We start from the raw sequence: 71,668 nt of genomic DNA, 5'->3' as shown, positions 1-71,668 counted from the left end.
GAGAGTTTGAAGTTTCAGAAGGCTCAGGATCCATTCATTTTCTTCTCCTTACATTTCTCTCACAAATGTCCTTCTTCCCAAGCTGCAGCCAGGATCTGGAGCAGAGTGCCAGCCCAGCATGGGTGGGTGCTCAGGGTGGAGAGAAACTTCAGAAACTTTTGATTAGCCAGACAGCCATTTCATTTACAGACAGCATCATCCAGGAAAATGAGTTAACTGAAGCATAATTAGCCACATGTCAGCAGAGCAAGTTGAATTAGTCTGTTGGGGAAATTAACAGGCACACAGATACAATAGGGCTTCCAAAGAGCCTGAAGAAGTCGAGTAAAGGGACACAACAAGCAACTCACATTTCTAATTAGAGAAGAAAGTATGAATGAAGTGCAAAGTTCTCCCAGATCTAACTCACCTTTCACATGCCCTTTCACAAAGGGATTTCTGTGTGTGGGAACATTTCAGACACATCTAGAACTCGTTTAATCCAAAAGTCAAACCATGTTGGCAAGTTAGCTCAAGTCACTTTGGGCAGAGGGGGGCTGGTTTCTAAGCAGTCAGTCATGCACTTGAAGTAATGCCATGGGAGTTAGGAGCTCAGCCATGCAGAAAAGCCAGTGAGCTCTGCACAGCAGCTCATCAAAGGATACTCAGAACATTCAGCAGTCAATCCTGATGCTGAAATCCAGGCTCAAGTTTCAGTTTCAAGTAAATTCAAAGTTCACAAGTGGGGATATTTTCTCACAGGTAGCAGTAAGCCTCTTTACTCTGCCTTTGTGCTCCCAGGTCAATTTTTTGCCTCAGATAATTAAACCCAGTGTGAGGCTGAGGGACTGTACAATAGGGGACACCCTGGAAAATACCCAGGAGCTCTGCATGGCTGCCAGAGCTTGCATCTCCCCCAGCCTCCCACCTGCATGCAGCTCAAATCCCCAGAGCTGCAGCCCTACTTTGGGCATTTCTGCAATCTGGGTTCTGCTGACCTGGGACCCCTTTGCCTCCAAGGATCTCAGCCATCCTTTGTCAAGGAGGTGGCACAGGGGAGCCCCAGCTCTGGAGCTCTCTTACTCAGGACTGAGCACTGTGTGTTTTCCTAGGAGTTAAAACCCTTTCTAGCTCCAAAAGTAAACACAAGGATACTCTTTCTGTCAGCTCTGGTGGATACTGGAGTTGTCTTCAGGGCCAGACACGTTTTCCAGACAAAAGCTCTTAATTCCAAATATATTCCAAGTGCTTCAAGAACCATGGCATGGTCTTTTACATGCTCAAGTCCTCATTTTCCACACAAATATAAGCAAACACCCAAAACTTCCCTAGAGTCCTCCCTGGCTGTAAAACTCTGATTTCACAGCCATGTGTGAATGACCAGGTGAACTTAAGTTCCCCTCCTTGCTTTTATTCATAAAACCATGTTTGCTATCACTTCTGATAAGAAAAGAAAAATCAGCTTTCCAAACATAAATGGAAAGCAGCACTCTGTATTTCTGTCATGTTTTGCCATAGTCTCAGGTTCAACCAGACCCTGATGGCCATGCTTGTTATTCTCCAGTGGGCCATGAGGAAGCAGTTCCTCAAGCCAGAGATGTAAACTGGAGTGATTCATTGAGCTGTACATGCCTCCTGTGCTTTTCCTAGCCAGTTTGGGTAAATGCAGTATTGGAAATCGGGTTCTGTAGGAACAATTGTGACAATTACTGCAAAGAGCCCCATCACTTTTTACTTCATTTAATATTCTCTGTAATTATGTTAGTCATAAAGAAAGTCATTCGGTATTAATGTGGATGTGACATGCCCTTCCACGGAAACCTCAGCAATAATTAATGCTCCATTAACACCTTAAGTGTCTTGTTATTATTTATTCATTTAGCATTAAAATGGATGAGGCTGTTTCAGGGAGGAAGGAGTCAAGATATATTGTATGAAACCTTTTTTTTTTTTTTTTGGTGAGTGTATGACCACAGTGTTCCTGCAAGAGTCAGGGGACATTGGTTTAGTGACAAATGCCAGTGGCTCTGTAGCCTCAGCTATGCTCTGTTCCTGTGCTATAAATAGCTCAAGCTCGAACAGGAGATACACAAGATGCTTCAGGGAAACACCAGAGGAAAAGCAGGAGATGATGTCTGGCAAGTCTTCTGGCAGGGAGACCCAAGACCCAGGAAAATTTCATTCTGTTCCCATCTCTATCACGCTTCCAGATGTCTGTGTACAAGCCATGCAGGGTGAGTCCTCAGCCTGTCAGAAGGTCAGCTCAACAGAGAGCATGGGGTACCTTTTGTTTTCTTGTTTCTTTGTGGCCAGAGACCCAACATGAAATATTCTGTTCTCAAAATAAGATTTATTTTCCCACTTTTTTTAATTCACCAATAAAAATTTGTTTTTCTGGAATCATCAGGATCTGATGATTTTCACTTTAGCTACTGGAAAAAATCAACCATTGTCTGGGTCCAGACTTTGTTATTGCATTTGAATTAAGCATCTCAGGGTGTCCCTCAGAGTGTAGTGGATTACCCTTGGCAGGTTCCAAGTGTGATCTGCCCAGGGTCACAGAAAAGGAGATCTGTGGCTGCTGGCAGAGAAGCTCCCACTGGAATCTATGGTACACCTGGGATGAGGATTCAGGTCTTCCACACCCCACCTGAGTATCACTGTGGTCTCATCCCTCCTGCCCAGCTGTCTTGAGCACAAGGGCTGCTGCCAGCTCTGCATCCAGAGCAGAGTCTCTGTGTTTCCCTGCTTCTGTAATGGCTGCAAGTGATTCTCCAGCTATTACCATCATCAACAGCTCTATTAACAAGAGACATCTAGGCAAACAGCAACTCCCCTTATGGCTGAGTTTAATACAGGCTGGAGTTCCTCAGCTGAGTCTGGGCTGAATGCATCCTTCTCACACCACAACTCCAAAGACCTTTTTCTTTCTTTCAAAAGCAACAGGGAGCACTTAATGACCCTCAGTCCCCAATTAAACTATTCCAGAGCTGTTACTGACTTCCAAAAGTGGATCTGTCAGAAGCATGGTCCTCGTGTTGAGATCTACCGCCAAAGAAAAGAAAACCCACCAGTGCCCAAGGAGACAGACTTTAGCTTGACACTCTTTCCCACACACCTATATATATATATATATATATATATATGTAATTCCATACACACAGGGTAGCTGTATAGTAATTAATCCTTGCCACTCACTGCAGAGCCTCAGTTATATTAGCCAAAGCCATATGTTTTTTGCACATGCTGAAATGTCATATATTTATGCTGCTTCTATAGTTTCCCTTCCTTGCAGGAACAGGATGTGCTGCCTCCTTTTTTCTCTACATTTTCTTTTCCTTCCTCCTAGTATCATATGCTACAGCTTCTCTAAAAGAAGCAGTTCAAGCAAAAGGGGTCCTCTTTGCACTACTGCCAAGATGCACTGCCCAGCCCTTGATTTTGAGGGCATTTCTAGCAGGAACTAAGGGCTCACCTCATGTATTTCCATCCAAAGTGTGCACTGCTGACACTCATCATGTGCCTGGGCTGCCTGACCATGGCACATGACTTCTGTGGCTTGGCAGATAGTCAGGCAGTTCATCACTACCCACCACAGAAATTCTCCATGCTGCTTTTCCTTTTATCCTAGATATTGCACTGAGATTGCTATGATTAAAAAAAAAAAACAAAACCCAAACAAATAAAGCTAGGTGCATACAAATTGCAAATAAAAAGTTAATGGTGCCATCCTTCAGCTCTCCATGGAGAGTAAAGGGCCATTAGCCTCATTAAGGCAAGGAAAATCATTTTTTTGTGCTCCCATTTTCGTCTTTACTGCAGTGAGTCTTCATGAGTGCACACACATATCAGTGCCTTGGAAATGTTGCTTTGAATTATAGCTTCTCATTACAAGGAAAAGGTGTCAGCTTCAGTTTCAGCTTTCCTTGCAAAGTGTTTTGCTGCCCTTCCTCCACGAAGGAGGCCTCTTGCTAATTCATCCTGCATCTTTACAACCAGAGCAGACAGCACAAGGAACCTGGATCTGAACTCCTCACCTCTGGGTCTGACACTCACGGTCCCTCCCCGGCATTAAATTCTCTACTATACTCCTCTATTCAGGATATAATCCTCAAAATCAGTAACTCCTTCCCCTCCATTTCCACTTCATGGGCTATGCTTATCCTCAGCACAGTAAACCCACATGTTTTGGTGCCTCCACCACTGCATGATTTTCTTTTTGTAGCTTCCTTCCTTCTGAAAATAGTGAGCTCATTTTCTCGTCAGTCATTTACTTGTAGTAAAATCAAAGATATTTCACTAAACCATGTGGACATGGTTTTCACTGACTCTGTGGGCTGGTTCCCAATCTGTGTCAGTGTAACAGAGATTAAAAGCAGGCCTGGATGGCCAGTGACCATTGACACTGATGGTCCTGCATTGCGTCATGGTAGGGTCAGGACAGTCCTTATCTTTCTGCTTTGATGTGAAGAATAGAGGATATACATGAGTTACCCCAGTTCGAGTCTGGGTTTGGATCTGAGTCTGAATTTTCTCTCAGAAAGTCAAGATTCAGACCTAGATGGGATTCTGTCATAACAAATCAATTGCAAGGAGGAAGTTGTGAAATGGGGAGGAACTGAACATAAATCAAGAAGTAGAGAAGGTGGCATCCATCTGAAGGGATTTTATATTTAACAAAAAGATTTTGGGATGGTGTAAGATTGTTTAACACCTGGCTGGTGAATATTTCATTGACTGAACACTCACAATTGATTAATCCTTACCAAATTTGTTTCTCCTTTACAAAGGAACAGCAAACACAGACACTTGAGCAATCTGTTCTCTTATAAGCCTTATAATGGGTATTTCAAACTGTCTGCCCCTGTTCCTGATTCAGCAAGCATTTAAGCATAAACTGGATTGATTTTTCACAAAACCCAATTTTGGTCATGTTTTAATCCCCACCTCATCCCCACCCCCCAAAAAAGAACAAAAAAGAGAGAGACCCTGAGGGTTACCTAACCTACTTGAAAGCCAAAAATGAGTGCTGTTGTGCTATTGATCTGATTTCCCACATCCTCTTCCTGAGGAATCAGTCCCTATGTAGGAGCTGGTGGATAATAGCTCTGAATTTCTGAGTGAAGCTTCCTACCTGTGAAAAACAGCTGCTAACAGAGTTGGATGTCAGGAAGCCAGCAGACAGATGCTTTGGGTAAGGAGTCATGACATGAAAGACGAAAGGATCACTGCTAGGGCATCTGTTACCCATCCCAGAAAAAGGAAGAAGGAAACATTACTGAACCATTTATACAGGAGCTCAGGAGCTCCTGGGGACTTTAATTACCCATACATCTGCTTGGTATGATGTTCCTCAATCCTAAACCAAAATAATTCTTTTATTCCAGATAAGACCTTTTTTTTTTTTAAAAAAAAAAAAAAGAGTGAAACTACTCTAGATTTTAGGGAGGAAAAAACCTACATTTTTTAGGAAGATAGGTGTTGACGACAGCTTTCTTGAGCTGGGTCCATATAGGACAGTTCTGGGAGTGCACAATATCACAAAGGGGGTGGAGAGTGCAAGTGCACATGGATGAGAGCCAACAGGCCAAGCAAGACAAGCATTCTTTGTGCTTATGCTCTATTCATTTTACATCATAAACTGTCCTCAAACAGGTTACAATCTTTTAAAAATGAATTGACTACCTGAGATGGCTTTCTAAGTAACTTGAGCTGCTAAACCAAACCCATATTCAAAATAAACCCCTGAAATGAAATGGCACTCAAAGAAATATGTAACTCAGATTGGGCATTGCTGTTCCTTGATCCAGTGAGTGTAATGTGTGTAATACCAGAGGAGCGATGTCTGAACCCATTTTAACAGAGAAGCAACCTTTTTTTCAAAGAAAAGTGTTTCTTGAAGGCCTGACTAAAATGTACTTTTTGGATCTTTTTTTTCTCCTGCAAGTAATTATGTTAACTGCAGCATATTTACAGTCGAGTTCCACAAATGAGGTCCAAAGCTAGACTGACCTCTCAAATACAGGCACAGCCTCAGTGCCTCGTGGGGAAGGAGAAAGCTGCAAGCTCTGTCTGGTACACTGCCTCTTTCTAGGGGATTGCCAAGCCCGGTAGTGCAGTGTGTGTCAATACAATCAGCAGTCAAGCTTGCTTAACTGCTCACTCAAACATGTGCCTTCTCTCAGCTCTGCTGCAGTACAAAGAGAAGGAGTTGCCAAATCCAAGCAGGGGTTACTCCGTGAGGACTTCAGGCATGAAAGGTTAGAAAACCTGCATGGGGAAAAGAGAGACACTTCAGGGTGAAAGAGAGAAGTGCAAATTAAGCCAAGAGATGCTAGCCTCAAACTGGGGTCTAATGGCAAAGTAACTGTGTGCTAAATTTGTTCAGAAAAGAAACTGGAGATATCAGGCACCCTGTAGAAGACACAAAAGAGTTAAGGAAAATAAGATCAGGCTTTACAGATACTGGGAAAACCAAAGTACCTAGAAGAAACAGTGAAGAAGGAAATTTCAGGAGAATAAAATGTGAATGAAGGAGCGAGCTGCTTCTTTAAAGGGCCAGGAAGTACAGGTGCAGAGACTTTGTCAAACCTGTGCCTGAATATGCTCTTTCAAATGTATTGAATCCTCTTTTCAACCCATCCCAAAGACTATGTGCATTTTAGTTGTACTTCTGGCCCATTAGACTCCTTGGTGACACCTTTACTCCGTGGAGGATTCAGCTAATATTTAACCTTACTGAGACAAGCAGAGCTGAGCAAGGATGGAGAATTAGGCATGTAACAATGCTTAACTTCCCTGCCATGAGTACAGATCAATTATTTCTGTTAATTAGACCCCCCCTCTCCATGCATAATCAATCCTTGCTGGCATGAGAAGGCGCTGAAGGGCAGGAGCTGACAGCAATCATCAGGTGAGTGTGCCTGGCTAGCTGCCATTCAGGCCAAGGGAAAAATCACTTGGGAACATGTCACTGAACCCCCTCAGAAATGAAAGGCACAAGCATCTTGCCAAGTGCTGAGCTTCAGGCAAACCTATCCAGCCTCACAGGAGCGTTCAAGGTGCTAGTAAAAGTCTGCACCTGAGCAAAGTGCTCTTCTAACAGAGTGGGGAGGGCTGTGTTAGCACCTCTGGGCACATCTGGTATACCCCTCTCAGAGAGAAACACTGCAGTGGGTGGTCTTGGGCATGGTTTTCCTTGGGCCTGACTTGCATGAAGCTTTTCTATTTATTTGTAATGTTCCTTACGTATTTATTCAAAAGTCTAATGACATTTAAATGAAAAATCTCATGCTGATTAAAAGCAGGTAGGGGAATAGCTGGGAAAATGAAATGCACCATACATAATCAGATCCAGATGACATGCAGCCCAGGGTTTTGAGGGAATGAAGCTAATGAATATAGTGAACCTCTGGTAATTAGATTTGAACAGCCATGGCAAGGGAGAGGAGGGGGAGAAATGCAAACATGCTATAGATCTTAAAAGGGGGAATAAACAAGAAGAAAAAAGATTATCCAAACACAGGCTTATAAAAAGCCCACATCACTGACAATAACCCCCATAGGGGAGGACTGCACAGTGTTTCTTCAGCTTTCCCTTTCAAACTTTCCATCATCTTTCCACTCCCCACTTCCACAGTTGTGCTCTTTTTCATTTCCTCTCCTCCCCTTCCTTGCATCCTACCTTCTGATTTTGCCCACATCCCCCATTTTACTCCCTAGGAGATCTTTAGGGTTTTTCAGGATGAAGAGCCCTTCCCAGACCATTCTTGATTCCCTTCCAAGGTACAACCTCTCCATCCTGCTCTATGTAGTTACCTAAACAGTAGAGCTCCATATTGCCCCTTTCCTTCTCAACAGCACGAAGTTAAACCTTTAATTCAGGCTAAGCACTTAAAGACGTGCATTTCTTTAACATGTGCTAAAATCAGTGGAGTAACTGGGGTGTTGAGAACCACAGGGTGGGCTGAGGGCATCTGTGGCTCCTGGCTGCTCTCCACCCGAGCTGATTGTGTAAAGGGTTTTTGGGCAGCCCAGTTGCCTGGGTGCAGTGACAATAGCCCCCTTCAAGGTGCCACACAAGGAGCCACGGCCGGGCTGTGTGACCGGGCGAACGCACCCGGCTCTGTCCGGGGCTCCCACGCAGGGGGAAGGGAACAAACGAGCTACAGTTTGCTGGGGGATTTGGTGCCTTTGGGAGGTTGACATGCTGCACACCAAGCCTCTCTGAGCAGGTCTTTGGAGGAATTCCTCACATTGCTTTAGAATTAGAGCAGGAGCCCACCAAAATCTTGCTGCTTTATACACCCAGGCAACCCCCTGAACATTGCAGCATTCTGCGTGTGAAGGCATTGAAGGAATATGATGGCACTTTTCCTTTTTTCTTTTTTTTTTTGGCTGTGGATAATGAATTCTTCTCAATTAGTCCAAGAATCAGCATCACTATTCGAATTGTAGGTTTTTACACTGAGTACAAAGTCTTTAATGTCTTTGCAATTGAGTTTATATATAGACTGTTAACAGAGCTGTCTGTTAAGCAACAATTCCAGTGGAGAAGGAGAAAGTGAGTCTGGATGGTGATAAAAAGCAGTACTTCTTTTTTCTCTTGATGTCTTCACTAAAGAGTGGAAGTGTCTCTTGGGATCTGTTATTTGGATTATAATCTGAATTACTTTCTGGGAGAGTACTGACTTTGTGGACTAGAAAGATCAGACTAGCACTAAAAAAATAAATTTCCTTTGGGACACTTAACACAAGCCCTTTTTCTCTCCAAAGCTAGAAAAAGCCTTTAAAGTTATTTTAGTAACACTAGGAACCTAAAGCAGACTTTGCAGAGATTTTGAAGACAAGAACAACACCTCCTTGCATCACAGTTTGTTACTGATGGGTCAAAATCAAAAATTATTTGCTGGATCAGGAACATTTCCCTCTCTGGGAGGTGTTGATTGAGGCTGTAGGCTTCTCATTTGTATATTGCACACTGCATCTCAGTTAGTTGGGTTTGAGGCAATCAGATGCTAAAAGGCAATTTGGAGAAAATTGCATATAACTTCAGATGTCATTCAAAAACGATGGGGTAGTGGCATCTGTTTCTCATAACCTTTGAAACATTACACATGTTTCAGAATGATATTGTTTCTTTAGAAGTAAACCATATAATTCCTGGATTTTTAAAAATTAAACACGGTACCTTTAATTTAGAATACTGTTATTCTAAAAAACTCAGTGCTAACCTTTATTGACCTTTCTCTCAGTATAAGTTATTGTTGGCAAGGTCACGTTTGGTTGCTTTGTCTGATCCAGGAGTGTATTTCATAAATTACCTTATAATTTTAAGCAGTGACTAGACCTTTGTGTTCTAGATAACGTCACAGAAACAATTTATCCAAGGCATTTGACAAAGAGAGGAAAAATTGCCCACTTTTCCCATCAAACGTAATTACCATTCACCACATCTAAATGAAGTGCTTGTTGCATCTTTTCTGGAGAACCAAAAGCCACTGTGAAGGTTTATTTCTCCATTAACTGAAAACTGGTGCAGGGAAGACAAGGGAAATGGGCTTTCCAATTAACCCTCTTAGTGCTCTGACAGAAAGCTGATAGATCTGAAACTTCTGCCGTGGTGGAGCCTTCTCCTTTTTTTATGAATGAGGGGAAAGCCACGAGGCAAGCGTCTCGCCCCTCTCGCTGTCACACAGGGTCTGGCAGTGGGCTGGAATGATGACACAAGGGCAGGAGAACAGGCAAACCCAGAGCAGGGCTCTGCAAGTTTATTCAATTAGGCACTAAGTGTTTGGAACAAGGTTTCGTCTGCCAACAGCTGTATACAATCATTTGTGGTTTTGAGGCCAGGGTAATTGGCATGTTATGAGCTTTTGCCTCAGCTTTTGGCATCTGCCTGAAAACCACATGGAAAGAGGGAAGGTTCTGCGTGGGGCTCAGCCAGGAAACCCTCCCCAGGGAGTATAATCTCAGGAGCCAGTGAGCAAACCTCACCCAGGTCTCATGGACACGGGGCAGACGCTGCCCAGCAGCACTCCTAGCAAGCCCTGGTGAGTGGGAGAAAGAATCCTTGCTGGGCTGCATGCTACCAGAGCCAAGATTGCTTCACGTGCATGGATTTATGCTTTTAACTGTTTTCAGGAAATTGACTGAAGCTGCTAGTTAATTGGAAGCAGTGAGGGAATTTTATTTTCCATTGTGTGCTTCAGTCTTCAGTGGTCCAGCACTCAGCACTAAGTTGCTGCAGCTCAGAAGCTGCCACCAACTTTATCCAGTGGTGACATGACATCCCTGGCCTCTCTTTGAACAGTCCAGGATGCTCTGTCTTCCATGCCATGTTTCTTTTCAGGGTATACTAGGAACTGCAACACCCTGCTTCTTGTATCCCGCTCTCCCATTGTGGTTTTTTTTTTTGGTTTTTTTTTTTTTTGGTTTTTTTTTTTTTTTTTTTTTTTTGTTTTTTCTTTTTCTTTTTTTTTTTCTTTTTTTCTCCTTTCACCAGTGTATCACCTCTTTACTTTGGGAGGCTCTTTGGGGAAACAATAACCATTTGCTACACATTTGTGCAATGCCCAGCACAGCAAGCCCTGCCTAGGTCAACACTTTTTGGCACCATTGCAGCAAGTACCAAATGCTAATTGCACCGTGGTGGAGCCATGCTTCACCAGGAGTATCACTAGCTAGGATCACACTACCCCTTTTTTTATCACCTATTGCTTCCTTCTAAAGGGGAGTCAGCCTTGAATCTTTCCTCTGGCTCACACTGCTGTAACCAACATCATGTCTTGGTTTCTAAATTGTTTACACCTTCAAGAGCAATCCTGTATCCCGCAGAGAAGCTCCCAACTGATGTCTAATCATTAACTCAAAGAACAGGAGAGCCAAAATATGCAGTGCTACTCTGTATTAGTGTTCTTTAGTTATAATAATGGGTTGCTTTTCCCCCAGGGTGATCAGAGCTGTTTACAAAGAAGGAGGAGCATTGTTATTGCCATTTAAGGGGTGAAAAAGTTTAAGAGCAATGAAGAAACATGCCTTGCCCACAGTTAGACAGCAAAGGATAGTCCAATTCTTCGTGCTTCCCTTGTCATCAGGACTCCATGCAAACCTACCAAAAGCTGTGTCACATCCACACCCCTAAGTGAGAACTCAGTGCAGCTACTTAATAATAAAAAAATGTTTAATTTATCCCATATATGCCAAAGAATCAATGCCAGTTCTTCTGGCAGGCACTCACAAGCTGTTTGGTTGGGGTGAGTCTGCTCTTAACAGAGGCTCAGCTGCTTGTTAATGGGATGGAGAGATGTGAATGAAAGTCTACAGGCTTCACAGTAAGCAAACTTTGTCCCTTGATCACAGCACAGTGCCTCCTGCTCCTGGCAGTTGCAGTTTTACAGTGGGTCAGGTGGACAACAGATGTTCACCTGCTTAACTACAGTAGCAGTGAAAGTCTTAAACAACCTCTGAGCAAAAAGACCCATCTACTCTTGCTGCTTTGCCATCAGACAGGAGCCCTTCAGATGTATTTGTCTGCACGTCCTGTCTAATTTCCTCTCAGAAAGCTCAAGCAGTGGAGCCTCCACTCTTTTCCTGGGCAAATGATTTCTTTCTGTGGTGAGACCCTGCTCCTCTGATGTGACTTTCCTCCCCCACCCCACATGGCTAATTTAACTGTTCCCTTCCTACCCGTGCTCGTCGGCAGGGATGCAATAAGCACGCTGAAATGTCATCACTCCCCCTCACAATCACACTGCTGGGCTTGCTCATCTGGGGTCCATCTGTGGGGTGGGGGTAATGGAGCCCTGCTATGCTGCAGAGTAGGAGGATGGAGGGATGAGAAGCATGGGAATCCTGACTATTGCAAGTCAGTACTTGAGCTGAGTGATCACACCCTGTTTATTGGTTTCAGCACTGAGGCAGCTGTGTAAGCTCCCTACCCTGTGATACACACGAGGACATCTCCCAGGATGGCCTCACACTCTTGTCCAGTGCAAATGCCATGCATCTTTTGTTCACCTTTGCTGCTGTTTGCTTTGGTGACTCTGGGTAAAACCTAAGGGACTTTGGAATTTGGCATTCAGAGTGCCTGTGTCGTGTTGAGAATAAACAGGAGGAAGCAAACATCCGTGTTGATCCATGCCGATCTTCTGTGCTTAGAAACTCAGGGAAGGAATCTAAGCCAATAGGAACAATGATTTTCTCCAGAGCTTTTATGGGTCTGCTGCTGTCTACAATACCATGGAGCTGATACCTGCAAAACTCTCATTTTTAGTGAATACTTGTGAACAGAGACTGGCTTTGACTCTCAAAGCTAATGGTAGGCAGCACACAGACATATGTGGGACGTGAGCTGGGATTTTGTGGTCACACTTTCTTCTGAAGCATCTGTCTGAAGCACAGTGAGAGGCTGACTGCTATGAGCCTGAGGGAAATGTGCAGTGATGCTTGCAAAGCTTCCCACAGCAGAGCTGCTGACCATGGCTGAGGCAGAAAGGGGTAAAGATACTGCTGTTCATAGTGAGACAAAACCCTTGTCTAGAAGGAAAAGTTAAGAAGGAGTTTATCCTCTGTGTAATTCATATGTAGCCTGAATTTTCTGCTGCACAGAGGACAATGCCAAATACAATTCATATCCTCCAAAGGAGGAAATTCAGTTTAAAAGTGAAAAGAGCTAGACATACGTATCCTCTGAAATCAATAGGATTTATGCATCCCAATCTCTTTCTCATTTTTAGACTTTCATCCCACACAAAGCACTCAGCTATGCTTTTATGACCAAATTCCCCTTCCTTCCTAAATCAACCCCTCCTTTTCATATTCATCACCAACAGGGATCAAAACTAGCCTACAGCCCAGCAAAAGCAGCTTCATGTTTGCCTTCTGCATCTTTGTTTAGCCCTCTGACAGAGCTCATGAGAAAGTCAGGGCTGCAGCCTTAGCTCAGGGCTGAATGAATAAAGGTCACTGTGCTCCAGGATGGAATTTATTGTCACACAGTGAGACAGAGATGGCCAGCTAAGCTGGAGGTGGTTTGAAGAAAAGATACTCAGTTGATCTCACCTCCACAGATGCTAATCTCACAGGCTTGCTCTCTCCTGCAGAAAGCATTTGACTCCTGTCAAATTGTGGGAGCAGGACCTTACCCATGATACTTCTGTGGAAATGCCTTTTCTTACATGCTGGGAGGAGGAGGAGGAAGGACACAAGAGGTCACCTCAGCTGCTAGGGCTGAGGTCTTCAATAAGCCATCTGATGATTTCCTTGAGGATGAGCTGGTTAAGCAGGGAAAGCAGATGAAAGAAATAGTGAGCAAATGCCACTGTCTTGGCAAAATTATCTAAGAATTGGTAATTCAATAGATTCTTTGTGAATTCCTTTGCTTTGGTTTTACTCATGGGCCATTATTATTCTCCTATCTCTAAGCAACCTCTGGAAAAGCATGATTAAAATAAGAAACAAACCCCACCAGATAACAGGGAGGAACTGCTAGAAATAGGGTCCCAGCTGCCATCTCCTTCCTTATAAAACCGATGAGATCTGCTCTTTCTGCATCCTGCAAGGAAGAGCTTGTGGAGTTGAGCATGTTTTTCATGCCTAACTGGACATTCTGCATTTGGACTGCATAGCCCCTTTTCCTCATCCCTCCCAATCTTTCTTGCTTTTTCTTGCTTTACTTTAACTGCTTACAGACAAGAATGCTGGCAGCAAGCATATGAAGTCTCAAATGGAATGAATATGAGCTTCAAAAATGAAAATACAGAGGTAGTGCAGACCTCAAGTCTACTGAGATAGCAGGTTGAGTTATGGGAGACATTCAGCCTTTGGGCTGTAAGAGTAAATTGATAAATCCTTATACTGGATTATATGCTGGCATTAGAACTGTTGTTAAAACCTGGCACACAGGAGTTCTCAAATTCTTCCCTGACAAAAAGATTGGGTACCAGGCTTTGAGTTAAATGAGGTACTTCTTTTGCCCAACATTTAGTTTAAACCATGGAACTCATTGCCAAACAAATCTGCAAAGGCAAATGCTTAAGCAGGCTCAGCAAAAAATACCAGCTGAAGTCGTAAAAGACTGGCTCATGAGCAGTGGTTAAAGAGGACAGGACAGATGGTCAAAAGGAAGAGCCAGAACACAGAGAGCCCTGGGCAGGCAGGAAGGTTGGGCATGCTAGGGAAGCATGAAGAATTGGACTCTCCTTTTCTGGAAATACTCATGACTGGATTTGACAGGGCCCTGGATAGCTCAACCTAGGCCCTGCTTTACATAGACCAGATGGTCACCAAGAGCAGGGACCCAGCCCAGACTTTCTGAGATTCTATGGATTCAAGCCTATAACAAGTCAGGCCAAGGGAAGGATACTTCTTCCTTTGTCTTTGCTTTTATTTTTCTAGGTACCTGCTGATGCCCTTTGGTAGAAATGGCGTGCTGAGCTGGGTGAATTCAACCTGAAACTGCATCACCTTTTGTATTCTTATGATTCCTGTGCTGTAAAAATCCATTTTTCTTTCCAAGGAGGATGCTGTAAATTCGAAGTTCACATTGGAGGTAGGGCAACCTTTTGACAAAATCATGCAGTCATTGGGATAAGCTATATTATTCAGATGAGTTGTTAGCTGTTGCCAGGGAAAAAAAAAAGACAAAAATCCAACAGAAAGCAGCTGGGAATAAGAAGAAAGCAAGGGGTGCATGTCCTGAGCACCACTGCTTCCATCAATAAAGCTGTTTCTTGTACGTGTGCGTGCCCGTGTACCACGCACTGCTGAGCTAGAGAGGAGTGCTTAGCAGACAGCTTTACTTGCAAACCCCCTGCCCCCAAAGGACCATCTCCAATCAATCTAAAATGCTGGTGGGTTCACTGGGGTGCCTCAAGGCTTACACCCACCTGAGAGAGAGCTCTCTCTCTAATGGCAGCAGCAGCGTGCGGGCAGGGAAGGAGGCAGCAGAGCGGAAGGCTGGAGAGAGCGGATCACACTGCTCACACTGCAGGGATGGAGCCATCCACAGTGACCCTGGGGCCACAGCGAAATGGGCTCTCAGCAGCCAGCACCACCCTCCCTCTCTCCATGCCAAGCACTGAGGTCTGTGAGCTGGAGGTGCAGCCTTCTCTCACATTGCCTTTGTTAACAATACAGCTGCTGCAGCGGGTGGCAGCCTGGGCTCCCAGTCTGCTTCACGTCGAGGCCTCTGTCCTCAGCTGGGCAGTGTTTGAAACAGATGTGCTGGGTTTGTTTCTGGGCCAAACAAAAGCCTGCTCCAGCAAATGCCACTGTGGCTCACAGGCTTTCATCTCAAGACCTACCTGTTCTGTCAGCTCCACTCGCAAAGCCTGCGTAACTCTTCGTGTTTGTTCTCAAAACAGTCAAATACACCCTTTTGTATTTTCTTTTCCATAAGAAAACCAGAACAGAAGAAACCTGTGTGAACAAGCCAGGGGGAGCACCCTTAGCTGCAGGAAGCCAACAACAACAGGGACATCACTTCCAGAATTCCACACAGCTCTGCAGCAAACGAAGAGAAGCAGAACAGCAAATCCAATGTGGAAAGAGCCACTGCTTTATGAAAAAATGCTGCCCTTGTGTCCTGTAGATGCTGGTCATGGTGAAGACAGGCAGGGACTCATCTGTAAGATTTCCCCCCACTCTCTCATGGCCTCACTTCACTAAACCTCACACAGCTCCTCTACAAAGTGGAGAGGTCAGCACTGTGTACAGGTGGCTCCTTTATGAAGGGTGGAAGCATGTCTGGGTTTCCAAGAACCTTCCTTGAGCCTCTTGGGTTGCATGGAGCCAGCCAAGGTGCCAATATAGCCCCACACACAGGAAAAAACTTCCTTCCACAAAAATCCAACAAAAATCCACAAAAAGTCCACAGAGTCTGTGTGAGCCCCTGCTCTGAGAAAGACAGCTTGAACTCACCAGGGACATCAGTCCTAGCCCTGGGTGCACAGCCACTAGAAGACGTAATTAGTGGTCTGCCTTGTACAGCCCATGCCTTGTGTTCTCTCTCTGTATTCTCTGTTTGTCCTCTAACCTCTTTGAACTGTCTTTTAAAATGTCTAAACAGTGCTCAAAGTGGGACTCTCACAGGATTACCATCCAAATTATAATTATACCCAGACACAATATTAAAGTTGAAGGGCCAAGTACTCGAAAGTTAGGAAACAATAGAATTTCTATTGCCTCTGTACTTTAATGCAAATCCTTGTCTCAGCAGCTGCTGTGGTTTCTGTGCAGTCTGTTTGCTGTGAGTGGGACAGGCCAGGGGCACGTTTTCTGGGTGTCCTCAGTAACTCCCTGCTGCTCCCATGAGGGGCTGAACACAGGCTGGCTGAACGTGTTGGAGGTATCCTTTGTCCCTCCCGTGTGCCCTGCAGCTGCGGGAGCACAATGCTGGAGGGCCAGTGGGGTGAAGGAGCTGGTGGATGAAGAATACCTCAGCAGGAACTAATGGCTTTTTCTAGCCCAGATCACTTCTGTGTGAAGCCTGGAGGGGTGGTACAAGGGTGAGGATGAGAGTGAAGGCTAGGAAAGAAGGATTTATGCTGGCTTTGCTCCAAACAAAACATTCTCCAGCTTGGGCAAACAGCAGTGCTTGCATGACACTCTCTTGGAACCTTTTTTTACCCTTCACAACTGCTGAACCAGTGTTTTTTAATCCAAGTTAGTGAACATGTTAACCAAGGATGGAGGCAGGAGGGAATCTAGCAAAGAAAAGTGAGGTCATGGTTCTGAGTGACTGAGTGCTGCCTTGGATAATGGAGTTCTTCCTGCTCAGCACCTTGGAGGTGTTAAACACATCACTCTGACCAAATGTTTTGCATGCAGTCACTGTTTTTCTTCCTCATTTTTTGACTGCTTTTAAGTCCTTATTTTAAACTAGAAGAGCACTTGGACTTGTAGAAGTAATATCATCAGATTTTGTCAATACAGCCACTACTCTTCAGCCTTCTCAGATATGGCTAGCCTGTTCCACCAAAAATTCAGTCTGGGGCAATCCTCAGGAATGTAAACCTTCAACCTGCAAGGTGAAGTGCTGGAAACACTGACAAATTCCTCAAATAAGGCTCCTGGAATGGAAAGCATTTGGCATGCTTGTAAGAGGCGAAACCAATCCACAACACTTGAGAATAGAGCTTGTCTCTATAAATAATAAAAAGGAGCAGCTGTTATCTAAAAAAGTCTGAGCATGAAGCAAAAATGTCCTCCAGGGTATTTGCATACACTTGCAGGAGCCGGCACACAGCTGGAATGGGTGTGCAGAATGCCTCTCTGGGGCTAATGAGACCTTACCTGTGCTTTAACATGACAGTGACTGGCCTTCCATGTGCAGTGTGGACAGCTGTATCACACCAGCTCTCCTCCTTCCAGGCAAAAGGGTCCAGAACTGCACTACCTGAGGCTGTCATTCCATTTGCAGAAGTGACTGGGGCATTCATGCCCCCACGGCACAGATTCAAAATCTGGGTGACCAGGGTTCTCTGCATCACTGTGGAGGGTCTGGTCCTTCTACTTCACCCCTCAGCTGAAGCTCTTAAAGTGATGTAAGTAAAAATGTTAATTCTGACTTTTTTTACAAACTTGGGGAAAATTTGGCTCTGGTGTGCGTGTTCTAAAGGTGATGTGCTTAGTAGCCAGCAATGGTGAAAAACAGACTGAGTTTGTGTGCTCCACTGTTGGTTCCTGCAGCTGAGGATGATTGCCCTGAGCATCCTTTCTGTGTCTGGTGGCATCACTGAAAAGGAATAACTCATTCCTTAAGCATTTGGGAGGGAATTGATAGGAAAAGACACATCAGCTGTAACCAGCAAAGTCCTTTTTTCTTCTACAGCCTCCCTGGCACCAGGGCTAGAAAGCCTCATGCTCGGTTGAAGGTCTCCCCCCACTTTGATCAACCAGCCTGGTGGAGAGACAGGCTTACAGAAAAAATTGTTCTGGAGACTTAGGGTAAGGGACACCCCTACTGCTTGCAGACTTCAGTTTTAGGGTGCTGCTTTCCAGCTGCTTGGGGTTTTCTTAAAATGATTTTGACTGCATGAAAAAGTCTTGCTTTTAAATTTTAAAAATTGCCTTTTGTGCACTCTCTTTCTTGTTGCCTTTCTTTTCTTCTTTTCCTTCCAGCCTTTGTTTTGTTTTTTTTTTTTTTTATTTCCACATCATATTCACCACATCCTTGAAGTGGGAGGAGAGAAACTAGAAGAAAATATTTAATACCTCAAGTGTTTTCAAACCATTAGCAATTGGTAGAAGCCCAAAGAGGTCATCTCTGGAAATAATCCAGCTGGTGAACTCCTTATGGATATCACCTTTCCAAAAGCAGTGCCATTTCCTCATGAGGTGGGTGTACTTATTTATTGTATCATTTAAGTTGTTTTCTTTCAGACAGCCTTTAAATATCTTCCCTGGGGATTTGCCAGGCTGGGCAGCAAGCCAAGTGGAACCCCCTAAAGTTAAGAGCTCATCTCTGTTGGACATAAACCACTTAGCATTTCAAAGATGACAAAAGTGGTACATATCCAATTTGTTTCCAGTAGGAAGGAAATAACTGCCAAGTAGCACACTGAGCCCATCACAACAGACCAGCCATGCCATGGTGACTCCCCTTCTTCAGGCAAGAGCAGGGCAATGCTCTATGTCACAGCTACAAGTGATTATGGACTCTTCACTCCAGAGAGCCCAAGACTGATGCTCCAAAATCCCATGCTCTATTGCTCCCATGAGCTCTTACTGCTGCTACTTTCCATTACCACTGCAAACCTTCTCCCTGCCCTGCTCACAGGGTTTGAATTTTGGTGTTATGTGTCTTGAATGTAGTTGTCCAGAGCTCAAAGGGTGGTGCTGTCCATGATTCACTGTCCCCCGGCCAGGTGACAGCAGAGTCACACCTGGTACATGTTGTTCCTCTTCTGAGATACTCAGACTGCTTTCATACAGGGATGCCACCATGGGGTTTAAAATTTGCTTTCCATGGACCTTCAGCTGGATTAAACTCAGTTACTGCTGAATTAGCAGAGTGTAATCACAGGATCAGCTGCAAAGCCTGTTGGGGGACAGGAGAAGATTCCTTGGATTTCAGCAGGTCACAGATTCAGTTTATAGGAGGGAGCTCAGCAAAGTGTGTTATGAGGAACAATGATCATCCTGACTGAAGCCAAATGCTGTAGGATCTCACGGTCTCAAGGACAAATAATGTTTTTATTTGGTTTAATGTCTGGTCCAGCAGTTGGTGCAGGATACTTTGGTCTGTTCAGTGAACAGTACAGTGCTGAAGGGCTACCAGCTTGCTTGGAGCATTATTTCTGCAGGGCCTGTCACATAGCAATGAAGTTTCTCCAGATTTGGCCTTGTGAAAGGCAAATCCAGATCTGATGCCTCAAGACAGCAAAAAAACCTATTGCCACCTCCAACTCTGTGGCCTGATGCTTGCTCTCAGATTGTGACAATAGAAGATACCCCCTATGTGGCAATCCCAAATTGCCTGGCCACTTTCCTCACAGGATGGGACACAGCAGTACAGAGAAGCTGGCTGGAAAGATCTTCAAGAGGGAAGGAGGGAAGCAGCTCCCACACTGGCAAACCCAGCCAGCATGCCAGATCCTAGCAAGAGAGACTGCTCAGAAAAGCTGGGAAAGAGGCACACACAGAGACAAGACCAGAAACATAATCATCTGTGTTTTCCATGAATAAAACATGCCAGTCCTTGCAGATAGAGGATGAGGTAATAAGGATAATGATAATAATAAAAATCTGTTTGGTCTCTGTTTCTTCTGGGAATTCTTCTGATCCTGGAAGGGATCAGAGTGAGGCACCTGCCTGACCTGGCACCACTTTGCAAATTGAGAGGGACTGGCAGGACCTTGGGTGAGGGATCCCTGACTGCAGCCAGACTGTGAGCTTCTGCCATGCTGGGGATTCAGAGCAGATCTGCTGCTCTCTGCACACCAGGGAACCTCTGCAGCAGTCTAAGGTGGGATGTGGGGCAGAAATTTCTATCACATTAAAAGATACCAGTAACAGTAAATATGTGAGTGGTAAGACAGAAACAATGCTCTATCTGCATTTAACCCCTCCTGTGCAATGGGCTCTAGCAGGGTGTTGCAACACCTTTTTGAATCCCTCCTCCACTCAAACAAAATCTTAGTAAGACTTGTTTTCCCAGTCATTTATATTTGTACTGTACATTTAAATAAATGTATATATAAATAAATCCATTCGTTTACAGATCATGGAAATGCTTTCCCAAACCTGGACTCTTAAAAGAATGTAAAACATAAATTAAAAATTAATCCTTGTGGGAGAAAAAAAAATAACTACAAAGCATTTTGTTTTGAAATAAAGAAATCAATAACTACAAATATTCAGGCTTTTCCCACAACGCACCTTTCTTCTCAGAAAGAGTTTGAATGACTGAATATCCACAAAATAGAGGGATTTTAGGAAGATCATTAATAGACATTTAACTTTAACAAGTGCCACTACAAACATTTCTCTGAAATCCACCAGGGAACCAGGATTTTATCACTTTAGGAGCAGTGCTTGGCTTGGTGGTGGATAATGATGCTGGATAATGATCTAATAGACCTCACTGACAACAAGCTGGCACCCTGCCATGGGCATGCAAAGCCACCCTCCGGCCTGGAGCATGAGAAAACCTGCAAATAATGCCTCCTGGTTTCCCAGCTAATAGAACAGCATGGATTGATGTGGCTGCAGCCATCTCGTGCCAATGAGGCATGGAGTAAAGTGCCTGAGCCTGGACATTAGTACTGATGCTTGATTTGGTCACTCCAATCACCCAGAAATGTAACTGGGGAGTTGCTTCTTTCTTCACCTGCAAACTGAATGTTCACCTATCATTCACATAAAAATACACTGGTTCAATACTGCTTTTTGATTGTCCTTTGATTAGTAGTATTTGAAAAAAATACTAACAAATGTCTGAAGTGATGTTATAGGTAGTGACATTTTCTCCTTCGTTTTTTTAAGGTAATGGTTTCTGTGACATTCTTCTTAAAGAGGGGATGTTTCAATTTACTTATTTATTTCACTTTTATTTTGAGACATTTCATTCAGCTCATGAAGGTATTTCCTGTCACAGTAGATTAAAAGAGGAAGAGCAGTATTAACTGAATTTGCCATCATTTTATCCTTGCTCTCAGGTCTGTAATGCTCTGTGAGACTTACTTGTCTTCATTTCCAGGGCTTCTGATGGAAATTTCCCTTTGAAAGTGGGTCATATCAGTAGTGACTTTCTTACTTGTCACTTGCAGTTTTTGATTCAAACCTAGACAACAAAGAAGAATTTTTGCTTGAAAGTTGTCAAGAAGAATACAAGCTCTCCTTAATCTGTTAGAAAGGCACAGTGCTCATTTTGCAGGCTTTGGAGTCCTGCTCTCCCAGGCTGTCCCCATAACAACAAACTCTCTTTTCTAGTCAAGAGAATCAGCAGGAACCTGGCTCCAGTCTCACCAGCCCTGGTAGCAGAATCAAAAAAAAGGAATGTTGAGGAATGATCATTCTGGTTGCTTGCAGCACACGTTTTTCATATGGTTTAGAGTTTTTTCCTAATGGTGCTAATAATAGCATCATGTAAGTCTTCCTTATATTAAGTTTATGTGTAAATTTAATAAAATGAAAAGGAAAAAAAAGAAAGCAAAGCAATAAAAAATAAGACAGCAAGCAATTAGGAAAATAGGAAGAAGAGATATGAACAGAAGTATTTATCTGGGGGCTAGAAAAAAGGGAGATAATTGATAGTCCTCATTTACTAATAAAATAAGATTTCTGATTATGAAACAAGAAACCTCTGGCCATTTTAGTACAGATGTAATTTTCATGGCTAAAAGCATCCTTTTGCTTTTTGTCTCACATTATTTGAGGCTAAAATTTAACAAAATCAGTCAAAAGACTTCTCTAGCCAGTGGGCAAACACCCACCAGATGAGTTTTGCCAGTGACTATGCCAGATGTATTAAGCTTATATGGGACAGACTGGTCCTAATCAGTCACTCAACATCTTTGAGCTTGTCTTTTCCACCTGAGAGAATACAATCAGCCTTTCACTCTCCTCTTACATCACCCCACACTGACTTTTCAGTCACTTACCCACATGGGTAATTTTTTATTTTAATAAATAATAAGGATCAGAATAAGCAAGCATGTAAGGCTTCAATTAAATATTTAAAAGGCCAGTGTTGTGGCTGCAGACTACAAACACTTTCCAAAGTCCTTTAATGACAGTTTTCATTCACAGAAGATAAGCATGAGAAAATATATATGACACCGCCCTAACTGCTAAAGAAAATCTCTGTGTTGGTCTGTCAGTGGCCTTGAGATTTTTATTATTCAAGCTTAAGAAACTGATAGGAAGGCTCCTACAGCAGCATCCTCCCACCCACCCACTTAGCACTTAAACAGTACTAGGTTCTTTGCTGACAAGTGGTAATCTTCCTCTCCCCGTGGCATCTCTGCCAGACCCCATCATTGGAGCACACAGGGGCTTATTTTGCATGGGAAAAAAAAAAAAAAGGATTTTATTAAACTTTTTTTTTCCTGGGCCTCAACCAAGCATGAGATGTGTACCTCAAAGGCAATAGTTATGGAAGAATCTGACAGATAAAAGGAAATTTCCCTCCCCCACATCCCTAGCAGCACTGCTGTACTCTTCAGCACAGAGAGTGCAGCCTGGGCTGAGAGCCTTGTGCTCACCCAGCCCCTGGCACAATCCCCATGGCCCTGGGGGAGTTTTGCCCAGGAATGAAGGAACTCATTCTGGCAGTGTTAGGAGCATCCCCACTGCCTCTAGAGTTTGGTTATGGAGCTGCCTTTCCTGAACAAAATGTCCTGCTGGGAAAGAGCAGGCTGGGAGCAGCTCTCCTGAGGCCATCTGAGCTCTGATGATCATTATGAAGACATCAAATGGAAGCATTTTAGAAATGTGACTGTACCTTAGCAGGAGTGAGCAGCAGGAGCCCTGTGATTCCTGTAAGGATGGCTTTGTGGGTGTTGCCCTGTTTCCTGACACCTCAAATGCAGGGTGCAAATTCCCTGTGATGGGGAATATTTTCAGCTCAAAGTCACAGGCAGCAGCTGTGGTAATACAGACAACAAACCAACAGAAGGAGGAGAGAATAACAGTGATCTTTAACGAGATTTTCTGTGGTTAATTTTTTGTGGTCCAACAAAATTTAGAACAAAAGAGGATGAAAAATCAGAGTCAGGTAGTCCCAGGGCACCTGATGCTACCACAAGCCATTTCAGCTATGTTAACATAATTCTATTGTCAAGCACACCATGGTTAGGCATGTACATATGTAACACTGGGGCTTCCTTTTCCCAGGTTCATTGTTCCATTGACCAATGGCATCAATTCATAGGTTAAGGAGAAAAAGGAGATATTAAGGATTATTAATGATTAGAGGTGGACTAAAGCAAAATTTAAGCTCAAATCCCATTTTTAGCCTGAAGTTCAAATCTTTCTCTCTTCCTGAGTGCCTTGGGTTCTGATAACTGCAGTGAGTAACTGCACACCCTCACTTTTAAGTTTGGGAGGATCCATAGCTCTATGGGTGCTGTGCTCTGGTCTGAAAAGAAATATGCACCCAGGGTTCTAGTGGAGCCTTGTTCTCTGATATAAAATCTATTTGACAATTTTAGACACCAGACACACTTGGGGTTTTTTTAAGTATTGCTCAGCTGTCCCATCAGCAGAGAGGGAGGCTGTAATTTTAAGCAGCAGCTCATCAGATTCCCAGTTATCACCGACCAATTAATCTACTGCAGACCTCTTGCTTCCAGAAAAGGGCTGCCAGTTTTTCTGCCTTTTTGTTATACCTCCCTGAGGAGCAATTTAACCTGACAAAGGATTTTTCAGACCCACCAACATAAGCATCTGCAGTGGAGATATATGAACCAGTAGCCTCAGCTGTATTCCCAAAATGATCTTCAGAGTAAAGGTTTGGGTAGTTTGATTGCATTACACCCTTTGCCTGTCTGCCTTTCTGTACACAAGGCAAGAAGATGAACAAGCAGCATCATCTCTGTTCAACTCTGGAGTCAAAACCAAGGATAACAAAACTTCCCCCAGGACATCCACAGCAGGGCTGTTCATAGGGGAAATCCAGGAGCACAGCACTGCTCTGCTGTGCCATCTGTGATGCTGAGGAAACCCTCCAGTCCTGCCAATGCAGATGTTGTGCTGGAGCAGCAAAAACCCCCACAGCAGCTGGAGCCCAGTGTGGTCCACCTGAGGCAGTGCTAACCTGTGGGCTCCCAGCCCTCCTCCAGCCAGGTTCCCTCTCTGCTCCATGGCAGCCCATTGTCCTGTGCAGCTGCTGCCAGCAGGCCATCCTGTTAAGGATATCCCCAACCTAGTGGTTTGGGATCAGGATGCCCCCCTGAGATCAAGATGCTCCTGCCAGTGCCTTTGGTGTCCTGAAACCCTGCAGCAAGCACATCCTGCTGTCTGAAGGAGAGCAATTCAGGCTCACTGCTCATTGATAATCAGAATGACACGTGTTCACCAGTGTCACGCTGAATGGAGCATGAGGAGCCAACTGCTCCATGCAACCACCCCCTGCCTGCTCTGCCAGCTGGGGGTGCCAGGCACGGTGTGCTGCTGGGCATGGATGCAGGATGAGATCCTGAGGAGGATGCAGAATAAGGAGCTGTTGAGTGGAGACCTCACTTCTGATCACTGGGGAACTTCGTGCTCCATCAGTACCAGAACCTCGAGCACAGATGAAATATTACGTGGTGCAAGAGCCCCTTCATCAAATAAATCAAGGCAAGGAAGCTTGAACAAAGCCCTTTCTGTACTCCTGCCCAGCAGCCTCACTGCTTCACAGGGGGAATGCCACAAACTAAACTTCATGACTGAAGGCTTTTGCTAAAAGATGAATTTCATGCCTTTCCCAGGCTGGCTGTGGACTCATTCGTGGGGCTGTCAGAGAGCTAACCTCTCCCTGTTAATCTGTTCTCAATCTTAATAAGGGTACAACAAAGCAGAAGCACTCTTAGACTTAAAACCAAGAATACATTAAAAGGCAGAGTATAAACTGCCTTTCTGCAGAGGCAGTGAGCATCCAGCACTGATAATGATATTGAAAGTGGGGATTAAGCAGCAAGGCGCTCAGGGAGCCAGCATATGGCAGCCCATTGACCTGTCCCATATGCAGCAGCTATTGTTCCCTCCCCACTGTCCCACAACAGCCTACTCATGCTTTTTTGTGGCATGAGGGCCAGGGCTGAGGCTAGGGTCTGCTAAAACTTGGCATTTACACATGAATTGTGCAACTCTGCTGCACAGAGAGCTAGGGTGACCTGTGCCACTAAGAAGTGTCTCAGTAATGAGGCTCAGCAGAAAAAAAGACCCACAGCAGCATTGGGGAAGTTGCTCTGGTGGAGAGCAGCAATTCCTGGCTTCATGCTTTCTTGGGCAATGTGGGGTGGGGTAGATCTGATTTAACTGCTGAAATGCTGGGGGTTTGGCATGACTGGCAGAAGCTGTAGGAAATTCATTTCCAGACCTGCAGGATTTTTCACTGAGCAGGAGAATACAGAAATCTTCACACTACAAAAAAAAAAAGCAGAGCAGTTTGTGATATGGGCTTGCCCTCAGCTCTGGGAACCAGCCATAGTTGTTTCCTTGGCTCTTGGTTGGATGGTGAGAGGATCAATCCAAGTCATGCATGAGAAGATGGTGGTTGCAAAGTGCAGCAGACCTTGACCCCAGCTCTCACTCATTGTGAGCGAGCACTGACCGAGTCCCACCGTGCTGGGGCACTGCTGCAGTGCCACAGGGGGCTTGGGTTTGGGGCTGGGCCTGACCACAGGGCTCAGCCCCACTCCCCTTCTGCCTCCCCACAGCCAGCAGCCCTCTCCCTTTGCCGCCACAGCTCGTACCCACCACTGATAACACTGTCCGGGGAGTTGCCCCTCTCTCCTGATGGTGCTCTGGGCTGCCCCAGGCAGGGGGTAGAGCTACAGCTGTTTCAGCTGCCCCTTCAAATTACCAGGGCTCCCCACAGCCACCAAATGGCAGGACTTGAGGTGACAGCATCAGAGTAACAAAGCCCAAACACAGATGAACCCCATGAGCAGGCACAAACCTTTCCTCAGAGAGCAATTTCTCCTGCTCAGCTGACTGGTAGGAAGAGACCTCATAGGCAGAACTGGATTGCACTAATCCTCTATGAAAAATACATTAATATATCCCACTGCTTGTAGTTGCTCCTGGCGGCTTTCACGATGCAGGACCACCAAAGGACTCCCAGATTAATTTAAATGATACAGCTACTTTTAAATCCTACAAGCCATTAATCCCAAACATGTTTTTTAGCCAGAACTCTACACATTTATTTGATTTCTATCTAAAGCCATAAACTAAGCCTTTCTCATTGATGAGATTTCAAAATTCTTGATCCAAGCTTGAGCCACTAGGCATTTTAAGAGCTTTTGGATCATGGTTTTTATTTGGAACCACCTTTGGCTGAATTTTTCAGACAGTCTTTCATCACACAGTGGGAGCCCCACTTTCCCCCTAATGCTCTCATGATTGTTAAGTCAAAATTGCTGCAAGTACAAGGTTGTGCACCTCACAGAAAGAAAATATGCTCTCCTGTCATAAGATAATATTAGTCATCATGACCTGAATTATTCTGTGAGCCACTGGATATTAGGATAAACAACTTCCCTGTGCTTGTGGCTAAGCACAGAAGTGGGCTTCCAGGGTGGATGAGCAATCTTCATTTTTATAAATAGTTGAAATTCGACTGGACATTACCCTGGGCAACCTGGTCTCATTGGCCCTGCTTTGAGCAGCTCTATCAGCTGCAGGTTGAATTCCAAGCTGCAAAGGCTTCTTTCCCAGGGGAGACAGAGAGCACAGGGAGGGCACTTGCTTGCACGAAGCTCACACAGCATCACATGCACTACACAAGCCCTGTTGGGGGGCAGAACGTGCTGGCTTGGCCAATACTCACAAGATCATGCAGCTTAAACTGAGGTTTACACATGACCCTTCTGTGCCCAGCCTGCCAGAGCTTTGCCTGCAGTGTACAGTGCTGATATAATTTTCCATGCTGAGGTCAAAGTGCAACAGAAACACGATGGGATTTTCATAGTGAATTCCTGATTAAATTGGCTTAGAAAGTTTTGGAAGAAGTAAGAAGAAGCAATGCAAGAAGATTGCATTTAGCAATCACTGTGAATTTTTCTATTCCATCTGCCTCAAAACTGTCCTCTCACTCTGAGTCACATTTTGTGCCTGCCTAAACCATAATCCCTCACTTTCATTGTCTGACCTGCCTTTCCACACCTCATCTTCTAAAAAGAAATCACACCTGATTAAATCCAAATGAAGTGCCCGTCCTCCAGAGCATTTTGTGAGGTGAAGTGGCAGAGAGAGAGACTGCTCCTTCTTCCCACCATGCTGTGCAGTGCTGGCTGTGGTGCCTGGGTACCACTGAGGATCAGCAGCTGATGCCACAGGAAGGGAGGGGTCTGCACTGCACAAGAGCAGCAGCTGCAGGCAGCAGGAGCCCCCCAGCAACTTGCACAGGGTGAAAGTGAGAACAAGGAAACCTGATAAAACTAGTGGGAAAGAGTCTCAACTTCAAGGAAAGGCAGTCACAAACTGTGGCCGATGAAATTCTCTCCTTCAAATCCTGGAGTTAAAAACAAGGCAAAGGCTGCTTAGGCTCCCCCAGTGCTGCACATCTCGGCTGGGGTGAGTGCAGGGAGCAAAGCCTTTGTGTGATCCATCCATTACACAGTGAATTAAGCCAGAGGCCAGCCTGTCCTGTGAGCACCGAGGACCTGCCAGCACTGAATGGGAGCATTGTGCATCAGCTGCTGCTGTCAGAAACTGCTCTGCAGTCAGCAGCCGGCTGCAGCAGCTCCTTCCTGGCAAGGAGCACTCAGACTGCCCACTGCCTTGGTGGCATGCACACCCTTGTATCTTTGTCCTCCCCTTGCAGGGAGAGCTTTTCACCGAGGTCTGTGCTGCAGGAGGCAGGGATGAAGGAGATTTCTCAATGGGAAAGAGGCAAGAACCCATCAGCAGAACAAGAGCAAGCAGGGCAGGGCCCTTAGAGAATGAGTGTGAAGGCAAGGAAAACAAACCCATGGTACAAATCCAGGCCTTTGGAAGGGTCACATAAAGGTTTGGAAAACAACTGATCCCTTGAAATCTTTTTCTTTAGAAACAGCTGGGCTGAAGCTGTAATGTTTCTTTGGTTTTTGAGTATTGGGACAGCAGATGAACAAGCTTGAGCCTCCAAATCAGTATATTGGAGGTGGACTTGATGAGTAGAAGCTCCATGGTTTTACCCTTCTTTCACCCCAGGTTTTACACTGTGTTAATTCAGATGATTCTTGTCAAGCCTGAAGTGCACCACGAGGAGGACAAGAAGAACCAGGTCCTTGGGGACTGAGTTGATGCAACAGGCTGCACTGAAAGGGAAGAGCACTGCCTGGAAAGAGATTAGTGGGGATCCTTTATTCTTGCTGTAACTCCTTTGAACTAACAGGAGTCACACCACAGATTAGTTTGGATCAGGTTTTTTACTTGACCATCATTAGAAAGGAAAGTTGCTCAGGTTTGAGACACTGCACCAAGACACAAAGACACTGCATCCTTTGTAATGCAAATGTGTTTTCTGCTTCAATAGGCTTCAGAGAATGATGGACAAAAAAACATTGTACAGAGATGTCTGTGGCTTCACTCTTATTCTTCTGTGATGTGCAACTTCAAAAGAAGGCATTTTAATTTGACAGATGGACATTTAATCATAAATAGTAATGTATAGTGGTTCTTAAGTCAAAAGCACATGGCACCTCTGCACCTGTAGCTACTCTCCCTAACAAAGAAAGCCTCCCCTTTTCCAGATCATCCAGCCCATTCCTTTTTCCTTCTCCCTAGAAAACGTGTCTGCCCTTCCAGGCAGATCCAGCCAGCAGAGCCCTGCAAGCTCCTGTCACTGCCTGCATGGCAGGCTGCAGGGTGGTGAGAGATGTGTTTATTGGTGTGGGGTCCACTTCAGCAGCTCTGAAACTGCCCTGAAAACTGCTAGAGCACATCTCGTCTCCTGATTGCTACAGATGGATTAGGAAATGTTACTTTGAGTGTTAGGTGAAAGGCTTGTCCTGAGTGGAAATGCTATGATCTCCGGGCTACAGCTGGTTTTAGCCTGTTTCCCTAAGTAAACAAGGTTTTTAGGATCAGCCTTTGTGAATTCATCTGCCACTATCTATTTCCAATAACTTTTCAACTCACTGGCCAACCATTTTGACAGGACAGTGGAGGTTAAAAAGCTGTCATTTTTCTTCCAAGGTATGAAAATTAACTATGAAGCAATGGAAAAAAATCCTGCCAGTGTTTCCCCAGGTGAAAGGCTGATAAACTGAGCTCTAATAGACATCAGATAATTGTGCTAGGAAGGCTGGAATGGAAAGGATGAAAGAGACTGTAAGGCAGACAACTCCCAACAAGGCAATTACTCCCTGAACCGCTACAATACCTTCCCTTATGACTTGCCTCTACAAGAAATGATTAGCAACAAATTTCATTTCTTCCCACCACAGGCCCAAAAATAGTGGCTAAGTTTTCAAAAGATCACCCATGCTGCCTAAAAAATTGGCCAGAGGCAGCATCCCAGGATCCCACTGGATGCTGCAAACTCTGGAGGGTTCACCCTGTCAAAGGAGTGGAGCTTCACTGAAACTGTGTTGAGAGTTGAGCAACCTAGGGAGCAGAGCTTCCCTGAAACACCCTGGCTGAGCAGTGCAAAACAGCCTGGGGGCACTTGTCCCTGGCCAGCCACAGCACCTCACCATGCTCCTAATGGCCCTGTTGAGATACAGGGTCTGTTGGAATATGAAGTGGGATGGGGATGCTTTAAGGAATTGCAAGATCTGGCTTGTTCTGAAGTCTTGGAGAGATTAATTTTTCTTTAGGAGCACTTGCCTGCTAGTCATGGCCATTCCACAGGGAGAGCAGTGAAAGCCCTGGCCACCCACTCACCAGAGGAAACCTGCTCACCCTACAGAGGAAAAACAAACACACAGTGATGCCAAATACAGGGACCTGCAGACCCATTGTTTCCCACAGCTCTGCTCAGTGTCCCAGCAAAGACATAACTCAGTTTCCTCCCTCTTCAGGGCCTTTATTCCTTCTCTTGCCTCGGCCACCTTGCAGGATATGAGCATCAGAAGGCACACAGGCACTGTCTCAGTGGCAGCACTGGTGGGGGCAGCTCAGCACTGGCCTTAGAGACTTGATGGAAAATGAGAACTCTGTCCTTCCCTTCTATCACACTCCCACATGTTTTCTGTCACTAAAAACTTGAAATGTAGTGTATTTTTCTCTGTTTAAACTGTGGAAAGTTTAAACAGAGCGTCATTACCAGACCATGGGATAGAAAATGTTGTGTCTGGAGTGCAGAGCCCACAAGCCAGTGTTTGCTCATGCCCACCTGCCCAGGGCAGTCTGCTGGGGCTTGTCTTGCACTTGAATAACAGGGCTCCCTGGGGCAGAGCAACTTTCCAAGGTTGTGCTTGGCACAGTGGAGCTGCAGTTGGGATTGGGTGTCACAACAATAATAGAGAATATAGTGATGCTAAATTGAGTTGACACAGACATGGCAAACAGAAGAAGATTGGGACAAAGACAGGGTCTGTGAGTAGCTTTAGGTAAAAAAGGGGGCTATTTCATATCAAGATCTGCCCAGACCTGTACACGTGGGCTCTGCTCCTGTCCTTCCCTTCAGAAGTCATTCAGCTTCTGAGAGTTTCCACAGATGGAACATACACTCTTATAAGGATGAATTTGCAGCCAAATGGTGAGGCCGTGACAACCAGAGAAATTTAGGCTGTAGACTGGGAAGGATGTGTGAGGCCAGCTTCAGCCTAGAGCTGAGATTCATTTTGGAAGGCACTAAAAAACACATGATTTGTGCTTGCAAGAAGCCTTGTTTCTGGTTTTAAAGGATTTAATTCAAGTCTGGGTCATGTTTTCTAGGCAGTCTGGAGATATTCCAGGGGATTCAATTTGTGATATTAGTGCTCACTTAATACTGGGGTATGTGTCCAGCAGACAGGAAGCACCCTGTAACATGTTGGGTCTGTGTTTAGAAACAGACTGAGGAGATTTAGAAATTCTGTGGATTTGCCTGCTTTTGAAGTCGAATCAGCTCGAGCCAAAAAACTTTGAAAGCAATCTGTGAAACCATTTCAGGGCTTTGTATTACTGTCATGGGCTTAAGGGAAGCCCAGGAATAGCTCTTCCTCAAAGTGACAGGCTGCAGGCTTTGGCTCCAAAAAGGTCCTAACCAAGCACGTACACTTCTATAACTGTAGGAGAAATTTGGATTTGCCTCCTGATGGAGATTCAGCTCAACAGGGTCCGGCAATTCTTGTAAACTATTCCTGGGGTGAGATTTGCTACACTGCCTCCCTCTCCTCCTTACCCTGCTGCTGCCCCAAGGGGGAAAACACCATTTAACCTGTTCCCTTGGCAGATGTGAACAACACATTCACAGCAGGAGTGGCAAATTGGTGACAAATAATGGCCTAGATGGAGCACCATGTCCACATGCATGATGCTTCATCACTGCACAGCCATTTGCTCCTCTCACTGCTGATCTGAGCCTCAAACCCTGGCACTATGTGGCTGGAGGGGACACAGGGGCTCTGCTGGACAGGGAGCAATGGGGCTCATGGCAAAGGCAGCCCGAGGGCATGGGGCTGCAGAGGTGGATTTAACTTGTCCTGGTGGTCTTCTGAACTGTGCTCCTCCACTGGAGGACAACAGGGATATTCCTGGACTGGAATGAGGGACCACAAGGAGCTTCCCCAGCTGCACGTGCTGCAGCCCCCATGCTCCTTCTGCCTGGGGACACCACTGTCCTTCAGGTCACCAGCAGGGATGGGGCCTTGCAGCAGCTCTTGCAATGGAACTGAGCCACTTACACTCCATAGGCCCCTCTGGGCTGGACAAAAAAAGGAGGTTCTTTGTTGTCCCCCTTTGTGTTTTGTGCCACAAACCTTGTATTACGTTGCTGCACATTCAGACTTTGTGTTGAGGGTGGTGGAGAGGAGCAGTGACAATGACACAAGAGCAGGAGGGGAGGAGGTGCCCCCAACAACACAGCACACAACGTGGTCCTCATCATCCAGCTCCCTCTCATCTCCCTTTCTCCTTCTCTTTCTCATACACACACAAAGAGGTTAATATTTGGCTTATAAAAAAAAAAAAAAAAAGCAAGCAGAGTAATTTAAAACACACATTTTGCAGCAAACCAGTGTTCAGTGTAAACAAAGCATTAAACTGAAAAGATCCATATGCACTCGTTATCAGTTATTGCATTTTTTTAAAGAAGGAAATCAAATACATTTAAAATAAACCCATAGCATGAAATAAAATAAACTATGGTCTTGGTTAGTTTGGTTTGATTTTTTAATTTAATGAGGAAAAGAGCTCTCTGATAAAGTAATCCTTTCAGAAGGAGAGGCCTGGGCAATGGTGAACATGTCAGCCACATGTTGAGGGAAGATTAAAGCCTAACAAGACTCTCTTTCCCACAGCCTTTGAAGCCTGGCAATATTTCTGTGCTTAGGATAGCCCAGAACATCCTTCTGGACAGAGGCCCCAGACCCTCCACAGCTCTTTGCAGAGAAGCCCTGCAAAAACAACTGACAAGTCCATAACAATTAGTAGTGGAGGAGACCTGGTACAAACTGTGCACAGACAGACCTTAGGGTTTTGATACAACAATTTTTTATTTTTTTTTTATTTTATGAAGGAGCCAATAGCTGCTAACAGCATAAATCCCACCAAGAGTGGGAGGAAGAGATTTACCTTTCAAAGTCTGATCTGACCATTTCTCATTTTAAAAGATCCTTAATGATGTGACTGGCACCAATATGTTACCCACATCTCTTTTATCCAGTGCCACAACATGCTCAGGAGAGAATTGTACATGCAAATTAGTTATCGGCCGTATATAGATAGGAAAATTCTCCACTTTTTTTTACAAACTTATCTTCTATTTAGCATTAGTTCAGGTATTTAATGTCCTGGTATGGACCCTCCTGGTTAGGCCTGAGGAAAAGCAGCCTTGCCACAGAGCAGCTCATTGTCAGGCCAAGGCACCTGCCCTGGCCAATGGAGCAGCTGCAGCCCTCAGCTTCTGCTGCTGGAATGGCATCCAGCAACATCACTGCATCCTGGGGCACTGACTGAGCCAGGCTGCACTGCTGCTCCATTTGCCAGAGCTCCCAACTCGTGGCACACGTTGGCTTTTCAGCAGAAACCAACTGGGGAGCGGGATGGAAAGCACGGCATGGTGTAACCCACAGAGCATCACACTTCTGGGCTCTTTGGGATGGGGCACACCCATCTACTGATGATCAAAGAAATCACTTCTAACCCACTGTTTTGTAGCTCATGTATGTTGGGCAGCAGGAGGAGAAGTGACCCTTCAAACCCAGCAGCAGTAGCCTGGCATCCAAACCCAGCTCCCCATATTTGATTTATGGTTTTGAATTCTGCATTTACAAGTACATAAAGTCCAGGCTGAAATCTCAAAATAAGCTAACTTGCTGTGAGTAGTGGTATTTTTTGCTTTCTGGTGAGAGGCTAAGAGCTGACAAACCATAAAGTTCAGACTCAATTCTTGCCTGCCTTGGAGCTCAGCTGCTTGTATCAGAGCCTTGCACAGGTGTTGCACAGGTCAGCTCATAGCTGAGGTGCAGGGGGTTGCTCTGAGAGCAACCAGGGAAGGCTGAGGGTGCAGTCTAGTACTGCTCTGCCAGAATGGGTCACCTGGGAGTGTTTGTGGCCTGGTGCAGGTCAGAAAGCAATGGGCATATGGAGTATGGAGTTATGGATGTGGGTACATATTTGGGTACAGATACAGACTCAAATACAGAGGCAGTTCTGACACACTAGAAACCAAAAAGGTGGAAAGTCTTTAGGAGACAGAAGGAGTCAGGGTGGAGCAGTTTTGTAACCCAGATGAGCCATCCAGTTCATCACATCACATGAGCCTTTAAATCTTCCTCTTTAATTTTATGAGTACGCAGTCAGAGTCAGTCATGTCAAGTGTTTTGTGGAAAATGGGAACAATGAGGAAGATTGAAAGCAGGGAAGTGGAAGGTTTCAATATTGTCACAGAATTAAATGTTTTGATTTCTCAGGAACAGACTTTTAATGTGACTGCTTTTTAAGGGTTATTATCTCTACTGTAACATGTCATTAACTAAAAGGCAAAAATTGACACAAAATGCTTCAGTCAAACTAAAATGTTTTCGATATTGTCCATGGAGAGCTGTGGGGATTTTTTGTCAGGTTTTTTTTTTTTTTACTTGTCATTCTCCCACCTCATGTAATAAATAAGTGAGAGGGTAATTTCCCCTTGCCCTGGTGACTGTAGGGCTGCCTGGCCTTGTGAGATCTGCATGTTCTTATGGCTCGAGGAAGTGTATGATCCTATCCTGAAAGAAAGTGGTTTCTTATGGAAAGCCTAAGACCCCCATCCTGGATTTTGCATGTGGCTGAAATGGTTGTCCCAACAGATGCTAGCAATTAGCCATGGAGAGGAAGCCTGCCACAGGGCCCAAGGGCTGTGGAAGCCACCCTGGAACTTTGGGGCACATGGACCATGTCAGTGTCCACCACATGATTCTGGATTAGACCTGGAGCAGGGCTGGGGCAGGCAGAGTGTCCCCTCTGACACCCCAAAATAAAATCTGAAAAAGGAGTGCCCAACCAACACCCCCAATTCTTCTCCTCCTCCCCTTCTGAGCCACCCATTGCCCTTGGGGCAGGAGCTGTAACAGGGGACAGTGCATGATTAAAACCCTTCGTGCCTGGGGCTTGAGCATCCCATGCTGCTGAGGGCATTCCCAGACAGGATCTGCCCTGGTTTTCTGGGATGTGAGAGCTCCACAAACCCCAAATGTGGAGCTCTTCCCCAGCCTCCTGCCTTGTCTTCCCTTTTAGAGGGTGAAGGGGGAAAGAGGAGAGGCTGAGCCTCCTGACTTTATTGTTTCAGGCTATTCTGGCAAAACTGGATGTTCTTGTGTCCTTTGAAAAGGGTGTTCTTTGAAACTGGCCTCATATCCAGTTCTGGAAACTGTGGCTTTTTGAAAAATATAAAAGCAAAAGAAGGACACCATTTTTGGGGCAGAGGGAATATTTCCTGGCTTGTATCCCCATGCAATATGCCCAGCTCACAGGCTATTAAAGGAATTCAGATTAGTCTCTCCCCTGGTCAATGGTTATAAAGATGCAAGGAGGGTTTCATCATCCCTATGGGGAGGCAGATCACCCAGCCCAAGGCAGAATTTCACTTGGAAAAGACAGAAATTACCTTCATTCTGTGAAGTTCACCGGGGACCTCATTATTGTTAATTATTTTAAGTGGAAGATGTTGGATACTCTGGTGGTGGGGAAAAGGCATCAAGAGAGAAAGGGAATGAAACACAATAGGCCTGGGAGAGACAGAGATTTCCCAGCAGGGCTATTTGAAGGGATCTGGAAATCCCCTCTCAGCTTCCCTCAGCTAGGAAAGGAGGGGGACAGATTGAGGGACCAGTTCCCCACAGCTCTGCTGTGCTGCTAAATCTCTCTGTCTCCTTGCTTTCTTTACACATTAGCTCTTGTCTGAGGTGGAGATCACAACCAGGTCACCTGTAGTGCTTGTCACATCATTAAAAACTTTTCTTTCCCCTCCTCTTCTGATTTAGTTGCAAATTCTGAACAAAGGAGGGCACTTTCAGATGGAAATGCTCCAATACTCCCTCCACCTGCAGAGGGTAACCCCATCTCCTTTGCCATTTGCAATCAGTCACACCAAAGCCCTGCAGAGGAAGAGCTGAAGGTGTGCTGTGCAGGAGGGTGCAGGTACAGGAGCATCCTTCTGTCTCTCACTTCGGTGAATGGGAACTTGCCTCTTTTTATGGACCCATTTGCAGGTGCTAACAGTATTAGCATAGCCCCAGCAGGAGATTTCATCAGGAACAATAGTAATAGGATGAGGACTAATGGGTTCAAACTGAAAAGAGTGGAGATTTAGGTCAGAAAAAACTCTGCTGTGAGGGTGGTGAGGCACTGGCACAGGTTGCTCAGGGAAGCTGTGGATGCCATTCCCTGGCAGTGTTCAAGGCCAGGCAGGATGGGGCACTGAGCAGCCTGGTCTAGTGGAAGGTGTCCCTGCCCATGGCAGAAGGGTTAGAAGTAGATGATCTTCCAGGGCCCTTCCAGCCCAAACCATTTCATGATTCTATTCTATGATTTGTCATCTCCAAGAGTACTAAATGTTTTAAAGATTGGTGAAAAATAATGGTCTTGAGGAAGATATTTGGTATGTAATTAACATGGATTTCACAATAATTAATTAAACTTCAGCTAAAGGATAAGCTAAAAGCCTAAGTTAAAGGTAAAGGGACTTAGTTGTATGCTTCATTCCCACCAGGAGTGTGAGAATCCCTGAAAACCACATTGGAAAATAAGGGAGGAATATTCCTCCCCCGCACATGTACTTAGCTTTGATATGTGTGTGGGCCTCCCAAAAGAAAGAAGGGTGGAATTGCAGTAGGATTTGGCACTGGGAAATGCAAGCTGCAAATTCAAGTGTTGATTATTCCCAAGGACCCAAGCTGAAGGGATGCTCATGACAGGCAGTGGTGACACAGGTTTGACTGTGGGTCATCCATGAAACAAAGGTTCAGGTCTGAATTACAAACTTTGCCCCTAACAACAGGGGAAGAGGAGAGCCAATTTCACCCCATTAACATTTATTTAATGAAAGATGGTAACCAGATAGGTGCACTTTCAAAAGTAGCTCAGGGCACCTTCTGGTTCACACACATTCCTCTACAAATCAGCTGCCAGAGCTGTGCTCAGTGGATCATAACTGGACATGTCACAGGGATTTCTAAAAGCCTTATGCCTGGAAAGGGACAACTGTGAGATGCAAGTGAAAAGTCTGGCTGTAGAACTGTCAAAAAGACCCCATACAATAAAGCTTTAAGAATGAATCCTGCAGGATGGTATACATTTATATCAGGTTGTAAAACATTAACCCTACAGAGGGTTATAGGAGGCAGTGACAGGCAAAAGCTGAGAGATGCATCTTGTTGAAATCTCTGATTGAAGCAGAAACTCAGGTTAGTTTCAGATGCCAGCTGAAAAGAGAACTGGAAGTAAGAAACAGACACTTGTGCTAGGTTCTTCATTAAACAGGCCTAGCTTCTAAGTTTGGGCTTATTTTTATCACACCTGTAGGTCTTTTTGCTTTCAGATCTTTTCAGTGAGTATATTCTGACATAGACACAATGCAGTCTGATGTTATAAACATTAGGATGGTGCCAAACCAATTTACAGCATATGAGAAGCTTTGTTATTATATAAAAAAGAACCTATGAATATCTGGAAGGTAGAAAAACAGTATTATTATAACCTTGCAAAAATGATGTACAGCCTTATCTTTGACATTTTTGGAGGATTGTTTGTATCTAGACAGAAGACAGCTGTTTCTGAAGGAAATTTACTTCTGAAGGATGATGGAGAATTGTAACTGAACTTGCTTTGCTGCTTGTGGGAGTTCCTAGAACACGGGAATATGAAGCAGTTCCCAAAGACTGAAACTCTGACAGCTGTAAAATTATTGCTTTTGAGAGTAACCAGGATAAGGCAATGAGAAGCCTATCTGTGCCATCTTGTTTCTCTACTACCCACCTGTTTTCATGCCTTTCATATATTCCTGAGAAAGCAAGGCTGAGAAATTGTCCTAGAAAGAGTGCATTGTAATAGGACATAGCTTTTGCCCATTCTAGCACTTGGAAATTTTGTTTTGATTTATTATGTGTGGTTTGGCAAATCTGCTTTTGCAAGCTGCAGGCAATTGTCTGTAGAAACCATGCTCCAAACACAACGAGCACAGAGGCCTCTGATGGGCTCCTCAGAGACCACCATGAACAGAGCCAGTAAAAGAGAGTGCCAAAGGAAACATTTGTATTGCAGTCCAGCAGGAACCAGACCTTGGTTTTATCAGTTTCCTCCGTCTTCCGTGATGGGAACCTCTAAATGTGCTCATCATTAAGTCAGGGTAAACACACTCTGTATCCCCACTCCAGAAAACACAGACCCTGCACTGGCAGATCTGCAGTCCTGGACTCTCAGCATCCTTGGCACATGGCTCATCCTCTTCTCCAGGGGAAAGGAAAGCTCATGCCAGCTGCACAGTAGCCCATTCTGCACACACCAGAGCAGTGCCCAGGAGGGCAGTGCATTGGTGCCTCTCACACTGACATCACAGGGGGCTGGAAATCACCACCTGATGAACTCTGCTCTGCTCATGCACAGCAGGTACTCATGGCCCTACAACCATCCTCACTCCTGGCACCGTTTCTGCTTGCCCATTGAGGCTGGACCAGTGGAGGCAGCAGCCCTGGGTGGGCAGTCAGGAAACCTATGCAATGTTTTTTGATTTTCTGCCTCTCTGGGAACTTTTGGAGAGTGCATGAGCAGAGCACACATGCACCAGTGAGCCAGGCATGAGCACACCCCATGTACCCGCATTAGCAATGATGTGGATGGATAGTTTTTCCCAAGCTCCAGCCAGCCCCAGAGAGCAGGACCTGCCATGGAGCAGCATATTTATGGAAGGGTAAAATTCCTCTCTCTGCAGGTCAAGGCCCATGCAACATTCAAATCCCACTGAAGTGTATCCTGATCAAAGACCTGGGAAAGCATTTCAGCTCACTGTGGGAGATAGACTGAGAAAAGCCATGCACCAAGTCTCATGCTGAGATGCCCACAGGTGATGATGATGACCCAGGAATCCCTCCTTGATCCTAGCAGGTTCCAGGGTGATTATTCCTGTGGGTAAGGTTGCCCATGTGTATATGATGGAATGGGGCCTTTGGCTGGTGCCACTTAGCAGAGTTTTTCTCACAGACTTTACTAGGATTTTACTCCTAAATCTCCTTAATGATCCCAATATACTCCCACATTCTGTTTTTCAGGGCTAAGCAGAGAAAAAACGAAGAGGCAAGGAAGACACAAATGCAGGAGGCTCAGCAAGGTACTTCAGGCACTGGACTACAATCCTAGGTAGCAGCAATGACTTTTTCTGCTCCTGTATTTGCTATTCTCATAGTTAAAGATTTTGGTTGTACTTTTTAGTTAAGAAATTACTGGATTTTCTACAGAGCCACCAGCTGATCTGAGTCTCAGCAGTCCCTGTGAAGTGCATTAAACCTTAGGTCACCCTTAGCATTGCAAGTCATTGGAAGTGTCTGGGTGCCTGATGTTACCAGTGGTTCTGAACACAGAGCTGAGTGGCAAAACCAAGAAGAGAGGTTGTGCTCAAAGTGTGCATCAGCCTGCACTGGAGTGCTTATCCACACCATTACCACTACACAACAGCAGGATCATTGCAGGCAAAAGGTCTTTGTGACAAGCCCAAAAGAAAAAGAGGCACTTGCAGGCAGACCTACGAGCCTTCTGAAAATTTGGGAGAATGCCACAGAGGTGCTGTCTGAATCACACAGGTGCTGAGCTGTCTTGTGCAGAAAGTCCCTGTGTGAGAATCAGCTTACCTGTGGGAGAGGAGCTGCTGCCAAGAGGACGCAGTCTCCGAGCAGGGTGCCCTGAGAGCTTTGGAGCCCGCGGGAGGAAGATGCTCACACGCCCCCGGCAATCTGTCACCCCCGGGCTCAGCCTGCTGCGAACGAGCGCCAGCACCACGCACATTTAATTAACCTTTCCACAAGTTGTAACATGAGCCATCCCTGCTCGCCACGAGATTTATTTTCAGCGCTGCACGATGGCAATAGAAAATAGACCCTGCAATTCAACAGGAAAGGGAGCAAATATGGGCAACGCAGTTCTGTTAGGGAAGTTGGTTTAGCGCAATGCAGCGCTCTGATTTTTTTACAGCCTCCTCCAGCAAATTCATCCTGTTTCTCATACATCAAGGCTCCTGGAAAGTGCTTGTGTCATATTAATTTCTCCTTAGCACACGTGTGAAATGCAGCCAGGGCCCGTGAAGCAGAACTGCAGCGTCAGAGATTCACAGATGTTTCTCCTGCACCATATGGCGCGTTCCCCACCGTTCCCCGCAGAGCTCCTTGCGCTGAAAGTCAATGTTTTCCCCACACATGGGGAAAGCAAATGGAGTGGCTGTAAAAGGAAAAAAGGGAGAAAAAAACCACCAACAAATCAGAGAAAACTGGTCTGAAACCCTAAAGAGAGTAAGTAGACCTGGCTAACATTGGGCATATCAGTGTAAAAAGCTGGGTGCACACTCTTCAGCTTTCAGGGTGAATTTAAAGCACAGATTAGGAGTACATTAGATGATATACTAAATTGTATCCCAGCCACATACTGTTGTCAGCTTGAACTCCAGCATTCAGGCACTTAACCACAGAGAGCTCTGGAGAAATGGCTTTTTATAACTGTGTTTTGTCAGAAGTATGGAATATTGTCAGCACAGCTTGCAAATATCATTACTGGGAAACGCAGAGTATTTCTACAGCATCTTTCATTTAAAGTCACCCAGTACACCTTTCATTTCAACCCACCCAGTGCAGTAAGGATGAATACATTTGAAGTTGTAAAAAAAAAAAAAAAAAAAAAGCAATAAAATAGAAAACAAATTAATTAATGTAAGGTTTTTTAAGTCATCAGCTTTTGTGACCCTACTGTTTGCCAATCATATAGACATGTTCAAAAAGATTTTCTAAGACAGCAATATCAATAAGACATCTATGGTAAATCCTGTTTGACCTTTCTGGGGGCAATGTACCCAGCTCCAGCTGGGCAGGCCTTCCCCAAGAGACAAAATCCAGCCTTGTTTGCCCATTGCTTTGGGCCACGCTCTAACAGCTTTCCATAAATGTATTCCTGCTGCTAGAAATAGCCCCCTAGGGCAGGGTGCGAAGAGCATCAGCTCCAGCCAGAGCTGCAAGCTGAGTGCAAAAAGCAGCTCACACCATTTCCTCCAGCTCCTGGGTTTTCCTTTGAGAATGTGCCATCCACAAACTGATCTAATCACGAATCAGCCCAGACTCGCTGAAGCAGAGAAATTTGGCTGGGAGCAGAAGACACGGGCCCATCTGAATGTCTGTGGAGCTGTGACTGTGCCATATGACACAGAACTGTGATGTGGGATTTTTTGGGGGAGGTGGTAAAGCCCTTCAGGCCCCAAGGAGCTTTGGACCTGATGACATCAGAGATGCTTCATACATTTCCTAAAAATATGGCAAAATAACAATTAAGGAAAAAGCTCCTAATTGAAAGCTGCACCTGTACACAGTAAAAGATCATATACATGGTTCTCCAGCCCATGCAAATACAAAATCCACTGAGATTCACTGCACATATAGACTCTGATCACCAGACCCTTCATGTGTGGGCATACTTTTTTACACAGGACATCACACAGACTTCAGAGGGACAAGTCATGCAGGTTTGAGACAGTGTCCCATGGCTGCTGGGGTGAACAAGTAAAAGGCAGCAAATAACATTTTGAGGCCAACTTTCGGGCATCACATGCTGAATTGAAATGCCTGAACCATCCCATCTCACATTTCCACTGCTGTCAGCCTCCAGGCTCCACAGCAGAGCCAGCAGAGTGGCTCTGGTGCAAAAGCAGAGCCATGGCCAAGCCCCCAGGCCCCCCACGCACACACCATCGGAGGGAACTGGTACCAGGCTCTGCTGTGTAAACAACCAGGGCAGAGGAGAAGGAGGTGCTGGTGGGGTTAAATATCTGCTCTCTTTTACGAGACCACCTACAAAATGTTGCAAAGACCCTGCAACAAAAATAATCTGCCACGATTCCAGTGTTAGGCAAAATATAAACAATTTAAGTGCTCTGTTAAAGAGAACATCTGGGGAGTTGCGAGCTGCACAGATGTTTTCACAAGTTGTTTTTTAAGGAAAAGTAACCCTGCTAAGTTTTCTGCCTCTTCCATCTTGTCTTTCTTGACTGTGTTTATCAAGCCAAGATATAAACACATTAAAAAACCTTTAGAGGGCCATCTCATGCTGTATTATTAATTTGGAATTGACTGAGGGTTGACAGCTGGCTTCGGTTTGACCCCTGGTTCTTTTAAAGTCACTCCACACAAATTATTAACCAGTTTGTGTGTTGGTTGGATTTTACATGCATAAATATATACACACACAGACACACACATATATATATGTATGAAGCAGTTTGCTAGAAACTACCATCAAACTTAGCACCAGGATCACACAGGCTGGCCTGGGCAGCCAGGAGAGTGGTCACAGTTTTGGGAGTCCTTAAGGAAGGCAGGTATTGGATAGAAGAATCTCTAGGTGAGGAAGGTACAAGGAGTATACTGCTTAAGGCAGTTTTTGTTTTAGCATCAAGCTCCTGCAGAATGGAAAGACATTTGGCTTCTCAGACGAAAAAAAATACAATTTGAATTTTTAGAAAATAATTTGCTTTTTCTTAATTTTGTAAAAAACCCCAAACAACCGATTGTGATTGAAATATAAAAAGTAAATTAGGAAGGCTAATTGGAGGAGCAAATTTACTTAGTCTTTAAAATACATGAGGAAATAAATTTGCCCACTGGGTCATTAGGAAGCAGAGCAATTCTACAAAGCAGTATTCTTACAGCAGAATAGGTATTTGATCCCTTTAAATGCTGGTCTTTTCCAGAGAGGGGGCTGGAGATTCCTACTGCACTCAGCTAGTAAAAATAAAGCACCAGAAGAACCTGAGGTGTTGAAAGAGGAGATGCTGAAGCAAACCAACAAGCTCAGTTCTGTTCATCACTGTGCCCAGATGGTAAATACCAACAGGACCTGAGTGAAGAGCTGGAAACCTCACAAAGCCCTGCCCTTCACTAAACCCAGTCTGTGTCTTGGAGGACTGGCAAGCAGTGGAGGCTGTGCCCATGTCTTCAAGCCAGCCCATACCTCAGCTGGGGAAAGTCTGGGCTCTGCCTCAGACCTGCTTATCTGGTTGGGTGCAGCTGGGTCTGTTGCTGGAATACCAAGATTTTCCACTCTGGTCACTGAGCCAGCAGCTGGGCAGCCAGGGATGGTGGAAAAGCTGCTCACAGACAGCATAGGGTCTCAGAGCTGTGGTCTCATTGGCCCCACCATCTCACCAGCAGACAGGGAAAACAGGGACTGACTCTTGCCAAGCCAGAGGTGTACTCAAGACCTCAGGGTTGGTGGCTGTATTGGGCAACAGGGACATGGTCACATCCATGGAATAATGGGACCCCAAACAAATGTGAAAATGCCTGGCAGTGATACTGGCCAGACTGAGAGATGGGAAAAGCAAGAAAGGTTAAAAAACCACAAATGTGAAAAGCATTTGAGATGCTTTAAGGTATTTCAGTACTGGTGATGCAAAAGTGCTACTAGAAACATTATCAAGAGGTTCTTATGTTTTGTTCAATGGGGATTTATATTATAGAATCATAGAATCCTGAGTTAAAAGGGATGAATAAGGATCACTGAGCCCAACCCCTGGCTCTGCACAGCCAAGAGTCATATCAAGTGCCTGAGAGGATTGCCCAAATGCTTTTTGAACTGCCAGGCTGGTGCTGTGACCACTGCCCTGGGGGGCCCTTTCTAGTGCTCAACTGCTCTCTGAGAGAAGAACCTTTCCCTGATATCCAACCCAAACCTCTCCTGATACACTGTCATGCCATCCTCTAAGGTCTTCTCCCTGGTCACCAGAATTTTCTGTTTTTTTCCTTTTATAGTACTCCTTCAAGAAACAAAGAGTGGCCAGGCCATCACTGTTGTATCTGTCTGGTGAAATCAGGTAGTGTGGAGGAAAAAGGAAAGGAGTGCAGGATTATGAACAGTGTAACTTGAAAAAATTCAACAAATAAACTTGCAATAAGCACGACTGCAGCTAACTGTTCACTACATTATCTGTCTGCTCTTCCTTGGCTGAGAGCTTTCTAGGATATCAGCTTGGTGAGAATTTTTACCTGTCCCTGGGGAAGGGAGAAGCCTCTGCTGAGTAGCCAACTTAAAAAAATCTGATTTTGTGCCTGTGCTGGATACTGAGTAATTTGGCACAGTAAAGTGGTAGCTCTGGAGAATCAAGGCATTTAAATAAGCATATTAATAAATAAATAATAATATTTTATATACACTGTGTAAAAAGAATATTTTTACAGCACTGGCCTGCCTTTACATGTGACCAGAATGTACCCTTTGCAGCTTGGGTTCTGTTACTCTCTAAATGAGGTAGCAACAGCCTTTAGGCCATTAGCATGTGCTCTGCTATAAGATGGATCTCAAGGAACCTCTAAAGCCTGAGTATTTCTCTCCTGCTTTTCTTCTGTCTCAAAACCCCACTGCAATCACAATGAATTGGAGCTTGCAGGACACTCCTTAGCTCTGCATCCTGGCCTAATGACAAAGGGATTTGCCCATCTGTACCAGCCTTCTGACATTTTAAAAAGTCACTCCTCCCAAAGGAGCAAGCAAGAATCAATTCAATTTGCAACCTGAAAAGAAGAATATCCTTTTCTCTCCAATTTAGTATAGGAAGAAAATATTGAATTCTGCCTTGCTGACTGTAGTAGGAAAAGAACAATCTCAATTTCTCTCTTTCCTTTGTTATTTTATTCTGAGGTGGGTTAGGCAGTTTTGCATTTACCCGGTGCTAAAAAAAATAGGATCATAGGCTAAACCAGCAAGATTTTTTGATGGTGGTGAAGATCATTAATCCCCAGAGACATCAGGAGCAGCAGGACCTTTGGCTGGCGGAGACCTGTGGCCCTCCTGGCTGTTTCAGACCATATGCCTCACTGTCTCCCAAGATGCATGTTTGAGTAAACCCCCAAAAACTCCAATACAAATTTAAAGAAATCCACACAATTTGGTCAGGTTTCATCAGGCACCTTGGACTTGTTCTGTGAATTTTCAAACAAGTCACTGAAAGGCCCAGATCACCCTGTGAGCAGGGTCCTTTGCATGTTTTATGTGGCTGGGTTTGCTTTCATTCCTCTTTTCTGTCAGCCTTGTGTACAGAGGTCAGGTCTTAGCATCACTGGCCATGGACAGTTACATTCATTTTGTAGAAACTGGATGGGTTCAGTTCAGTTTAGCTGTGCACCAGGGAAGGGATGGGGAATTTCACTGAAAAAAAATCTCACTGAATTGAGTTCTGAGATCTTGAATCTGGCAATTGAGGGACAGACCTACCCCAGTACATCCCATGGAATGATAGATTTTCCACCTGAGGGATCACTGTGTTCTTGGTCTGGGCCACATGCTATAATGATGGGTGATGATTTCTTCCTTCTTTCCCCCCAGATTTAGGGTGTCTCCATCCAGCCTGTGAATTTCTGTGTCCCAGGCGCCTGTGGGAAGATGCTGAGAAATGTATTTCTCTCTTTAAATTGCAACCTTGTACAGAAAGGTACTGTGCAATTGTTTGTGCCATGCTGAGTACAAAAAGGGCCCAGAGCTGAGGGCTGGTGCTGGGGGCTGCTGCCACCATGGGAGTGGCAGCAAACAATAGCCTTTGTCTGCTAACAGCAGCTCGTGATGGGGCAAGCAGCTCGGCTCCTTGTCTCACTTGCATTTTAGGGATGCACTGCAAGAGAGATGCTTTTAAGGAGAGTAGGGAGGACAAAATAACTTGGTGATTCAATAACTCAAGTGATTCAAAATTCTCAGTATTGCTCCCTCATTCTACTTTTTAATGGTGTGAGTTAGCTGGTGGGAAAACCTGATTCCCACTAGAGCTCTCAGCTTATTGCTTTCAGGCAGCTCTGTCCTTCACCTCCCAAAAAGTAGGTGCCTCTTCTAGCCTGGAGCATGCCCATGGAGCAGTCTGTAGCTTGGCTCAAGGTGAATTCTTCAGGTAGCTTTGCCAGTGCAGCAGGCTCTCAGGCCACCAGCTCTGGATGTGTTAGAATGTTTGTGGAAGGTGAGAGAAGCTTTGTTAAAAATCCTCTTTAAAATTCATTTGCACTCCCAAATCTATGAGAAATCATGGCTCAGACCTCGGGGAAGCTGCATGATGGGTGAGATGGGAGGCAATAACTAACAGAGGAGAAAGGTGACATTTGCACTAATATCCTACGGGTGCTATTGAGGGCAATGCTGGAGCCCGCTGGTAGCACAGAGACCTGATTTGCATAATAATCTGTGTGCTCTACACTTCCACCAGAATCATTTATTGCTTAATTGGATGTAGTAAAATGGAAGTATCAGCATGGCACATCGTTAGTCTTCCAGCCACTTACTCCCCGTGGTGCCAGTCACAGCCCCCACTGTCCTGCAAGGAGAAAATTCCAGTGCAGGGGATTCAAGCCAATTAATTCAGAATGACTGGGGTTCACTGCAAGAGGGTAAACAAGACAGCAATCTGAATCTCTGCTCAAAACTCATCCCTGGCACCAGATTTGATTAATCCTCTCCTTTTTATATAGCTTGTGCTTGCACTTTGCTTCTTCTATACCCCTCGTGGGGCTAAATAGATGGTCACTAGAAAATATAGAATAGTTTCTCTAACAAGCTTCTTGCCAGCTCTTTCCACTCTCTTTTCATGAGTACCAGGAGACAGCTTTCCTCATAAGTAGACCTCCTAAAGCTAGGAGTCACTTCAGATCCTGGTTGTCCCCAATACTTTCTCTACAACCTAAGAAATCCTTTAAGCCCATCTCTAACCCATGGATGGTGCAATGTTTCACCATCTAATAAAGATCCATGAAATCTACAAAAGGGAGCTGCTGGAGATGTATAACTTTGAGGTCAGTCCAGCCCTAGATGGAGGGAAAGCTTGCAATCTGTTTCTCCAAACGGAAAGTAATCCATGCTATTGTTTTTTTGGATTCATCTTTCTTTTTAAAACACAACCACAAAACTTCATGTGAATTTGAACCTAATCCTCAAAAGCCCTGGTGTTTGCACAGCTGAGCAGAGACCCCAGTGAAGATTAGTGGCATGTTTCAGGCAGATGACAAGCACTGACCAGGAGCTTGTCTCATCTGTGAAAACCACCTGCTCCTTTGAGGTTCCCCTGCCTGCTGTGAGAAGAGGGGTAGGCAGCAACTCCAACTTGAAAAGCACAATTCAGGAAAGCTTTTTCGTGCTCTCAAGGCTGATTTTCACATGTGTTGTGTATTACAAAGGATATGAGTTTGGTGTTTTCTTGTTCCTGATATAAAGAGAAATTTTTATGTATTATTTTTATTGGACTCAGCGGATCCCCAGTTTTCAGCCAGGGTCCTGTTGTGTCAGTCACAGAACAAGACAGGGCTCAAGAGCTTATTGTGGCCACAAGAGGAATGAATTAAGGATACCACTTTGATTTCAGCATGGGTTTTAATGCTCTGCTAAGGAGCTCAGTTAAGATTTGTAGCTGGGAAAACCTTACACATGAGGCTTAACCCAGCTAGAAGGAGAGGTAGTCTGATGCAGTCCAGAACTGTTTTCCATGACATTTTCAGAAGGTGCCATGCCAAAGAAAAGCAGCAACTTCAGGCAGAGCCTGACAAGCAGCTCTGGGGCAAAGATGGGCCAAAAGAGCCAAGTCAGAGCTCTTAGATTATTAAAACCATCTTTTGCTGCTGTAACGTCAGAAACCATCCTGCTCCCAGGAGCTTGGGTGCTTTGCATGCTCACTGGCCCATGGGCTTTGGGGTTTAGGGGGCTGTGGGGGCTGTGCTGCTGGGACAGCAGGGCTTGCCCACAGGGACTGTGAGAAATAAAGAAGTGGGATAACTCCGTTGTTTGAGCTGAGAGAGGAGGGAACACTCCCTAATGCTCACAAAAAAAGATAAAAATTTCAGCTGCTCTTTCAGTGATGAGCACATGCTGTTTCCTCCAGCAGGAAATGCCTGCAAAGTGCTTGAGAGGGCAGGTGACTGTCGAGGCTGCCAAACAGGACCAGGGGTTTAGGGAACCTGTTTGGAAGGCACCTTCTTCTTTCCCATGTACCGTTTCTTGCTTTTATTTTGGAGGTTCAGAGAGTTTAGTCCCTGGCTGTTACTGCTGTGATCTGTGATCAGCTGCTGCATCTCCAGTCTCCTGAGAAAGGATTCCTAATGAAGATGGGAGCCCCGGGGCTACAATGTGAAACAGAGACCGCTGGAGCACAGCAGAGTAGATAAGATCAATAGGAAATGCAGATTTGCAACATGTTGGAAATATGACAGATTCCACACACACCCTGGGGAAAAGATTTTTAAATATTTTAAAGGAGTGGCAGAAAGACTACATCTCATATAAATATATATATATTCATATATGTAGGTAGGCATGCACACAAGAAGGAATCTGCCACCTCACCTCTAAAATATTTGCTGAGGATTGTGGAATTCTTTACTGGGTTGGTCCAACTAAATAAACTCTGTTTTATTGCAGAAGACTTAGTGGTACTGACCCACCCCAAAAGAAGCCAGGATAAGGAGTGGGAAACAGTTCACAGCAGAGCACTGCTGGAGAACCCTCCACAGCCAGCACGGCAGCTCTCTGCAGGGCTGCATCCCAGCTCCATCCCTGGCCAGCTGCAGCTGCTGTGGCTCCCAGGGGCTCTTGGATCAGCCAGAGAAGAGTGACAGGGTCTTCCCTGTCACTTTTACTTCCCTAGCATATTATGGAGCACTTGGCAAATCAGAAGTTGTAGGGTGAAATAGCAAAGTATGAATAAGATGTGAGGAGCAAGTTTTATCAGCCAGGATAAATGATTGCTGAAAGCATTCACTGAAGGATGCCATAAAGCTGCCACCTGTAAAATTCAAATCAGTAAATCTTCTAAATAATCCCTAAAATTCAGTCACACATTACTCAAGCTGGTGGAGTAAAAACTGAAGTGAAAATCCTGTTTTACAGAAATGGACTGACATTGGGATAGTCTCTCCTGAGCTGTTAGATCTTAAGTCTGATGCTGTAATGTACCAGAACCAACATGAGGAGTGATTCAGGTATTGGCCTCTTACCACCTGGTATATCAGCCTCTGTGTTAGAGGTGCAAGGAACACCACTGCTTGATCCACTTGAAATGTATTTAAAGTCATGTTCACACATTTTGTCACTCCTGCAGTGAGTGCATTCCTGCTGGTAGGGAAGCTGCAAATGCTGACTGTGAGAAATAACTGTTACCCATAAATGCCTCGTTGGAAAGGTGTCCCCTCCTCACCAGAGCCCCAAAGGAGGTTCTCTAAACTCCCACCCGACTGCAGCTCCAGGCCATTGCCATGTGCCAGTTTGGAGACACTCCTCTGGAAAACCAGTTTCAGGGAATGTCACTGTCATTGATTTTGACACACTGATATTAGAGCCTGCCTCTACAGAAGTGCTGTGGAGATGGGTGGAGCAAATGACTTTGCATCTTTCCCTGATGTGAACTGCAGATAACCTGGCACATCCCAAGGCAGGTGACCACCTTCCCACCCCCTCGCTGAGTGGGTACTCCTGTGGTGACACACCCCACATTGCTGGGGTCAGAGTGTTAGCCTGGACACCCCGTGGGAAGGATATGAACTGTGCATCACAGCCTGCAAGGAGAGGCTGGAGCAGCTCAGCTCTGTCAGGAGTCCAGCCCCCTTCAGTGTTTGGTTTGGGGTTGGAAAAGTTGGTTCTGCAATTAACAGCTGCTGACGCAATTGTCATGATTATATTAGTACTAGCAAAGGAACTAATGACTTGTCCTGTAAGGCACACAGGCAGCTCCAGCCCGGGGAGAAGGGCTGGCTCCCTGCTCCCGGAACCGAAACCAGCATTCCCGGCAGTGCGGGCTCCCCTCCGGCTCCCAGCCCGCCGCTCTTGGCAAGCTCCACACGTGTCTGTCACATCCCCTAGCAGGAGCTGCGGGGATGTGTCCTGCAGCCCTGCAGGCTGAGTACTAACTGCATCAGACAGCGCATTTGTAGCTAAAAATACCCTGAGCAATGTGCCTGAGAAAGGAGCCTGCTCTCCCTGGCTGGCAGCCAGGTGACTGCGCCTCCATCGCCACAGCTCAAGCTGTCGAGTGCAGCCCTTATGTAAAACCATTTCAAATATCAGATAACGTGGCCAGCAGAGTTTAAACTGTATGGGCATGGTTTTTCTCCTATATAGGTAATAATTACAATGCATGGCACTTGGGCAGAACTTTCTATCCTGGAATTTCAAAGCAGCTCAATTCCTAACACAGCTGCAAGAGAAGCAAGACCAGGAATATACTCTCTCAGTTAATAATTAACGAGTTTAGAGCACACCATATATAGAGGTAAAAATAACATTTTAAGAATATAATACATGATAATACAGGTAGAAACAATCTTATTCCCTGCTGAGCCAAGATCCAACATTAGAGCAAGTATGAGGCTGCCTCCTACAATCCCACTGTTTCCCACCTCTCCGAAGCAATGGAACCATAGCTGCATAAACACCTAAGAAGAATTAGGGAAAATTTGCTAATTATATCACCTTTCAGGCACAGAGAAAGAGAATGCTTTTTACCTGTTTTTTTTTTGTTTTTTTTTTTAATCTGCTTTTTACCTGAAAGCCACCTCCAGTGAGTCCCATTGGCTGCTCTCCTCTGTTCTTCCATGCCTGTTTGGCCCAGCAGGGGTGGGCAGTGCTGGGGCAAGAGAGAGCAGCCCTAGAAAGCTGGATGGCCCAAGCTCCTTTGAGACTTTCTGACTCTCAGAAGATGTGTGAAGGCGAAGAAGGCAGGACAGGCTGTACTGCCAGTGCAGTGCTGCCAGCTCTCATCATGAGTTGTATCCCATTTTCCTCCAAGCTCTGTTTTCCCCAAGGAGTGGGTTATCCAAATCTATCCTCACCTGTAGAAACAGCAGCACAGATCCAACTCACCCTGAAAAATAAGAAGCAAGGAAACCACACATTCCTGCTAGCTCCAGCACCAGAAAGGCAATTGAAAGCACAGCTTGCTGCGTGATTTTCAAGCTGGTATTGTTTTAAATACATGGCATTGGCAGCCCAGCTTTCACTACCAAGATGAGAACAGATTTAATGTACAAATGGATTCGCAGATGCACTGAAACTATTTTTCTTTATCCTGACCTCAGTCCCTATGCAGATATAAATCCCCAGCTGTGAATCTATGGTACTTAATGTTCTTCCTTAATTGGGCTGGGGCTTATCTTCTTCTGCAGGAACAGCAGCATCCAGGATGCAGTGGTTTGCATTTGTCTCAAGAAAAATTACCAGTACGGGAAGCAGTGAGCTGAGGGACTGGGCAAGTGTACTCTTGGTGGAGTGAGTTAATATTTGATGGACAGGTGATGGAGTAGGCTAATATTTGAACATCTGGAGATTTAACTTCAAACACCCGCTGGGATTTGAGCCTGCTCTGATCTGTTATGGCCGATTGCCACGTCAAAGGATTTCTACACAGCTAAGCAGACTCCAGCCAAGCTGCCAGCCTCTCTAGCCATCCCCACTTGGCTTGCAGAGGGCAGCATGTACCTGGTGACCTCACAGTCCTGTCCCAAACCCCAGGAGAATGTCCCAGGGCTGTGACAGAAAATGTGCAAATGAATTGCCTCCAGCATGTGAGAAAGGGGCAGATCCAGCAATGCTGGGAATGAGGTGGGGGGGCCTGGAAGTTCTGCTTCAGTGCCCTGTTTCTAAAGTATTGGGTTTCTCTGTTGGAGAAGAAAGTTTGAAATAACAGTTCATATGCATCCTCCAAGGAAAGAATTAGCAGAGCTACATGGGGAAGCCTGCAAAGTACTAGGCAGTGTTGCTCAGAGCAGAAAGGATTTTGGGATGGCAATACTTGATTTTTTTTCTCATTGTATTTTGAGGAAAAAAGAATTGCTATTATATAAAGATTTATAGGTGTACAGTGTTTCTCCCTGAATTTGCATTTGTTTGATCTATATTTCTTGGCTCCACCACAAAGCCAATCTAGTTTATTCCACTTTCTGCACTCCATCTCTCTAGCTTTGATGAGCTTCAGTCAGAATTAGCAACCAAAGCCCCAGCTCACAGATATCTGCTTTCTCAGTCCAAATGATCATAAAAACAGGGACATGCCTTCCAGGCTTTAGCCTCTTCTGGCCAATCTGTACTAGGAGAGCATGCCAGCTCACCAGCTCCTTACTCCTTGTATGGAGAGAGCCCCAGGACGTGCAGAGGTTTACTGGAGGGACCTCTAGAGCACCTTTCAGCAGGGGGCAATGATGGAAAAGAGTTCATTAAAAAACACAGTAATGGGGGGCAGTTTGCACTGGGGTGAAAAGGATGGGGTTGGGTTTTTTTGTTTTTATGGTGATGCTGCTCTTAAATGTTGCTTACTTAGAGAGCAGCATATGACCCATGTGTACCTTGTCACATCCAATAGATCTCATGTGAAAAGCTGAAAGCTCTCAATAGCATCTGGGCCCCAGGGACCATCACAAGGCTGAGCTGCGTGAATTTTAAATGACCAAGAGCAAAGCTCACAATTCCTCTGGCAGAGTCAGAGCTCTGCCAAGAGTGTGGGGCTGCCACAACCCTGCCTTTCTCTTTCAGCACCCACAGGACCAGACCTTCCCAATATAACTCTCAATGTTCCAGCAACTCCAGAGAAACTACAATAGTTTAAACCAACACTGTGTCTGGCCCTTTGTCTTAAATCTCCCACCCAGACTTGATTTTACAGACTGGCTGGGTCATGACAGAGTCCTCATCTATCATGTCAGGTTACTTCCCTCCTATCCTAAATCAAACAAGCCAAACTGAGGGAAGCTCCTTTGTGGAAGGCCTTCTCAGCTGTTCTTCCCTCTTCGCTCCCTAATTGATCGTTAATGTACGTAAATGATTTAACCAAATAGAGGCTAGAGTTTCCTGCAGGAAGGGAAGTTTGTTGGAGGAGGGGACAATCCACTGATGGATTTACCTATATCAGATTCTGGGTAAATATTTATTCTCCTTTCCCTTTTGTGCACCCTTCTCAGCCACAGGAACAACGACACATTCTTGCCAGCCACAGGGCAGCAGGGAAATATTATTGCTCTCATTTTGCAAGTACAGAAGTAGGGCAAAGGTGACTCAATCTCAATCTCAGGAAAGCCAGTGGTGTTTTTACCACTGGTTCTGGGGGACTTTGAACAGGGCAGCTGGAGTGAGCAGCTGGAGTAAACAGCCAGAGCCAGCCTGGCGGTGGGCAGGAGCTGCAGAGCTGCATCACCAGGCATCCCAGGGAGTGCCACCATCCTCCCTCAGAGGGCTCCACCAGCACTCACCTGGGTCGAGGTTCCTCTCTGGAGACTGACTATAGCCCTCTGAGTTACCTTGTGGAGGTGCTGGGAACTTTCATTAATTCCCATTTGCAAAGAGGATTTAGAGTGCTGCCTACAATGAATTCTTTGTAGCAAGAGCTGTGGAGTTTAGCGAGGTGAAGAGGGCAGAACACTCCCAAGCCTTATTTTTTTCTGGCCTTTTTTTCTGGCTATTTTTGCAAGAGGAGAAAACTAATGTTGGATTTTATTGCAGCACAACAGACTGCAGCCACCCTTGTTTCCCGGAATAGTAATAGTCATAATGCATTACGTTAGGTTAGTCAGTAGTTTTTGCTAATCCACAAGACATGCACTGTTGACCTCTGAAGTAATTTTGGATCATGCTCAAGCCAAATAAAGGCAGATTTGTGGTTGCAGGTGAGAGATCCTCTGAAAAACCATAAATGTAACCACAATGTCCTCTGGTTTGATCTGAACTCAGCCTGGCCTTCATCAGTTTTTCTGGCACTAGTCCAGAAGCGAGACAGATTAATGATTTAAAAGTATTACACTATGATATGATGTAACTCAGCACAGAGTGGTGGTTTTGGGAAGAGAGCTTGCAGTAAGTACCCAAGGTAACAAACTGTGGACCTCCCCTCTTGGGTGGCATCTTGCTTCTTGGAGGATGTTACAGGCTTGACTGGGATAATTCATGAATGTGTCCAGTGATTACAGGGGCAAAGGAATGTGCCCTTCTACAGGGCAGAAAATGCCCATGTGTGAAGTGTTATACCTCATCTTCTGCCTCCTGCATGGGCAGAAAAATGGTTTGTGTCTTTGGTGGATGATAAAAATGTTAAGTGAGAGAGAGGTGAGCCTGTGAGGGTGGTAGCTGTGCCCATGCCTGTGCCATGACATGGGATGCTGCATACCCAGAGAGCTGCTTGGAGCTCAGGCACCAATGACCCCATGGCCTGGGCTCTGTGCAGTGTCTTCTGTCATCTCACCAGCCACTGCTCTTTGGGCTCATTTGATATATATACCAGGAGCCCACTTACCCACACCATAATCCCTCCTCTGAGTAAGGTCTGAACCCCTGTGTTAATCCTGAACCTAGAGAGAAAATATTCCTCAGCCTGTTATGACTACAGGTCTGCCTGAGCTCCAATAAATCATGGAGGCTCCAGTGGAGTAACACAAAGCATGAGGGAGTGCTGGGTGGGTAAATGTATATAAAAGGCAGTCCTGATCTTCCTTTAGCAGCTATTAATTGTGGCCAGTGATGGGAATGGGAAACAGCAGTCATTCTGGGATACTGCTGTTTGCAACTCAGTCAGGGGCAGGCTGAAACCTGGAGACAGACAGGATACGCTGTGCAGTGGACTGGGGAGATACATGAAGCTTAAAAACAACCTCCCCTTGAAATGATGGGTTAATGCTTTGCCAGTTTAAGCATTTGGTCTATGAAGTGACATCGGTATGGTGAGGCACAAGCCCCATCATTGTACAGGAGATTCACAGGGAGAGAACCCAGGGGCACATCAGTAAATGGTGCCAGCTCTGAGGGGAGGAGATTGGCACCAGCAGAGCAGCACCTCACTACCTCCACTTGAAGAGGCATTTGTGCTGAACAGCAGTCACAGGGACTGTGTTAGGAGAAGCAGAGTTCCTGGCACTGCAGCTGGGGCAAGTTGTCTGGAGTGGAGCAGGGTGCTGAGCTGAGGGGGCTGTTGGGTAAGGCAGCAGGGAGGCAGCAAGGCTGCTCTGCAGCTGATTGTTCAAACAAAAAGCTTGGGAAATCTCAGGAAAGATCTTTTTCTATTTATTAAACAGCTTGCAAAGAGGCTTAGTCAGTGCTTCTATAGCAACTTGACACCAGCAGCACTGTGACTGTAATTATTAATAGGGAAGGAGAGGTGAGCAGTGTGGTGGGTTTGAAAAGGCCTTGTACAAAACTGCTTTCCAATCAGTGGTCAAACCATAGTTGCATCATTTAAACAACAGCTGCAGGTATATTTCCTTCCTCAACCAATAATTTTATTCTCAATGTGGTCTAAGCAGAAGAATCTCCACTGCTCAGTGGGGAAAAAACCAGGAGCAGAGGTACAGGCTGTCCTGAGGTCTGGGTGGCAGCTCCTTGCTGTGCCATGGTGCCTTCTTGGCACACTGCCTCCCTCCACCGGGGTCACTGTGCTCTGAAACAGAGCTCTGCAGTGGCAGCTCCAAAACCCTGGTGGTAGCCTGTGATTACTTTTCCTGACATTCATTCAGGCTAGCCTCAGAGGCTCATCTGGCCACTTTTGTACTGAAAAATTTGTTATCAGTTCAAGATAACTTGGTACTTTTTCTGGCATGGAGGAATTGGCTCTCCTCCTCTGCTCACTAAATTTTCACACTGGTGCCATTTGGTGTGACTCCACTGTGGCTGGAGTGGTTCTACTGCCTCTGGACCTCCTTCATGACCATTTCTGCATTTGCACAGCCTGGGACACCAGAACTGAGTCAGTTGCTTGGGAGAACTTGGAGCCTGAAACGCCCTGAGGTCTCCTAGCAGATTTATGCTTAAAATATCTCTGGGCTAAGAAGGTGTTAGACCCTCTCAGAAGTGCTTTCTCTCCCATCTGCTTTTCCACATAAAAACTAGAGGTGCCAAAATCTGCTGAGAGGACTGTAGAGGAAGAGCCAGGAAAGATGCTTGCAGCCATTCCTCAGGCTCCAGCACAGACGATGTTTCACAGATGTGAAGTCTCGAGTACGGTCATAAACATTTTAAGACACACCTGCCAGATAGTTCTGGAGTTTTCTAGTGAGAGCAAACCTTCTGTAAATACCAAGGGAAAAAGCATCAGGAAGATTCTCATTTTATGGGTGGAACCAGCAAATTTTCTTTCTCTCTCTGTGATGAGAACAGACAGTCGTCTCCACCCTCTCTAACAAACTCACCAGCATTCATTTAGTTATGCAAAGCATGAATTACAAGAATATAGAAAGGTATGTTTCTGTCACACACGTGCTCTTTTTTTCAACATCTCTTCCTATCACTCAAGCAGGAGTTAAAACAGATTTCCATGCCCTAATTTCTCTGCCTTTAAGTCTCATTAGGGCACCCATGTGTTCTGTGAGTTGTGCTGGGTTTGCCTTACACTCTGTGGTAAGGCTGCCAGCATGAGAGGCTCAGCCCAGTGTCCCCCACCCCACACACAGACACACTTCTCATTCATTCCTACACAGAGCAGTGAGGGGGCTGCCAACAGGCCATGGGATGGCTCCCATCTCCTTGCAGTGCCAGCAGCCCCATCCCAGCAAGGCTCCCACATGCCCCTGTGCAAGTCCCTCTCTAATGGTTGCACCCTGGTGCCTCACTTCCCTGGAGCTGTACACTGAGCTGTGTGAGCATGTGGGTCCAGTGACCCAGGTTGTAAGGAGGAGAGGTCTGCTTCTCACAGCTCATCCCCTGGCACAGCTCTCCTTGCCTTAATGTGGTGGAGAGAGGGCTCCTTCCCCCTGCATAACCCCCAAAAGCTCAGTCCACCTGTGTTTAAGCACAGCACAGTAACCATCACACTCAGGTGTTACAGGGTGGCTGCAGGGAATAGGACTCCTAAATCTTCCTGGGGTTTTGTTTGCTCATCCATGAAATAGAGACAGTCCCTGCCAGGAGCATCCTCCTGGAGCCCTCCCCCTGGGCAAGCTCACAGCCCCTCTGTGGGGATTTAATGTCACTGAGGTCTTCTGACAGCTACGTGCCTTTCTTTGTAATACCAGCAGAAAAGCCCAGAGGTGCTTTAACCACAGCTGAAGTGGCTTGCAACCTGCTAGACAGAGAAATGGGAAAATATAATGTATAATGGGAAAATGCAAGGTTTGCTGCAGTACAGCAGTGCCAGGTAATTAAAAATAGTTTGGTGCAGCTACATCAGTTATGGGAGTAAATTAAAAACCTTTTATCTCCCTAACCTATGCACTCCCTAGTTTTAATGTAGCTATACAGGGAACTGAGTGGTGCTGCTGATACAATTTTTCTCCATAAAGGAAGAGGTTTGGACTATACTAGAAGGGCAATCTGGATTTTATTTATGTAGGATGGAGCTGTATATTCACTGGGATAGACCAACAAGTCCCTTTCACCACGGACAAGCCCTAAAACTCCTGGCTCTCACATTGCAAAACTGAATAGTCTTAACATATATCCTCTCCCTTCTCATGTGTAAGGCCATACTGCCAGGAGGAGGATGAGGAAAAAAGGGGTTGTGAACCATTTCCAGCACCAAGCACCCAGTTTGAGGCTAAAGACTTTCCCTTCTACATTAGAGGGTTAGTTTGTTCAACCTTTGACAGTGTCCTGGCAAGAACTTAGTGCTGTGTTCTCCAAGTGGTGCCCTGCAGGGAGGCTTAGAGCCTTGGCTGTCAGCCTGACCTGCTGCAGTCCTGCCAGCTGTGCCCATTCCCAGTGGGGCTTGGGGACCCAAAACGTGAGTGCCCAGCTGCTCCTCACCTCATTCTGGGCGAGAGGAGCCAGCCCAGGAGCTGCTGCCTGGATGCCCTGGGCCAAGGGGGGCAGAGTGCTTAAGGGAAACTTATCTGCCCTGCTGGAGGAGCCCAAAGTGGCTCTGCACTCCTCTGGACAGCATTCCCCTGTGCCATCTCCCACCAATCCACTGGTCTCGTGCAGGGAGCAGCCCCCACAGCAGCCCTGCTCTGACAAGGAAGCAGTGTCTAGACACAGATTAGGCAAACAGCTAAAGCACAAGAACAGACACTGCAAAAATCAAAAGGGAAAAAGAGCTCCCCAGCTCTGTCCACCGCTGATTCCTGTGAGATTTGGAGCAAGGAACTTCTTTAGGTCTTTGTCTTCCTCACCTGTCTAGTATGGGATAATATTTCCCTTTCTGGCAAGGTTATGCTCAGAGTTAATTAGCATTTGAAAAGTGCTTTGAAATGGAAGATGCATTTGGAAAACCAAAGTATTATTACTGTGGCTGAGTGAGTGGCTCTCAGGATAGGGAAGCATTTCACTTCTTTTTCCCCGTGGATGGAATAGCCTGGATAATACTGGGATTTCTTCAGATTTATTAATTATCCAAGTATCTAGTATGTATCAGGTATCTAAAACAGAACTCAGTTTGGATATTTATTCCATTGAATACTGGATTGCAGATTCATGAAATCCAAGCTATGCTGTTCAGACAAATAAATCACAAGACACTGGGACTCTTCCCCTCCTGGCACCAGCACTCAAGGACGGGCATTTAAAATGTGTTTTCCATGACTCCTCACACAGGATTGCAGCATGTACTCCAGGTTTGCCAGTAAAACAAGCTCTGGCAAGAGTCTTCATCAAGCAAAGTGTGGGTCCTGAAACATGTACATGTGAAAAAAAAAAAAATCAGATTAATGAGCTTTTTTTGCTCAGGCCATGATTCTGCAGGATACTTTAAAGTATCCATTTGTCTCATGATTAATCCTAGTGAAATGAGTGGAACTGCTTCTGGGCAGAATCAGTCAGATGCTTAAATACTCTGATGAATAGAGTTTCCAATTATTATTTCATCATCTCACGTGCTCTTGTCTTGTATTTTAAAGACTTCCTGTGTATTGTCTTCCCCTGTGCTCCAACATGAATTGAGTCTAGACTGGAAAAACACCACCTCTGCTATCCATGAAGAACATATTTGTCTATAAAAAAGTGTGTCATCATTGCAAGAAACCTTCAGTAACTTTAAAAAAAAGGAAGAAAATGTAAAGGGACACGTTTACAAAACCTTACTGTGCTGAGTTGTGGGGTTGGCAGTTCTAAGTTTAATGTCACTCATCAACTTCTGCTGAAATTACCTGTCCACCTATGCAGCTGTGGCACCACATTCTGAAAATGAACTCCAAAAGAGAGTGGATTTGGCTTTCTTTTGGAAGCAGAGTCAAGTTCCTGTGTAGACAGGGTCTGGGATAAATACAAACTCATTCTGAGCCCAGGTCATTTTGATTTTGTGGAGTTGAGTGGTACTACCCCAAATGACTCCTGCATGTAAAAAAGGCAAATTGTGCATATTTTATATGAATAAAGATGTGATGCCAGTATCTAGCAGTTCTCCCTTGGAGAGAAGAGTCCTGGTTAAATCAATCTACTAGTCCAGACCCAGGAGTTTCTTTTCTTTGGCTGAGCCACAGAAAATCAGTCACTAGACAGTCTTCACGGGATCAACAAGCTCCACCTCAGTTAAGAGACACATTGAACATGGGATCATCAGGAGATATTTAGACTGGTTTATCTAACTGCAATTTCACTGCAGGCTACCTCAGTGGCTGGGTGTGTCTTTTTGAGCCTTGGGACAGGGTCCCCCCATAACCAGCCTGGGTGAATGCACACACTTTGAGCCCCCAGCCCCAGTCTGTACAACCTGCACTGGTGCAGAGCTGCAAAGCAGAGGCCAGCAGGAGGATTTGTCAGGGCTCTGGACAGGTTAGTGTGGTGGTCTGCAGGGTCACTACCCCAGATTTCTGTCCCTGAGAAGGTTGCAAAGGGCCCTTCAAAGGCAAGCCCAGAGGTAAGGCTGCACAGCCAAGGGAAGGTGGAAGCCATGGGCACAGTGCCATGGCTACCTGCAGCAGCTGCCATGCTCATGGGTTAGACCATGGCACAGGCTATGGGACAGTCCTGAGCTGGCTGAGCTACTTGTCCTAAAGCAAGGGATGTCCATGGGCATTCACCACAGAACAATGCACAAGATGGTAAGTCCAACTTGGGATGCTCATGTTGTCAGCCCCTAAGCTTTTGTCTATCTTCATCTTCTTTCCCCACTAATTCTCTTCTGAAGGATTTCCAGGGAGTTAGCACAGCTGTCTGCTGAACTGCATCTAGACTGGTGGCAGGAGAGACACTCCTGGTCCTGCATGAGTAGGAGCAAATGCCCTCACCTGTCTGCAGCAGAGCAAGGAGGTCTACAGGGCAAAAATCAATGTTACCTGCTGTGAATTGTAGCCTGGAAGATGCCCAGGCTGGCAGTGGCCAGCTCCTGTGTTGGCCCTGCTGTGGGAAAGCATCTGCACCATCCCAAATCTGCTAGTACAGCAGCTAGTACAGCACAGGCACACCACAAGGTTCTCATCTCAAATATCATCAATGAACCCCTCTATTTTATTTTTCTTTCTGTTGTCTGATGTTGCACCTGAGCCCCTGTGAAATGTCCTCTCTGCCTAACCACACTGCAGGGCTGAGCTGGATGGAAAGTGATGTGAACATCAAAGAAATATGAATGGCTCCCTGAGACAGCTCCATCCCTGCTTAACCCAGCCTCTCACCTTAGGGACACATGCCTCCCACCTCATCCTCAAAGGCAAAGATAGGCAGTCCCAGTGTCAATCCATTGCTCCTCCATTCCTCATGGTTTGGGCTGTGCGTGCCAGGGTGTGTTTTCTTCCCTCTCCTTACAAACCTGCTTCCACTAGCAGTGACAGGAGCACAAGTCTGTGCAGCCCATGGAAGATCCAGCTGCTCACTGTTAATGTTTAATGACAGCACTGCAAGCTGAGGATATCCTCAGACTCTATTTCAGCTGCTCAGGCTTCATACAGACTGTTTGCAGCAAACACTGTAAATCTACAGGACAAGTTGCTGAGGGATATTGGTCCAGATTTAGGGGAGACTTACAGAAAACTTGGTGTGATTTAGGGCTTCCACAGGCTTTTCTGCATCCAGACCCATTATTTTTCACATATGCAAAACTGACTGTCTCTTGCTGTGGAGGCTGTGCAGTAATAAATGTGCCTGCAAAGTCCACAGCAAAGGGTCGGTGCCAAATGGGACAAACGCCTTCCCTGTCTCTCTCAGAGAGGCTGCTGCTCTGTCAGCACAGTCCTGCACAAAGAGCAGTGTCAGATGGTTTCCTACAGTAAATTAATGCACCTTCATTATGTTAGGCCAACTGATATCAGCAGAGAATTCACACAGCTAATTTTTAACCTTCTCCAATTTCTGTTTGGCTCATGAAACAATTTCCTGCTCTGGTCCCTCTGACAGTCCCCTGGTTCTCCTCCAAGCATCTATCCAGTGGAGAGACAAAGTTAGACATGAAGTATAGGAAGGTCAAAGCTTAAGATCATCTAATGATCCTAAATGCTTCTTCTTACATGCCCAGGCAGGAGGAACACTGGGTCAGAATGGCTCAGCCAGAAATTTGGACCCTTAGACCAAACTGCTTTCATTCTCAATTTGAGTCTAGAGGTATTACAGCTCATGAAAAACATGATGTCTTCACTCTCTACTCCCACCTTAACCAAGGACTGATCCAAGAGGCACATATTTTCTGTGGATATCATTGGCAACTCACATCCAATAAAGACAATTGTAATTGAGAACCACTGTGTGGAAATTCTTTAGACCATTGGCAAGTACATATGCAAGTATTTGGCTATAATTGCCTTGCTGCTCAATGACAACCTTGAAAGACTTTGAAAAGGTTGTTGCTTTGACTTCACCAAGAAGGTGATCTTAGGAAATTCTGTGTGCACACATTGGTGGGTTTGCCAAAGGGAATAACTAGGTTTGCCAGCTGTGGATGTGCATACTGTGAAGGGCTGGACCAGCACCTTCCAGGTGAAGGGACAAAATATAAAATAGGCTGTCTGGGCCAAAAAGACAAGTTTGGAGTCTTTCCTTCTTTCTACTTTTCCTCCCCAAAATCATGAAGATTATTAAATATGTGCTAAGGTCTATTCCATCCCCAGGTGGGGACGGGGCTGCACAGTGACAATCTGAGTATGACAGGAGAATATCAGGGCAGGGACAAACCCCACCCTGGCAGGCTGTCTGCAACTGCAAGTGCTCCTGGCCCCATGCTGCTCAGAGAACCAGAACCTTTCTTGTGCTCCTCATCGCCACTAACAGGGACAGAGTAATCCTCCCCATATCCCCTGCCAGCCTACTTCCAGTGATGGGAAAAGAGTGTTCCTATCTTTTCCCAGCACTGGAAGCACCATGTGTAGAGCTGCACATGTCCAAAACCATGCTGCACTATCACAGAATCAAATTGTGACTGGAGATTGCTTGCCCTGCTGGCTCTGGGACATAAAGAGGTGGCCTCATCCTGGCTTTCTAAGGAGAACAGGCAGCAAGCTGCAAAGGTGGATTTCTACCTGGAGACCAACACTTCAAAAGCCTGAGATTCTTTGGACAGAATTTATAGGATCGAATCTGTACCTAGTGATGATTTCAGGTTACAGCTAGGGAGAGATGAGAAATCACAGTGGAGAAGGCAGGAACTGGCAGGGGCTGGGCAGTGTGAGGCTGGCACTGTGGGACAGCTCCCATGGATGATGGTCTAGAACTTATTTTGGCCCCAAATTAATGTGTTGGTCTCTGCTGAAGATAAAGAAAATGTGCCCAAAATGTGCTGCTACTCCTAGCCTTCTTTTTCCTTCCCTCAATCCTGTCTGAAAGCATCCCTTTTGCACTGTTAAATTAGGAGTGTTGTCAGAGGCCACTGTAAGTAACCATAATAATCTGCAAGGCAATATGCAGCTCTGATGTGCAAATGGGATTTGGGGAAGCCTCACTAACGGGATAACACAGACAGTGCTTAAGCTGAGTTTCAAACTGAACATAACATTTCATTTGACAAATGTCTGGGTTTGAACTTTTTTAAGCCTTCAGGGCTTCAAGAAGAGAATGTGAGTCTGCTGCAGCGTAAATCCTTAATATTTTGGGCTTTCATTTAGGAAGAGGAAAAAAAGCTCTATGTAGAGAAGCCAAAAGGAATATCTGATTTCATTGTTTTCATCATATACCACTACATATAATTTATTTTCTCTCAGAAGCCAAGGAGATATTTTCTCTAAACATTTACCTACTTTCTTTCCAAGAGCATGTCTGCATGTCACCATGCTGATTTGTAGTAGTAGAAATACCAGCCTTACTTTTGATCTAATACACTTGATACACCCAGACTTTAATAGTAGGCTAATAAAACCAAGGTCTAATAGTCAGTGTGAGGTCAGGATAGCCTGCAACATCCACTGGGAATATCTTCCAGCCACTGCTCTGAGCTGAGACAGTCACACCAGTGCCACAGCACACTGCACCGTGGGTCTTCCAGCAAACTGGGAACAAGCAGGCTTGGAAGCAGGCATGGAATTGTGACTACAGGAAATCCTTCAGCCTTATGGTTCATTAATGTCTTCCTGAAATGGAACCACATCTGACAGGTCTGTCTCTCCTGCATCCATGTTCAGCCACCAGTCAGCTCAGACAAGCAGAGGCTGTGCTCTCTCCATCCCTGGGGGCTTTCAAGCCCCAGCTGGATCAAGCCCTGAGCAACCTGGCCTGACCTCAAAGCTGGCCTGGCTTTGAGCAGGGCTTGGTCTAAAGAGTCCACAGGTGACCCTTCCAACCAGAATTATTCTGTGATCCCATGATCCTGGCCCAGAGATGCCCTTCTTAACTTCTTGAAGGGCTCTATTCAGCAACAACTACTAATGTACTCCAGGCATTTTCAATCTCAGTATAAGAAACTAAAGGAGTAATTATGTTAGAGAGACTTACTGTCCCCCTTACTTTCCCAGGCAGGAAGGACTGACCTCTCCATCCTAGAATGGAAACTGAGGCACACTCAGGTGCCATAAGATGGCTTTCACTGAGGAAATAAAACCAGTCAAAATTAATGGATCACTGCAAGGATCAGGATGATTCTGTCTAGCACCCAGTACTGTGGATGACCCCTGCCCTATCTTACTTGAAATTGAGCAGGGATTCTTGTTCAAAAGGACACTTTCAGGTTTTGACCATAAATCCTGCGCACCCCACTTGTCTTCATAATCACTGATCACCTCAGCAAACTTCCTGCTGCCCTAAGCAAGCAAAGTTTTAAAATGTTTCTTTCAATTTTCTGACCCTTTTCTATTCCTCAGGTAGTATCTATCTTGCTGTGCATGATACAGAATGGGTTGTATGAGAGCCTGAGTCTTTCAGTACAGGTGGCACCACCTGCCAAAGAAGTAGAGGATGAGGGTTTGGAAGCCATAGCTCTCTTCCCAGTGTTGGCATTGCCTGGCTTTGTGTGAGCTCACTTACAACAGCCCTCCTCTCTGCTTCCCTCTGTAAAAGGTGGGCACAGGTATCAACCCCACAGTGACAGGACAATGTGAACATTTCATGCCCTTAGCTGGAAACTGCAAGAGAAAAGCAAAGCACTCTTTATTAATGGCCTCAGCTCCTTATCTCCTCTGAGAGGACAAATCCAGCATTGCTAAACTTCCTGCCTTTCCTGCATCCCCTGCAGCAGTCTGGCTATGTTCTGTTGGAATTTTTCTACTTCAGTTGGCTCCTTTCTGTAGCAGTCAGAGCTGCACACCTACTCCAAAAGCAGCTGCCCCAAGCCAGGTGCTGCACCTTGCTAACCTTTGCTTTTATTCACTAGGCCCTCTTTCAGAAACTTTGGCAAATACTTAGCATTTAACTGCCTAAGTGTTCTGGCCTTTCTGCCTTTGGGCATCCAGAGAGTGTTTGGGCACTGGAACAGGCTCCCCAGGGAAGAGATCACAGCACCAGCCTGGCAGAGTTCAAGAATTGTTGGACAATGCTCTCAGGCACATGGTGGAATTCTTGGGGATGGTCCTGTGCAGGGCTGGAAACTGGACTCAGTTCTCCCGTGGAGAATCAGACTTTTTCAGCTCAGCATATTCTGTGATTCAGTGTGAAATGCCCAGTGGAGCTCCAGAGCAGATGCCCCACAGACACCCTCTGAAGCTGCCAGCACTGCCCTTCCAGCTCAGCTACCAACACCTCCCTTCTGAAGGGAAGATGGAACAAAGACTTCCAGGACCATGTAGTTAACATGGAAGAAGCATTTCAGGAGCTGCAGGAGCCATGTTTTCAGTTGTTTCCTTGGGATCTGCTCATTTAGCTCTCTGTTAAATGGGGCTTGAGTTCTCTTGGGAGATTTGCCTGCGGTCTCTTCCCAGACTTTGCAGCAGAATTGTTTGAAATGTCTTTACTTGTGAGTGACATCTACACGTGAGCCAGACACCCTGGGTTCAGTTAAAAGAGATAAACAGGCATTTACAGGAAACAATTCATCTTCTCCTGTGTTAGATACCTAAAATAGCCCACAGCAATCACAAAACGATTGCTTCCCTCCACAAACTATAAATTTATTCTGAAAAAGCAGCCCAGCCCTTGACTTGTGTTGGAGGATTTGGTTACCTGGCGTTTTTTGAGCTGCTTCACCTTATTTTAGACATTTACACACATGCAAGTATATACATATATATACAGGAGCCTGGAGGAGACAAATGCCCTTCCAGCATGTCTCCTGTGCACCAGGGAAAGGATTTGCTGTCCTGTTACCAATGCAATGAGGGTCACTATTTTTGAAGTACTGGATTAATTCCCCTCCATTGCACCCCCTCGTTCATATCCTAAATGTTGATATAAATGGTCCATGCTGGAATAGCTGAAATGCAAGAATGTGGCACACAGTGCTACATAACAAAGCAATGATAAATAAAATATTTTTTTTCTTTTTTTAAAAAATTGACTTTATTATAAAGAAAATAAATCATCTGGTTTTCATGGCATCATGGCAACTGCCAGAGCAACATGTAGGGGTATCATTCCTGTTCTGCAGATAAGCACCCCAAGCAGGAAAGGTGTGCAAGATGTCACGTTACAACTGTTACATCATCAGGAAAAAATCTCAATGGCTGATCACTGCCTGGGGGAGATGTCAGTCTTCCCACCTTCCGTGCTAGGAGAAGCTCATGCAGGAATTAACTCTTTCCTAGGTGGTGAGCATTGCTAGATTTTACCAGTATTAGTTCCACCTTGTTTGCCTAAAATGAATCACTGTTCTCTTACTTTCCATTTTTGTCTTTCACTCAAGTCATGAGCAGTGTGGCTTTGCAGTGACAGCTGTCTATCACATCTGCTGTGTGACTGAGGACTTTTTTTCTTCCACCTCACTATCATATTTCTGCTGGACACTGGTTGTTCACCACACAACCATCCCATAGAAGATGACAGATGTTGCTTGCTGAACACACCCCAGGCAGCTTCCCTGTTGTCTGCAGAGCAGCCCATTGTCCAGCATGAAGAAATACTCCCTGCACATCCACAGAATGACCCATCTTGTGGTGATACCCAAGGCAGCATCACCATAAATCATCTTTCCCTGAAATACATTCTGGGAAATGCAATGGTGAAATAGGTTTTTACCAACTCAGAGATCACACACTGTGCCTTGTTAAAACTGATGTTAAGGGACCAGTGCTGCAGGGATCAATTCCCTCTGCAGCCCCATGCCAGGGGAGGGCAGACCCTTCCCAGTGACAAATTCCCTTCTTGTCAGAGGAGATGGAAGTGAGGATGCCTTTCCCCAAGTTTTTATAGACTCCAGGCAGTGTCCAGTTCCATAAAAATGTCATTCACATGTCAAGAAAACAATGGATATTTCCTTTTCCTCCTTGATGTTTTGTCATAGGGATGCTCTTCTCAGTCCTCAGCAGGCAGCATGCAGGCTGCTCTTCACACTGGATTGCTGTGGTTTGTGCCTGGACATTGGGGTCCAAACTGTCCCTGCTATTAATACAGGCTCTATCCTGTTAAATTTTCACCCTTATGCCCCAGGCCAGGCTCACACTGAGCAGGAGGAGGCATCCTGTACAACAAAATGCCTTTAACCTCCTCTCTCCCACCTGCATGTGTCCTCGGTTGTTTTGCCTCCCTCTTACTCTCTCAGTAGGTAGGAACTACCATCCTTCATTTCACTACCTTTTTTTCCTGATGCTGAGCTTTGTTGCTACCTCCCTTGGTATCTCCAGACCCTCCAAGCTATTTCATGGGCAATACAGTCTATCTCCCCATTTACATACACTACTGAGTTTCTTTTTAAGTTATATTAAGCTGTGGTCTATATCCAGAAACCCATCAGTTCCCATTACCCAGCTTAGCACTGGCATGATTTTTTGCTCTTGTTTACACTGAGAGGCCTAAAAAACTTGTGCTTACTTCCTCTAGAGGTTCCTTTCCTTTCCTTTCCTTTCCTTTCCTTTCCTTTCCTTTCCTTTCCTTTCCTTTCCTTTCCTTTCCTTTCCTTTCCTTTCCTTTCCTTTCCTTTCCTTTCCTTTCCTTTCCTTTCCTTTCCTTTCCTTTCCTTTCCTTTCCTTTCCTTTCCTTTCCTTTCCTTTCCTTTCCTTTCCTTTCCTTTCCTTTCCTTTCCTTTCCTTTCCTTTCCTTTCCTTTCCTTTCCTTTCCTTTCCTTTCCTTTCCTTTCCTTTCCTTCTCTCACATTATTGTTTCCTTCCCTTTAATGCTGTCCATGCCCCAAACAAGTGGCTTACTTCCCTCCAGAGGCACCTGCCCCAGCACAAAGTACATTCTGTGCTGCCCCTAATGTCTCAATTCAAGAAGCTTTGAGCTCCCATTGTTTGCAGTTCACAGAGTTCACCTGCATTTTATTCTGCTCATCTATTAAAGAGAACAAAGTGGAGATGGGGAGAAGGAGAGGCAGGGCTGTAAAAGCAGCAGTTGGTCAGAGATCCCTCACGTTCCTGGTACCAGTTGTGGGCCAATCAATCAGTCTCAAACAGCTCACTGGAGAATAGCTGCCCAACTTACCCAAATTTATTTTCTTTAATAACAGAATCCTCCTGTGACCCTGTGGTTATTGCTGACACAAAGTGAGGCCTGATGAGCCTGATATCTGCCCCCTTGCTCCCTGCTGTGTGCAGAGCAATGGAGCCATGGTTCCCTTGCTCCCTGCAGACAGCAGCTTTAAATCACTGACAGCCACTCCTGGCTGGGAGAGACTTTCCTGCACAGGTCACTCACTTGTGACTTGTGTATTCACCCTGTGTGCTCAGGCTGGTGAAACAAAGATCAAAATGCCTGGGGGGGGCTGCTTGATGTTTGAGTGCCTGGCTCTGCAAGGACTGTGGGCACTGTCCAGGTGATGGAGGGAATGGATGATCACACAGGCACTCAGCTGCAAAGAAAATACTGCTGCAAAATCTCTGAGAGCACAGTCTGGCCAAGTGCCATTGCTAGCCAGGAAACTGGGGTGCCCCAAGCAGGGAAACATGGAGATTACACAAAGGGAAATGGAAACTTTGGGATTACAGGCTAGGTCTGCATTGTGGGCGGAATCTCAGGACATGATATCCTACATAATGCATTTATTGGAGACTGTGATCCTTCTTTGGAGGTGTTCAAAATCCTCATGAGAAACATGGAAGAATGTCTTTTGGAATTCTGAGAGAGGAATCCTGCTCAGCCCTCCAGGTTCAACTATAGGGCAGGTTTTTAGAACGTAAATGAAAGTTCTTTGAAGGGTAAATAAAGGCTTCTTAGAGCTGACATAAAACCCACATTGGTCTTAGTGTTTAAAACTAAAAAATTATCAAACAAAACCAGCCTTTTTCAAAGATAAGCTGTATTTTTTTCTAAAGCTCAAGGACTAGTTACAAGAGGAAATTTCTTCACTGTGCTTGTACTGGAGAGCAGATTCTTGGAAAGGAAAATGCACTCCAAAACCGTAGGAATGGCCCCACAAGGCAAAGCTTCAATCCAAACCCCAACCCTTGCACGGTCCAAGAGAGGACTGCATTCCCTGGGAGGGAAGGACAGGGCAAACCCTTGTCCTGCCAAGGTTAGGCAGAAGCAGGAGTGAGGAGGCAGAGAGGAAAAGCTGGAATATAGGGAAGGAAGGTCCCTGGGGTGCTGGGTAAGCTGCAGTGAGGGAGCACCTGTGGTCTACAGGTATTTCAGGTATTTCCAGGTGAGGCAATGCCCTGCTGCTCTCCTGGCCTGTGTGGGCAGGGTGTGTGAGCACACCCTGGGGATTCCTGGACCACTCAGCGCTGCAGGGACTGGGTGCAGCAGGGAGCAGGGAGCAGGGAGCTTAGAACTGCCAGGGGTCCTCTGTGCAGCTGTAACCCAGGGATCCAGGCAATTTGGGGTTGGCACATGCTGCTGAGAGCCTCTCCTGAGCAGGATGGAGCAGGATGGGGTCTTTTTGCAAAACTCAAGCAGGGCTGCAGGCATCTCACTCACTTGGAGGGGTTGCTGCTGCTCACCCAGCACTCTGTGAGCAGAGACCTACAAGTCTGTCTGTGGGGTTGTCCTATCAGTCTGTCACATATGGAACAATTCATGGACTTAAAGCTAAAAGTTGGCACAGGTTGTGGACAAATGTGTTTTTTTCCAGGCATTATCATGTTTGTTCTTGGATGCAAGCCAAAATGCATAAACCTTCCTAAGACATTAATTGTCCTCTGCCTGTCCCTCAATATGGTGGGGGGAGTGGGGCTGTTTGGCTTCTCATAGGTTTGCTTAGTCCCCTAATCTTACACAAAAATTATCTGGCATGAATTCTGCAAGTCAGGATGGCAAAAGTATAATTAATTCCTTGTGTGAAGTGAAAATAGCCAATTTTCCACAGCATCAGCTTGAATATCAACAAGTCATGGAAATAGTATGCAAAAGAAGCAGACAAAATTTGCAAACACACACACCAGATACACAGATTTTTAATGGGGCAGCAGTGCTTTATATGCTACTGGATAAAAATGTCAATACACACTTGAAGAGCTCTTCATTCCTGTCATGTATTCAGCTGAATGACTGGAACAGCCTTTAAAGACAGCCCCCTTTTCTGATCAATACAAGGAATTTGTTGAAAATGTGTGCTCATATAATTTTTCTTTTCCCTAGGCACTATCATTTTGCAGGCAGGTCCCTCACAGGTATCTTAACTTAAAGTAGTAATGAGTAATGAGGGATAGGAATTTAAAAGTAAAACACTTGTGAAGCCCAAGCCCACCCTTAGGCTTTCTCTCCCTACAGCAGACTCTGTGCTTCTGTGCTAGTTTCCTTCCCACCTCATGTTCACTCCTACCTTGCTGGTCAAGACTGGACCCTTGGACCATTACAAAGTTATTTGCATAATCTGGACCCAACTTCAACTCTGACAATCCTAACAGAGGCCTTCATTCCTCTTTGATGCCTCAAAACACACAGTGGCCACCACAATCTGTCTGCGCTGGAGACTTGCTGGATAATGGGAAATCTTGTTAAAATAGTCCCTAAGGGTTCATCTTGACCCTCTGAGCACTGGTTGCCCTGCATGGCTGATAGCTTGACTTGAGGAGGATCCAAAGGAACACCTGAGCTGCTGGCATGCTGGGGAAGCCACGCTGCATAGCTTCTCATAAGGTGTTGAAAAACACCTCTCAAGTCTCCATCCGTTGGTTTGCTACAGGTGAATTGCAAAGCAAAGAAGAAAAGCAAGTTATGCTCAGATAGCATCAAATACTTCTCAGCTGGGCCCTGGTGAATATCTGGATCAGATGTCGCAGATATGTGTATCACCTCTCTGTAACCCTCTTGACACTTCCTGTTACACTCTGGGACAGTGGGGAAATTAAATATCACCACCCATGTCACAAAAGTTAGCGTGTGCAAACAGCAAACTGAAATGTCTTTTTTTTAGAATAATGACTGCATATTGCAGGTGTAGGGTATATTTTGGCAAATGTGAATCCTTGAGTGCAACCATCCCATTATGTATTACAGGGACAGTTTTGGTGTTCATGATGTCATTTTCTGTGGCACCACAAACCAACAATTTCAAATTAAAAGATCTAAAAAAGAGGCCTGTGTACTCACTAACCATTTTTCTTTCCTTTACCTGCATATAGCCCTATTAGTGGGAATAACAGGAGGAGAAATCCATCTTCTTCTTTCACCCATTTCTACTTTACACTTCGCTCACCCCACAGCTTCCTCTCCATCACAGGGACTACTTCACATCTCTCCTCACCAAACAATCCTTAGCAAAAGGCCATGATAGCTCTTTGTGTATGTAAAACGTAGCAGAAATATTAAACCAAAGATCAAAGGCAGTTCTGTTCCTCAGATATTTTCCCTGACCCTTTAAACTGGCTGGGTGCAGAATGAATAATAAGGACCAGACTCTGTCATCAATTACACAGAGCTAAATCCAGAGCAGGCTGCTGTAAATCAGGTATTTTAGAGTTACACAATGTAACTGGGAGCAGACTGGGACCTGAGTCTGCAGGCCAAAGCACCAGACTGCAAAGGTAAAACCCCACCTCTCTCCCTCTTCCTTTCACCTAAACTCTCCTGCTCTTCACCTAAGCAGCCCCATCTGCCTGCTTAGAAAAGCACACAAAGCTAAGGCCTTCCTAAGCTACCCAGAGAGAGCAATCCCACCTCTAAGCACTGCCAAATGGATCACAGACAAATTAGGTTTTTATTTGTGCCAAAATGCAGCCCAAAAGGACCAAACAACATCTAATTTTTATTAGCAGCTATAAAAGGTGGAGGCATGAATTGCCTGGATGCAAAGATTGCTGGAGGAGAAGTAAAACCAAAAGATTTTAAGTGTTGAATAAAAAATGTCTGGAAGCATATCTATACAATAAATTCTGTCTCTTCTTTTCCTCTTCACATTACATGATGCTTCTCCCCCTCACACAAGCCTAATGCTTTAATC

General features: G+C 45.4%; 1 protein-coding gene across 4 annotated transcripts; it reads right to left on the bottom strand.

The window, feature by feature from the left end:
- Nucleotides 1-39,780: 39,780 nt before the first annotated feature.
- On the bottom strand, nucleotides 39,781-51,195 carry LOC130250938 (uncharacterized). 4 transcript variants are annotated; one of them, XR_008840068.1, is made up of 4 exons: nucleotides 51,019-51,180; nucleotides 50,491-50,809; nucleotides 45,202-48,074; nucleotides 39,781-40,170 (listed from the first exon to the last, which is right to left on the bottom strand). XR_008840068.1 is itself a non-coding variant. In XM_056487134.1 (2 exons), exons 1-2 carry the CDS (start codon nucleotides 50,083-50,085, stop codon nucleotides 40,131-40,133), a joined length of 945 nt encoding a protein of 314 aa, XP_056343109.1. In that variant the 5' UTR covers nucleotides 50,086-50,479; the 3' UTR covers nucleotides 39,781-40,130. The 4 variants fall into 4 exon arrangements, 1 of the variants encoding a protein (XP_056343109.1); XR_008840069.1 differs by lacking the exon at nucleotides 45,202-48,074 and having other exon boundaries at nucleotides 50,491-50,777; nucleotides 51,019-51,195; XR_008840067.1 differs by lacking the exon at nucleotides 45,202-48,074 and having other exon boundaries at nucleotides 51,019-51,193.
- Nucleotides 51,196-71,668: the final 20,473 nt, after the last annotated feature.

Source organism: Oenanthe melanoleuca, chromosome 3 (genome assembly GCF_029582105.1).
Source record: "Oenanthe melanoleuca isolate GR-GAL-2019-014 chromosome 3, OMel1.0, whole genome shotgun sequence".
NCBI lineage: Eukaryota > Metazoa > Chordata > Aves > Passeriformes > Muscicapidae > Oenanthe > Oenanthe melanoleuca.
The sequence above is the reverse complement of the archived record's forward strand: the minus strand, read 5'-3'. Positions and strand labels throughout refer to the sequence as shown.

Coding starts and splice junctions, on each gene's coding strand:
- LOC130250938 (XM_056487134.1), bottom strand. CDS start 50,085: ATGCATTGTAATTATTACCTATATAGGAGAAAAACCATGCCCATACAG. Junction 40,171..49,180: donor TGGCCTGGAGCTGCAGTCGG/GTGGGAGTTTAG, acceptor TTCCTTTTACAG/CCACTCCATTTGCTTTCCCC.